Raw genomic sequence first — 72,089 nt, 5'->3', positions numbered from 1 at the left:
TCCTGCCCTATTAACGGAAATATTCCCACTCATGCCCTATTAAAGGAAATATTCCCACTCCTGCCCTATTAAAGGAAATATTCCCACTCCTGCCCTATTAAAGGAAATATCAGTCCTTAGATCAACGTTGGACTCTCTCCTAACATTGGACGCTGGAAAGAAAATTAGATTTGTCAGGCAAAAGCTTTATGAATATGGCGATAAACCAGGAAAATATTTGGCGTACTTAGCTAAAATGAGAGCTGACTCCCAGTTTGAAGAAATCAACTGTGGGAGCAATTATTAGGAAATGGAAGACATACAAGACCACTGATAATCTCCCTCGATCTGGGGCTCCACGCAAGATCTCACCCCGTGGGGTCAAAATGATCACAAGAACGGTGAGCAAAAATCCCAGAACCACACGGGGGGACCTAGTGAATGACCTGCAGAGAGCTGGGACCAAAGTAACAAAGCCTACCATCAGTAACACACTACGCCGCCAGGGACTCAAATCCTGCAGTGCCAGACGTGTCCCCCTGCTTAAGCCAGTACATGTCCAGGCCAATCTGAAGTTTGCTAGAGTGCATTTGGATGATCCAGAAGAGGATTGGGAGAATGTCATATGGTCAGATGAAACCAAAATAGAACTTTTTGGTAAAAACTCAACTCGTCGTGTTTGGAGGACAAAGAATGCTGAGTTGCATCCAAAGAACACCATACCTACTGTGAAGCATGGGGGTGGAAACATCATGCTTTGGGGCTGTTTTTCTGCAAAGGGACCAGGACGACTGATCCGTGTAAAGGAAAGAATGAATGGGGCCATGTATCGTGAGATTTTGAGTGAAAACCTCCTTCCATCAGCAAGGGCATTGAAGATGAAACGTGGCTGGGTCTTTCAGCATGACAATGATCCCAAACACACCGCCCGGGCAACGAAGGAGTGGCTTCGTAAGAAGCATTTCAAGGTCCTGGAGTGGCCTAGCCAGTCTCCAGATCTCAACCCCATAGAAAATCTTTGGAGGGAGTTGAAAGTCCGTGTTGCCCAGCGACAGCCCCAAAACATCACTGCTCTAGAGGAGATCTGCATGGAGGAATGGGCCAAAATACCAGCAACAGTGTGTGAAAAGCTTGTGAAGACTTACAGAAAACGTTTGACCTGTGTCATTGCCAACAAAGGGTATATAACAAAGTATTGAGAAACTTTTGTTATTGACCAAATTCTTATTTTCCACCATTTGCAAATAAATTCATTAAAAATCCTACAATGTGATTTTCAGGATTTTTTTTTCTCATTTTGTCTCTCATAGTTGACGTGTACCTATGATGAAAATTACAGGCCTCTCTCATCATTTTAAGTGGGAGAACTTGCACAATTGGTGGCTGACTAAATACTTTTTTTCCCCACTGTATGTATGCTGATGATGTCCTGATATTCATCTCTAGCCCCGAGACCTCAATAACATCTCTTGTTAATATTATTGAATTATTCAGTGAATTCTCAGGCTACAAGATGAATGTAACTAAGTCAGAGGCTATGGTAGTCTTCACTCCGTACCTACTACCTCTCCCCCCTTTCCTTTTAAATGGTCTCCCTCAGGTTTTATATACAGTGAGGGAAAAAAGTATTTGATCCCCTGCTGATTTTGTACGTTTGCCCACTGACAAAGACATGATCAGTCTATAATTTTAATGGTAGGTTTATTTGAACAGTGAGAGACAGAATAACAACAAAAAAATCCAGAAAAACGCATGTCAAAAATGTTATAAATTGATTTGCATTTTAAATGAGGGAAATAAGTATTTGACCTCTCTGCAAAACATGACTTAGTACTTGGTGGCAAAACCCTTGCTGGCAATCACAGAGGTCAGACGTTTCTTGTAGTTGGCCACCAGGTTTGCACACATCTCAGGAGGGATTTTGTTCCACTCCTCTTTGCAGATCTTCTCCAAGTCATTAAGGTTTCGAGGCTGACATTTGGCAACTCGAACCTTCAGCTCCCTCCACAGATTTTCTATGGAATTAAGGTCTGGAGACTGGCTAGGCCACTCCAGGACCTTAATGTGCTTCTTCTTGAGCCACTCCTTTGTTGCCTTGGCCGTGTGTTTTGGGTCATTGTCATGCTGGAATATCCATCCACGACCCATTTTCAATGCCCTGGCTGAGGGAAGGAGGTTCTCACCCAAGATTTGACGGTACATGGCCCCGTCCATCATCCCTTTGATGCGGTGAAGTTGTCCTGTCCCCTTAGCAGAAAAACACCCCCAAAGCATAATGTTTCCACCTCCATGTTTGACGGTGGGGATGGTGTTCTTGGGGTCATAGGCAGCATTCCTCCTCCTCCAAACACGGCGAGTTGAGTTGATGCCAAAGAGCTCGATTTTGGTCTCATCTGACCACAACACTTTCACCCAGTTCTCCTCTGAATCATTCAGATGTTCATTGGCAAACTTCAGACGGGCCTGTATTGTCACGATCGTTGAACGGAGTAGACCAAGGCGCAGCGTGATGAGCGAACATACTTTATTATCAAAAGTGATAACACGAACAAAACGATAACGTGACGTCCTGGGTTAAACACAACCAACACGGAACAAACCAAAAGGAACAAGATCCCACAACTACTGTGGGAAAACAGCCTGTTTAAATGTGGTTCCCAATCAGAGACAACCAGCAACAGCTGACACTCGTTGCCTCTGATTGAGAACCACTCTGGCCAACATAGAAATACAACAACTAGATAATGAACATAGAACACATAGAATCTACACACCCTGGCTCAACATATAGAGTCCCCAGAGCCAGGGTGTGACATGTACAGTGGGGAAAAAAAGTATTTAGTCAGCCACCAATTGTGCAAGTTCTCCCACTTAAAAAGATGAGAGAGGCCTGTAATTTTCATCATAGGTACACGTCAACTATGACAGACAAAAATAGAAAAAAAAATCCTGAAAATCACATTGTAGGATTTTTAATGAATTTATTGGCATATGATGGTGGAAAATAAGTATTTGGTCAATAACAAAAGTTTCTCAATACTTTGTTATATACCCTTTGTTGGCAATGACACAGGTCAAACGTTTTCTGTAAGTCTTCACAAGGTTTTCACACACTGTTGCTGGTATTTTGGCCCATTCCTCCATGCAGATCTCCTCTAGAGCAGTGATGTTTTGGGGCTGTCGCTGGGCAACACAGACTTTCAACTCCCTCCAAATATGTTCTATGGGGTTGAGATCTGGAGACTGGCTAGGCCACTCCAGGACCTTGAAATGCTTCTTACGAAGCCACTCCTTCGTTGCCCGGGCGGTGTGTTTGGGATCATTGTCATGCTGAAAGACCCAGCCACGTTTCATCTTCAATGCCCTTGCTGATGGAAGGAGGGTTTCACTCAAAATCTCACGATACATGGCCCCATTCATTCTTTCCTTTACACGGATCAGTCGTCCTGGTCCCTTTGCAGAAAAACAGCCCCAAAGCATGATGTTTCCAACCCCATGCTTCACAGTAGGTATGGTGTTCTTTGGATGCAACTCAGCATTCTTTGTCCTCCAAACATGACGAGTTGAGTTTTACCAAAAAGTTATATTTTGGTTTCATCTGACCATATGACATTCTCCCAATCCTCTTCTGGATCATCCAAATGCACTTCAGACGGGCCTGGACATGTACTGGCTTAAGCAGGGGGACACGTCTCGCACTGCAGGATTTGAGTCCCTGGCGGCGTAGTGTGTTACTGATGGTTGGCTTTGTTACTTTGGTCCCAGCTCTCAGCAGGTCATTCACTAGGTCCCCCCGTGTGGTTCTGGGATTTTTGCTCACCGTTCTTGTGATCATTTTGACCCCACGGGGTGAGATCTTGCATGGAGCCCCAGATCAAGGGAGATTATCAGTGGTCTTGTATGTCTTCCATTTCCTAATAATTGCTCCCACAGTTGATTTCTTCAAACCAAGCTGCTTACCTGTTGCAGATTCAGTCTTCCCAGCCTGGTGCAGGTCTACAATTTTGTTTTTGGTGTCCTTTGACAGCTCTTTGGTCTTGGCCATTGTGAAGTTTGGAGTCTGACTGTTTGAGGTTGTGGACAGGTGTCTTTTATACTGATAACAAGTTCAAACAGGTGCCATTAATACAGGTAACGAGTGGAGGACAGAGGAGCCTCTTAAAGAAGAAGTTACAGGTCTGTGAGAGCCAGAAATCTTGCTTGTTTGTAGGTGACCAAATACTTATTTTCCACCATAATTTGCAAATAAATTCATTAAAAATCCTACAATGGGATTTTCTGGATTTTTTTTTCTCAATTTGTCTGTCATAGTTGACGTGTACCTATGATGAAAATTACAGGCCTCTCTCATCTTTTTAAGTGGGAGAACATGCACAATTGGTGGCTGACTAAATACTTTTTTGCCCCACTGTATATGTGCTTTCTTGAGCAGGGGGACCTTGCGGGCGCTGCGGGATTTCAGTCCTTCACGGCGTAGTGTGTTAACAATTGTTTTCTTGGTGACTATGGTCCCAGTTGCCTTGAGATCATTGACAAGATCCTCCCGTGTAGTTCTGGCTTGATTCCTCACCGTTCTCATGATCATTGCAACTCCACGAGGTGAGATCTTGCATGGAGCCCCAGGCCGACGGAGATTGACAGTTATTTTGTGTTTCTTCCATTTGCGAATAATCGCACCAACTGTTGTCACCTTCTCACCAAGCTGCTTGGCGATGGTCTTGTAGCCCATTCCAGCCTTGTGTAGGTCAACAATCTTGTCCCTGACATCCTATGAGAGCTCTTTGGTCTTGGCCATGGTGGAGAGTTTGGAATCTGATTGATTGATTGCTTCTGTGGACAGGTGTCTTTTATACAGGTAACAAGCTGAGATTAGGAGCACTCCCTTTAAGAGTGTGCTCCTAATCTCAGCTCGTTACCTGTATAAAAGACACCTGGGAGCCAGAAATCTTTCTGATTGAGAGGGGGTCAAATACTTACTTCCCTCATTAAAATGCAAATCAATTTATAACATTTTTGACATGCGTTTTTCTGGATATTTTTGTTGTTATTCTGTCTCTCACGGTTCAAATAAACCTACCATTAAAATTATAGACTGATCATTTCTTTGTCAGTGGGCAGACGTACAAAATCAGCAGGGGATCAAATACTTTTTTCCCTCACTGTATCTGGGTATATTCCTAACTCCTAAATTCCAGCAAATGTACAAAGTCAATTTTGTTCCCTTATTTGATACAATAAGACAGGATCCGGAACTCTCTAAACGATTTCATGGTTGGGTAGAATATCCCTCTTGAAAAAGATTTGTTTTACCTAGACTACTTTACTCAATCCAAATGATCCCAGTCTTACTTTCCAATAAGGTAATACAAGATTTACATGGCTGGTTAAGTTCCTTCATATGGAGTAAACACAAGCCAATACTTAAGATGACAATATTGCAGCTGCCAGGTTCTATGGGCAGCTTGGATCTGCCCAATATTAGGTTTTATCAGTGCTTTTATCACTTATGTTATATGTCTGACTGGATCACAAATGATGACTCCTCTATTTGGTTAGACATTGAGACTTCTTTTTCAAAATACCCCTTGCAGGATCTTTACATTTTCAGAAGTTTCAAGTCTGTAAAAGATCACTGCAATAATCCCATTACACTTAATACACTCCAGGCATGGAGGTCAGTTCAACGTTTTTTGGGAAGGTCCAAACTAACCTCTGCTCTTACCCCGATTCTTAACAACCCAGATTTTGGACCAGGATTGCTGGGTGCTGGCTTTAACATTTGGCTTAATAAGGGCATATGCAGACTAAATGATTTATTTGCTGATAAGATTTGATTGTCATTTGAGCAGATGGTTGAGAAATAGACTCCCAAAGCAGGACTTTTTCCGCTTTCTACAAGTAAGACATATTTTGAAGAGCACCACCTTGATTGGCAACCCTGATGTGTCTGTCATTGAAATAATGCTTTTTCTATCACAAAGGAAAATGTCTCTAAGTTTGTTTTATGATGTTTAAGGTCCTTTTCTACTGTTGACACACAGAGGGTGAAGCGAGAGTGGGGGAAAGAATGGTCTGTTACTATTGACGAGGAGATGTGGGAGGACATTTGGAGACAATATCTATCTGTAATCGTACTACAGCAATCCAATTAAGAATAATACACAGATTGCATATATCCCCAAATCACAGACATGCTTTAAGTCCCTCCTCCTCAGTGTCTTCAATGTCCAGCTGATACAGGCACCATAACACACTGTTTATGGCCATGTTCCAAATTACAAAGATACTGGTCTAATATTCTTCAAGAAATTGAAAAAATCCTAGGGGGTCGACCTAGAATTGGACCCAGTTTCTTTGCTGTTAGCTCTCCCTAGTAGACGTGTTACTTCTGTGGGTAAGAAGAGGCTTTGCAACACCCTTACCTTCACAGAGAGGAAAAACATCCTCTCACAATGGATTAATGACCAGGTCCCTTCTGTTAAAGACTGGTATAAGATACTATTTGAATGGTGCCATTGGAATATCTGACATGTACATTACATTCTAAAACAGATCAATTCTACAAAGTATGGGAAACTTATTTAAATTACCTAGAACCTGTTTTATCAGCTGTTATGCTGCAAGGATTTTCTTAGAATGGTGGTTGTTTACTTGTCTCAGGATTACACTGTACACATGTGTTGGACCTAATTCCTTTATTTAAACAGAGCTTTTGTGTTCAATTTCTGTCTTTATGTTCGTTTAATATATATATATATATATATATATATATATATACACAGTGGGGGAAAAAAGTATTTAGTCAGCCACCAATTGTGCAAGTTCTCCCACTTAAAAAGATGAGAGGCCTGTAATTTTCATCATAGGTACATGTCAACTATGACAGACAAATTGAGGAAAAAAATCCAGAAACTCACATTGTAGGATTTTTATGAATTTATTTGCAAATTATGGTGGAAAATAAGTATTTGGTCACCTACAAACAAGCAAGATTTCTGGCTCTCACAGACCTGTAACTTCTTCTTTAAGAGGCTCCTCTGTCCTCCACTCGTTACCTGTATTAATGGCACCTGTTTGAACTTGTTATCAGTATAAAAGACACCTGTCCACAACCTCAAACAGTCACACTCCAAACTCCACTATGGCCAAGACCAAAGAGCTGTCAAAGGACACCAGAAACAAAATTGTAGACCTGCACCAGGCTGGGAAGACTGAATCTGCAATAGGTAAGCAGCTTGGTTTGAATAAATCAACTGTGGGAGCAATTATTAGGAAATGGAAGACATACAAGACCACTGATAATCTCCCTCGATCTGGGGCTCCACGCAAGATCTCACCCCGTGGGGTCAAAATGATCACAAGAACGGTGAGCAAAAATCCCAGAACCACACGGGGGGACCTAGTGAATGACCTGCAGAGAGCTGGGACCAAAGTAACAAAGCCTACCATCAGTAACACACTACGCCGCCAGGGACTCAAATCCTGCAGTGCAAGACGTGTCCCCCTGCTTACGCCAGGCCCGTCTGAAGTTTGCTAGAGTGCATTTGGATGATCCAGAAGAGGATTGGGAGAATGTCATATGGTCAGATGAAACCAAAATAGAACTTTTTGGTAAAAACTCAACTCGTCGTGTTTGGGGGACAAAGAATGCTGAGTTGCATCCAAAGAACACCATACCTACTGTGAAGCATGGGGGTGGAAACATCATGCTTTGGGGCTGTTTTTCTGCAAAGAGACCAGGACGACTGATCCGTGTAAAGGAAAGAATGAATGGGGCCATGTATCGTGAGATTTTGAGTGAAAACCTCCTTCCATCAGCAAGGGCATTGAAGATGAAACGTGGCTGGGTCTTTCAGCATGACAATGATCCCAAACACACCGCCCGGGCAACGAAGGAGTGGCTTCGTAAGAAGCATTTCAAGGTCCTGGAGTGGCCTAGCCAGTCTCCAGATCTCAACCCCATAGAAAATCTTTGGGGGGAGTTGAAAGTCCGTGTTGCCCAGCGACAGCCCCAAAACATCACTGCTCTAGAGGAGATCTGCATGGAGGAATGGGCCAAAATACCAGCAACAGTGTGTGAAAACCTTGTGAAGACTTACAGAAAACGCTTTGACCTGTGTCATTGCCAACAAAGGGTATATAACAAAGTATTGAGAAACTTTTGTTATTGACCAAATACTTATTTTCCACCATAGTTTGCAAATAAATTCATTAAAAATCCTACAATGTGATTTTTTGGAATTTCTTTTCTGATTTTGTCTGTCATAGTTGACGTGTACCTATGATGAAAATTACAGGCCTCTCTCATCTTTTTAAGTGGGAGAACATGCACAATGGGTGGCTGACTAAATACTTTTTTTCCCCACTGTATATATATATACACACACACACATACACACACAGTGGGGAGAACAAGTATTTGATACACTGCCGATTTTGCAGGTTTTCCTACTTACAAAGCATGTAGAGGTCTGTCATTTTTATCATAGGTACACTTCAACTGTGAGAGACGGAATCTAAAATGAAAATCCAGAAAATCACATTGTATGATTCTTAAGTAATTAATTTGCATTTTATTGCATGACATAAGTATTTGATGACCTACCAACCAGTACGAATTCCGGCTCTCACAGACCTGTTAGTTTTTCTTTAAGAAGCCCTCCTGTTCTCCACTCATTACCTTTATTAACTGCACCTGTTTGAACTTGTTACCTGTATAAAAGACACCTGTCCACACACTCAATCAAACAGACTCCAACCTCTCCACAATGGCCAAGACCAGAGAGCTGTGTAAGGACATCAGGGATAAAATTGTAGACCTGCACAAGGCTGGGATGGGCTACACGACAATAGGCAAGCAGCTTGGTGAGAAGGCAACAACTGTTGGCGCAATTATTAGAAAACGGAAGAAGTTCAAGATGACGGTCAATCACCCTCAGTCTGGGGCTCCATGCAAGATCTCACCTCGTGGGGCATCAATGATCATGAGGAAGGTGAGGGATCAGCCCAAAACTACATGGCAGGACCTGGTCAATGACCTGAAGAGAGCTGGGACCACAGTCTCAAAGAAACCCATTAGTAACACACTACGCCGTCATGGATTAAAATCCTGCAGCGCACGCAAGGTCCCCCTGCTCAAGCCAGCGCATGTCCAGGCCCGTCTGAAGTTTGCCAATGACCATCTGGATGATCCAGAGGAGGAATGGGAGAAGTTCATGAGGTCTGATGAGACAAAAATATAGCTTTTTGGTCTCAACTCCACTTGCCTTGTTTGCAGGAAGAAGAAGGATGAGTACAACCCCAAGAACACCATCCCAACCGTGAAGCATGGAGGTGGAAACATCATTCTTTGGGGATGCTTTTCTGCAAATGGGACAGGACGACTGCACCGTATTGAGGGGAGGATGGATGGGGTCATGTATCGCGAGATCTTGGCCAACAACCTCCTTCCCTCAGTAAGAGCATTGAAGATGGGTCGTGGCTGGGTCTTCCAGCATGACAACGACCCGAAACACACAGCCAGGGCAACTAAGGAGTGGCTCCGTAAGAAGCATTTCAAGGTCCTGGAGTGGCCTAGCCAGTCTCCAGACCTGAAACCAATAGAAAATATTTGGAGGGAGCTGAAAGTCCGTATTTCCCAGCGACAGCCCCGGAACCTGAAGGATCTGGAGAAGGTCTGTATGGAGGAGTGGGCCAAAATCCCTGCTGCAGTGTGTGCAAACCTGGTCAAGACCTACAGGAAACGTATGATCTCTGTAATTGCAAACAAAGGTTTCTGTACCAAATATTAAGTTCTGCTTTTCTGATGTATCAAATACTTATGAAGCATGGTGGTGGCAGCATCATGCTGTGGGGAGGTTTTTCAGCGGGACTGGGAGACTAGTCAGTATCGAGGGAAAGATGAACGGAGAGAAGTACAGAGAGATCCTTGATGAAAACCTGCTCCAGAAGGTTCACCTTCCAACAGGACAATGACCCAAAGCACACAGCCAAGACAATGCAGGAGTGGCTTCGGGACAAGTCTCTGAATGTCCTTGAGTGGATAGCTGTGCAGCGATGCTCCCCATCCAACCTGACAGAGCTTGAGAGGGTCTGCAGAGAAGAATGGGAGAAACTCCCCAAATACAGGTGTGTCAAGCTTGTAGCGTCATACCCAAGAAGACTTGAGGGTGTAATCGCTGCCAAAGTACTGATTAAAGGGTCTGAATACATATGTATGTGATATTTCAGTTTTATTTTTAATAAATTAACAAAAAAATTATAAAAACCTGTTTTCGCTTTGTCATAATGGGGTATTGTGTGTAGATTGATGAGGAAAAAATATAATTTCATCCATTTTAGAATAAGGATGTAACGTAACAAAATGTGGAAAAAGTCATGGGGTCTGAATACTTTCCGAATGCACTGTATGTTAGTTCACTGTTGAAATTGTCAAGGACAACCCAGTCACTTGTAAAGTATTTGACCAGAGTATTTTCAAGTGAGAATGAGCTCAGAGGTTGTTGCGTTGAGACTGACAGCATTAGTGTGGCGTTCCCCTGCTCAGACGTTGAGACTGACAGCATTAGTGTGGCGTTCCCCTGCTCAGACGTTGAGACTGACAGCATTAGTGTGGCGTTCCCCTGCTCAGACGTTGAGACTGACAGCATTAGTGTGGCGTTCCCCTGCTCAGACGTTGAGACTGACAGCATTAGTGTGGCGTTCCCCTGCTCAGACGTTGAGACTGACAGCATTAGTGTGGCGTTCCCCTGCTCAGACGTTGAGACCGACAGCATTAGTGTGGCGTTCCCCTGCTCAGGCACCAGATTGCTATAATATGTGGTTAGCTGATACGGTGAATAGCTGATACGTTGAATAGCTGATACGGTGAATAGCTGATACGTTGAATAGCTGATGCGTTGAATAGCTGATACGTTGAATAGCTGATGCGTTGAATAGCTGATGCGTTGAATAGCTGATACGTTGAATAGCTGATACGTTGAATAGCTGATACGCTGAATAGCTGATGCGTTGAATAGCTGATGCGTTGAATAGCTGATGCGTTGAATAGCTGATACGTTGAATAGCTGATGCGTTGAATAGCTGATGCGTTGAATAGCTGATGCGTTGAATAGCTGATACGCTGATACGTTGAATAGCTGATACGTTGAATAGCTGATGCGTTGAATAGCTGATACGCTGAATAGCTGATGCGTTGAATAGCTGATGCGTTGAATAGCTGATACGTTGAATAGCTGATGCGTTGAATAGCTGATGCGTTGAATAGCTGATGCGTTGAATAGCTGATGCGTTGAATAGCTGATGCGTTGAATAGCTGATGCGTTGAATAGCTGATGCGTTGAATAGCTGATACGTTGAATAGCTGATACGCTGATACGTTGAATAGCTGATACGTTGAATAGCTGATGCGTTGAATAGCTGATGCGTTGAATAGCTGATGCGTTGAATAGCTGATGCGTTGAATAGCTGATACGTTGAATAGCTGATGCGTTGAATAGCTGATGCGTTGAATAGCTGATGCGTTGAATATCTGATACGTTGAATAGCTGATGCGTTGAATAGCTGATGCGTTGAATATCTGATACGTTGGTTAGCTGATACGTTGAATAGCTGATACGTTGAATAGCTGATGCGTTGAATAGCTGATGCGTTGAATATCTGATACGTTGGTTAGCTGATACGTTGAATAGCTGATACGTTGAATAGCTGATGCGTTGAATAGCTGATGCGTTGAATATCTGATGCGTTGAATATCTATCCCGGCCTTGTAAGATCAGGCGTGTGTCAGCAACGTCTCAGCAGGGGAACATGACCAATGTGTTGTCTCAGTAATGTTTCCTTCTCTCAAAGCTTCAGTGCAGCCCCTATTATACTAATGGAACACAGACCACTAGAATAGTGGTGTAGTTTCCCTTTCCAGGGAAAATAGAAAATACCCAAATTACAGGGGAACATGGGTCTGTTTTGTCTCAAGCGCAAATTCATTTGTTGTAAAGAAAACTGTCAATCTCTGCTCTCTGGTGGACAGTTGTAATACAACATGTATGAGTTCCAAATGACCCTATTCCCCATTTAGTGGCTAGTGGTTCCCCAACCTCTCCTCTGGGCCCCCAGCCGTTACGTCACCCAGCACAGCTGATTCAACTAATCATCAAGCCCTTGACTAGGTCAATCAGGTGAGATAGTTCAGGGCTTCAATAAAATGGTGAAATGTCTGGTGTTCACCAAGGAGAGGTTTGAGAACCACTGGTCTAGGGCCCGCTAGGGGCCATAATGGGAACCACTGGTCTAGGGCCCGCTAGGGGCCATAATGGGAACCACTGGTCTAGGGCCCGCTAGGGGCCATAATGGGAACCACTGGTCTAGGGCCCGCTAGGGGCCATAATGGGAACCACTGGTCTAGGGCCCGCTAGGGGCCATAATGGGAACCACTGGTCTAGGGCCCGCTAGGGGCCATAATGGGAACCACTGGTCTAGGGCCCGCTAGGGGCCATAATGGGAGTCAGGTTTGGGAACCACTGGTCTAGGGCCCGCTAGGGGCCATAATGGGAGTCAGGTCCATGTCAGCTTATTTCCCAGTCATTGAAACAGACACAGGTTGGTTCCAGTAAGAGCAGGTTCCGTTTATTGAACCAGAGATGTTTTCCATGTTGATTTAATCAGTCCTGAAACTGGAATCGTGAAGCCTCTCTTCTCTTCCCACACAAGATTGACAACCTGAACACATTTATCTTTTTATACCAGGCTGAGAAGATCTCTTCCTCTCCCCCCCCTCTCTCTCTTTCTCTCCCCCTCTTCCTCCACTCAGAGCAGATTCCAGTACGCAGGTGAATATTTACCAGAACAGGGACAAATCATTACACTGTCACCCTGTTTATAATCGTTAGGTACAATAACTATATAACATTTATTTTGAAGTTTAATTTCAGTGGTTGCAGTTGTGTGTTAGGACACCGTGAGGACTGACTGAATTACAGTTGCAGTAAAATTGTCCCTATGGATGCAGAAATGTAAAAATGTCTGTGGGCGTTTCATAGCAGTGACTGACAGACATACGGAGTTCATTCCTCGGTCGTGTCCTTCTTGCTGGTCTCCTGTCCCTCAAAGATGGGGTACTTGCTCTCCACCTCGGACCAAGTCATGACACCGTTGGCCAGATCACGGATGATTCCTGGCAACTCACTGACCTGGAGAGGCAACAGAGAACCCAGTTAACCCAGTTCATTAACCTTTCAGTTAATCACTTCTAGTACAGAGCAGTACGTTGACATGTATGAATTAAAGATGTCGTACCTCGGCCCTGATCTGCCTCATGGAGTCGCGGTCCCTCAGCGTGGCGGTGTGGGGCGTCTTGTTCACCGTGTCAAAGTCAATGGTGATGCCGAACGCCACTCCGATCTCATCTGTCCTGGCGTAGCGCCTCCCGATGGATCCTGACGAGTCGTCCACCTTATGGGACACGCCCTGTTTGGTCATCGCTTCAGCTGCAAGGGTGAGGAGACAGGGTGAGGAGACGGGAGGAGACGGGAGGAGAGGGGAGGAGAGGGTGAGGGGAGAGGGTGAGGAGAGGGGAGGAGAGAGGGTGAGGAGACGGGAGGAGAGAGAGTGAGGAGACGGGAGGAGAGAGGGTGAGGAGACGGGAGGAGAGAGAGTGAGAGACGGGAGGAGAGAGGGTGAGGAGAGGGGTGAGGAGAGAGGGTGAGGAGACGGGAGGAGAGAGGGTGAGGAGACGGGGAGGAGAGAGAGTGAGGAGACGGGGAGGAGAGAGGGTGAGGAGAGGTGAGGAGAGAGGGTGAGGAGACGGGAGGAGAGAGGGTGAGGAGAGAGGGTGAGGAGAGAGGGTGAGGAGACGGGAGGAGAGAGGGTGAGGAGACGGGAGGAGAGAGGGTGAGGAGACGGGAGGAGAGAGGGTGAGGAGACGGGAGGAGAGAGGGTGAGGAGACGGGAGGAGAGGGTGAGGAGACGGGAGGAGAGAGGGTGAGGAGACGGGAGGAGAGAGGGTGAGAGACGGGAGGAGAGAGGGGAGGAGACGGAGAGAGAGGGTGAGGAGACGGGAGGAGAGAGGGTGAGGAGACGGGAGGAGAGAGGGTGAGGAGACGAGAGGGTGAGGAGACGGGAGGAGAGAGGGTGAGGAGAGGGGGAGGAGACGGGAGGAGAGAGGGTGAGGAGACGGGAGGAGAGAGGGTGAGGAGACGGGAGGAGAGAGGGTGAGGAGAGAGAGTGAGGAGACGGGAGGAGAGAGAGTGAGGAGAGAGGGGGAGGAGAGAGGGTGAGGAGAGGGTGAGGAGACGGGAGGAGAGAGGGTGAGGAGACGGGAGGAGAGAGGGTGAGGAGAGAGAGTGAGGAGACGGGAGGAGAGAGAGTGAGGAGAGAGGGGGAGGAAAGAGGGGGAGGAGAGAGGGTGAGGAGACGGGAGGAGAGAGGGTGAGGAGACGGGAGGAGAGAGGGTGAGGAGACGGGAGGAGAGAGGGTGAAGAGAGGGTGAGGAAACGGGAGGAGAGAGGGTGAGGAGAGGGTGAGGAGACGGGAGGAGAGAGGGTGAGGAGACGGGAGGAGAGAGGGTGAGGAGACGGGAGGAGAGAGGGTGAGGAGACGGGAGGAGAGAGGGTGAGGAGACGGGAGGAGAGAGGGTGAGGAGACGGGAGGAGAGAGGGTGAGGAGACGGGAGGAGAGAGGGTGAGGAGACGGGAGGAGAGAGGGTGAGAGACGGGAGGAGAGAGGGTGAGGAGACGGGAGGAGAGAGGGTGAGAGACGGGAGGAGAGAGGGTGAGGAGACGGGAGGAGAGAGGGTGAGAGACGGGAGGAGAGAGGGTGAGGAGACGGGAGGAGAGAGGGTGAGGAGACGGGAGGAGAGAGGGTGAGGAGACGGGAGGAGACGGGAGGAGAGAGGGTGAGGAGACGGGAGGAGAGAGGGTGAGGAGAGAGGGTGAGGAGAGAGGGTGAGGAGACGGGAGGAGAGAGGGTGAGGAGACGGGAGGAGAGAGGGTGAGGAGACGGGAGGAGAGAGGGTGAGGAGACGGGAGGAGAGAGGGTGAGAGACGGGAGGAGAGAGGGTGAGGAGACGGGAGGAGAGAGGGTGAGAGACGGGAGGAGAGAGGGTGAGAGACGAGAGGGTGAGGAGACGGGAGGAGAGAGGTGAGAGAGGGTGAGGAGACGGGAGGAGAGAGGGTGAGGAGACGGGAGGAGAGAGGGTGAGGAGACGGGAGGAGAGAGGGTGAGGAGAGAGAGTGAGGAGACGGGAGGAGAGAGAGTGAGGAGAGAGGGGGAGGAGAGAGGGTGAGGAGAGGGTGAGAGACGGGAGGAGAGAGGGTGAGGAGACGGGAGGAGAGAGGGTGAGGAGAGAGAGGAGGAGACGGGAGGAGAGAGAGTGAGGAGAGAGGGGGAGGAAGAGGGGGAGAGAGAGGGTGAGGAGACGGGAGGAGAGAGGGTGAGGAGACGGGAGGAGAGAGGGTGAAGAGAGGGTGAGGAAACGGGAGGAGAGAGGGTGAGGAGAGGGTGAGGAGACGGGAGGAGAGAGGGTGAGGAGACGGGAGGAGAGAGGGTGAGGAGAGAGAGTGAGGAGACGGGAGGAGAGAGAGTGAGGAGAGAGAGTGAGGAGACGGGAGGAGAGAGAGTGAGGAGAGAGAGTGAGGAGACGGGAGGAGAGAGAGTGAGGAGACGGGAGGAGAGAGAGTGAGGAGAGAGAGTGAGGAGACGGGAGGAGAGAGGGTGAAGAGAGGGTGAGGAGACGGGAGGAGAGAGGGTGAGGAGAGGGTGAGGAGACGGGAGGAGAGAGGGTGAGGAGAGAGAGTGAGGAGACGGGAGGAGAGAGAGTGAGGAGAGAGAGTGAGGAGACGGGAGGAGAGAGAGTGAGGAGAGAGAGTGAGGAGACGGGAGGAGAGAGAGTGAGGAGAGAGGGGGAGGAAAGAGGGGGAGGAGAGAGGGTGAGGACATGTTAGTTAAATACCTTATGTAACATCTGACACTGAACTGTTCAACCTTTGTTCTGAAATCATCATGGTCTTGTTCTAAACAGAAATAGAGCGTGGAAGGAGTACTTACAGAGTTCCTTAACAAAAGGCGTGAATTCCTGGTTTTGGCTCAAAGGAAGGACGGAGCATTTATATGGAGCTACCGTGGTAGGGAAGCTGAAGAACTGGAGACAAGAGAGACGGACATTTCAAAACCATTATTCCACTGTTAAAACCATTTCTGTAATAACTACGTTCTAACGGCCCAGTCAGTAGTAGTAACATTTTATGTCTCCCTACCGTTCTCTGTTCGTCTCCCTCTCTGACTTGGAATGTGTGCTCGAAGATTGAGTACATGATTCTACCGATGCCAAAGGAGGGTTCGATGACGTTAGGGACCACCTCCTCCACTGTGGGGAATAAGTTAAACATGTTATGGTTGGCTGCGATCTTAATGCATGGCTTCTACAATTAGAACTGTCCATCCAGTAGAAAGAGGATGTTATTCAACAACTAGAGAACGTAGAACAACCTCCTCTAGAACATGTCTAGGTTCTAGAAGGTTCTAGAGTGTTGTCTCACCATGCAGGGTCTTCTGGAACCTCTTCACACTGACCATGTCCTTGGTGAGTTTAAAAGTCTTTCCCTCCGTCTCTATGGTGAACTCCCTGGGGGAAGGTTAGGTTTAGCATTGTCAATGAGACTGGAATATTGCAGAACATTACGGAGGCTAAAGAATTATATCTATCGATTGTGTCACATATGACCTCTGTTCGCTACTCACCCGCTGCTGTTGAGTAGCATCTCCTGTTCAGTGATGAAACACTCGTCACATACAGCTAGATACTCCATGGCTAGCTTGGCGTCCTTCTTATAGGCTTTACCGATGGCGCCCTTATTGGCCTCAAACTGGACCATATCTACTACTTTGGGTTCTTTTAGAGGCTTCTCTGCCACTAGAGCGACCTTGGTAGCCCGGGCGTGGCACAGCAGGTCGAAACAGGAGCGGTCAGCACAGCCCACTATCTCAATCCAGCCCTGCAGGAAATACAGAGACGCAGGGTTATTATGGGGTTAGGGTTAACTCAGGGTTATTATGGGGTTAGGGTTAACTCAGGGTTATTATGGGGTTAGGGTTAACTCAGGGTTATTATGGGGTTAGGGTTAACTCAGGGTTATTATGGGGTTAGGGTTAACGCAGGGTTATTATGGGGTTAAGGTTAACTCAGGGTTATTATGGGGTTAGGGTTAACTCAGGGTTATTATGGGGTTAGGGTTAACGCAGGGTTATTATGGGGTTAGGGTTAACGCAGGGTTATTATGGGGTTAAGGTTAACTCAGGGTTATTATGGGGTTAAGGTTAACTCAGGGTTATTATGGGGTTAAGGTTAACTCAGGGTTATTATGGGGTTAGGGTTAACTCAGGGTTATTATGGGGTTAGGGTTAACTCAGGGTTATTATGGGGTTAGGGTTAACTCAGGGTTATTATGGGGTTAGGGTTAACTCAGGGTTATTATGGGGTTAAGGTTAACTCAGGGGTTATTATGGGGTTAAGGCTAACTCAGGGTTATGGGGTTAAGGTTAACCAGGTTATGGGGTTAGGTTAACTCAGGGTTATTATGGGGTTAGGGTTAACTCAGGGTTATTATGGGGTTAAGGTTAACTCAGGGTTATTATGGGGTTAAGGTTAACTCAGGGTTATTATGGGGTTAGGGTTAACTCAGGGTTATTATGGGGTTAGGGTTAACTCAGGGTTATTATGGGGTTAGGGTTAACTCAGGGTTATTATGGGGTTAGGGTTAACTCAGGGTTATTATGGGGTTAAGGTTAACTCAGGGTTATTATGGGGTTAAGGTTAACTCAGGGTTATTATGGGGTTAAGGTTAACTCAGGGTTATTATGGGGTTAGGGTTAACTCAGGGTTATTATGGGGTTAAGGTTAACTCAGGGTTATTATGGGGTTAGGGTTAACGCAGGGTTATTATGGGGTTAGGGTTAACGCAGGGTTATTATGGGGTTAGGGTTAACTCAGGGTTATTATGGGGTTAAGGTTAACTCAGGGTTATTATGGGGTTAAGGTTAACTCAGGGTTATTATGGGGTTAGGGTTAACTCAGGGTTATTATGGGGTTAGGGTTAACTCAGGGTTATTATGGGGTTAGGGTTAACTCAGGGTTATTATGGGGTTAGGGTTAACTCAGGGTTATTATGGGGTTAGGGTTAACTCAGGGTTATTATGGGGTTAAGGTTAACTCAGGGTTATTATGGGGTTAAGGTTAACTCAGGGTTATTATGGGGTTAAGGTTAACTCAGGGTTATTATGGGGTTAGGGTTAACTCAGGGTTATTATGGGGTTAGGGTTAACTCAGGTTATTATGGGGGTTAGGGTTAACTCAGGGTTATTATGGGGTTAAGGTTAACTCAGGGTTATTATGGGGTTAGGGTTAACTCAGGTTATTATGGGGTTAGGGTTAACTCAGGGTTATTATGGGGGTTAGGTTAACTCAGGTTATTATGGGGTTAGGGTTAACTCAGGGTTATTATGGGGGTTAGGGTTAACTCAGGGTTATTATGGGGTTAAGGTTAACTCAGGGTTATTATGGGGTTAGGGTTAACTCAGGGTTATTATGGGGTTAGGGTTAACTCAGGGTTATTATGGGGTTAGGGTTAACTCAGGGTTATTATGGGGTTAGGGTTAACTCAGGGTTATTATGGGGTTAAGGTTAACTCAGGGTTATTATGGGGTTAAGGTTAACTCAGGGTTATTATGGGGTTAGGGTTAACTCAGGGTTATTATGGGGTTAAGGTTAACTCAGGGTTATTATGGGGTTAAGGTTAACTCAGGGTTATTATGGGGTTAAGGTTAACTCAGGGTTATTATGGGGTTAAGGTTAACTCAGGGTTATTATGGGGTTAAGGTTAACGCAGGGTTATTATGGGGTTAAGGTTAACGCAGGGTTATTATGGGGTTAAGGTTAACGCAGGGTTATTATGGGGTTAGGGTTAACTCAGGGTTATTATGGGGTTAAGGTTAACGCAGGGTTATTATGGGGTTAGGGTTAACTCAGGGTTATTATGGGGTTAGGGTTAACTCAGGGTTATTATGGGGTTAAGGTTAACTCAGGGTTATTATGGGGTTAAGGTTAACTCAGGGTTATTATGGGGGTTAAGGTTAACTCAGGGTTATTATGGGGTTAAGGTTAACTCAGGGTTATTATGGGGTTAGGGTTAACTCAGGGTTATTATGGGGTTAGGGTTAACTCAGGGTTATTATGGGGTTAGGGTTAACTCAGGTTATTATGGGAGTTAAGGTTAACTCAGGGTTATTATGGGGTTAAGGTTAACTCAGGGTTATTATGGGGTTAGGGTTAACTCAGGGTTATTATGGGGTTAGGGTTAACTCAGGGTTATTATGGGGTTAGGGTTAACTCAGGGTTATTATGGGGTTAGGGTTAACTCAGGGTTATTATGGGGTTAAGGTTAACTCAGGGTTATTATGGGGTTAAGGTTAACTCAGGGTTATTATGGGGTTAAGGTTAACTCAACACAAGATAAGAACTTCAAGTTGTAGACACATCTAGCCGTCGAGGGTGGGACCTACATAGAATGTTTTGGTCTCTGCGTCCCAGCAGTCACGGGCATAGTGGGTTAAGGTTAGGGGTTAGGGTCAGGGGTCATGGAGGACCTACATAGGATGTTTTGGTCTCTGTGTCCCAGCAGTCACAGGCGTAGTGGGTTAAGGTTAGGGGTTAGGGTCAGGGGTCATGGAGGACCTACGTAGGATGTTTTGGTCTCTGCGTCCCAGCAGTCACAGGCGTAGTGGGTTAAGGTTAGGGGTTAGGGTCAGGGGTCATGGAGGACCTACGTAGGATGTTTTGGTCTCTGCGTCCCAGCAGTCACAGGCGTAGTGGGTTAAGGTTAGGGGTTAGGGTCAGGGGTCATGGAGGACCTACGTAGGATGTTTTGGTCTCTGCGTCCCAGCAGTCACAGGCGTAGTGGGCCATCTCGTTGTCCATGTGCTGACGGAAGCGAAGCTTGTCTTTGGCCACACCCACTTTAGTAAGGTAGAGGTAGATCCTCCCGATGAAATATCCCAGGACGGAATTATTGATCACTCCCTGAGAGAGACAGAGTTATCAATATGACTCTGGTATTGGTTACTTCCTCACTGAAGCCACTGCTACAGCATCCTACCTGCTCCACAGCGTCCCCCAGCCTCATGATGTGAGCAGACTGTCCGCTGGTCTGGGCCTTGGAGGAGTACAGGACGATTTCCAGGTCAGCCACGTTGGCGAACTTGGGGTGGACCTTCTCAGTCGGGTCCACAAAGTGCTCAATCTCAGCCATGGTGAACTCTCTGGAAGCACCAGGACAACCATCACTAGCTCAACAGACCCTCTAAACACTAACATCACAGACTGTCTGTCAGGTAGAAACTAACACATCACAACAGACTGTCTGTCAGGTAGAAACTAACACATCACAACAGACTGACTGACTGTCAGGTAGAAACTAGCACATCACAACAGACTGTCTGTCAGGTAGAAACTAACACATCACAACAGACTGACTGACTGTCAGGTAGAAACTAACACATCACAACAGACTGTCTGACTGTCAGGTAGAAACTAACACATCACAACAGACTGACTGACTGTCAGGTAGAAACTAGCACATCACAACAGACTGACTGTCTTTCAGGTAGAAACTAACACATCACAACAGACTGACTGTCTGTCAGGTAGAAACTAACACATCACAACAGACTGACTGACTGTCAGGTAGAAACTAACACATCACAACAGACTGTCTGTCAGGTAGAAACTAACACATCACAACAGACTGTCTGTCAGGTAGAAACTAACACATCACAACAGACTGTCTGTCTGTCAGGTAGAAACTAGCACATCACAACAGACTGACTGTCTGTCAGGTAGAAACTAACACATCACAACAGACTGACTGACTGTCAGGTAGAAACTAACACATCACAACAGACTGTCTGTCAGGTAGAAACTAACACATCACAACAGACTGTCTGTCAGGTAGAAACTAACACATCACAACAGACTGACTGTCTTTCAGGTAGAAACTAACACATCACAACAGACTGACTGACTGTCAGGTAGAAACTAACACATCACAACAGACTGACTGTCTTTCAGGTAGAAACTAACACATCACAACAGACTGACTGACTGTCAGGTAGAAACTAACACATCACAACAGACTGACTGACTGTCAGGTAGAAACTAACACATCACAACAGACTGTCTGTCAGGTAGAAACTAACACATCACAACAGACTGTCTGTCTTTCAGGTAGAAACTAACACATCACAACAGACTGTCTGTCAGGTAGAAACTAACACATCACAACAGACTGTCTGTCAGGTAGAAACTAACACATCACAACAGACTGTCTGTCAGGTAGAAACTAACACATCACAACAGACTGACTGTCTGTCAGGTAGAAACTAACACATCACAACAGACTGACTGACTGTCAGGTAGAAACTAACACATCACAACAGACTGACTGACTGTCAGGTAGAAACTAGCACATCACAACAGACTGTCTTTCAGGTAGAAACTAACACATCACAACAGACTGTCTTTCAGGTAGAAACTAACACATCACAACAGACTGTCTTACTGTCAGGTAGAAACTAACACATCACAACAGACTGTCTGTCAGGTAGAAACTAACACATCACAACAGACTGACTGTCTGTCAGGTAGAAACTAACACATCACAACAGACTGTCTGTCAGGTAGAAACTAACACATCACAACAGACTGTCTGTCAGGTAGAAACTAACACATCACAACAGACTGTCTGTCAGGTAGAAACTAACACATCACAACAGACTGACTGTCTGTCAGGTAGAAACTAGCACATCACAACAGACTGACTGTCTGTCAGGTAGAAACTAACACATCACAACAGACTGTCTGTCAGGTAGAAACTAGCACATCACAACAGACTGTCTTTCAGGTAGAAACTAACACATCACAACAGACTGTCTGTCAGGTAGAAACTAACACATCACAACAGACTGACTGACTGTCAGGTAGAAACTAACACATCACAACAGACTGACTGACTGTCAGGTAGAAACTAACACATCACAACAGACTGTCTGTCAGGTAGAAACTAGCACATCACAACAGACTGTCTTTCAGGTAGAAACTAACACATCACAACAGACTGTCTGTCAGGTAGAAACTAACACATCACAACAGACTGACTGTCTGTCAGGTAGAAACTAACACATCACAACAGACTGACTGACTGTCAGGTAGAAACTAACACATCACAACAGACTGTCTGACTGTCAGGTAGAAACTAACACATCACAACAGACTGACTGACTGTCAGGTAGAAACTAGCACATCACAACAGACTGTCTTTCAGGTAGAAACTAACACATCACAACAGACTGTCTTTCAGGTAGAAACTAACACATCACAACAGACTGTCTTACTGTCAGGTAGAAACTAACACATCACAACAGACTGTCTGTCAGGTAGAAACTAACACATCACAACAGACTGACTGTCTGTCAGGTAGAAACTAACACATCACAACAGACTGTCTGTCAGGTAGAAACTAACACATCACAACAGACTGTCTGTCAGGTAGAAACTAACACATCACAACAGACTGTCTGTCAGGTAGAAACTAACACATCACAACAGACTGACTGTCTGTCAGGTAGAAACTAACACATCACAACAGACTGACTGTCAGGTAGAAACTAACACATCACAACAGACTGACTGACTGTCAGGTAGAAACTAACACATCACAACAGACTGACTGACTGTCAGGTAGAAACTAACACATCACAACAGACTGACTGTCAGGTAGAAACTAACACATCACAACAGACTGACTGACTGTCAGGTAGAAACTAACACATCACAACAGACTGACTGACTGTCAGGTAGAAACTAACACATCACAACAGACTGTCTGTCAGGTAGAAACTAGCACATCACAACAGACTGTCTTTCAGGTAGAAACTAACACATCACAACAGACTGTCTGTCAGGTAGAAACTAACACATCACAACAGACTGACTGTCAGGTAGAAACTAGCACATCACAACAGACTGTCTTTCAGGTAGAAACTAACACATCACAACAGACTGTCTGTCAGGTAGAAACTAACACATCACAACAGACTGACTGACTGTCAGGTAGAAACTAACACATCACAACAGACTGACTGACTGTCAGGTAGAAACTAGCTAGCTCCAGACTAGAACTCACCTGACACGGATGAGTCCTGAGCGAGGTGAGATCTCGTTCCTGAAGGAGTTGCCGATCTGAGCAGCAGCGAAGGGAAGCTTTCCCTGGTTGAATTCCAACAGACGCTTGAAGTTGAGGAAGATTCCCTGAGCAGTTTCAGGCCTCAAGTAGCTGCAGAATAAAGTCAGACACTCAGTAAAACACTGGTACTGGGTCCATGGCAAATTAGTTAATTGGAACTCCGTTCAAAGGCAAAACGACCAACGTCAGCATTGGAAACCCTACAGTACACCCACACAGTCCAACCAACATCTGGGTCCAGAGTGAGTCATTGCTCCATTACCCTGTCATGTTTCCCCCTGGTCCGATGGACGTCTGGAACATCAGGTTGAAGAGATGTGGCGCTGAAACATCATTTCCTGTGGTGGGGGACTTCACGCTGTATTTCACAAAGAGGTCAGTCAACTCCTGTTGGGTGTAGTTGTCCATCTGGAGAGACCAATGAAAACACGGTCAACTTGTTGACATTAAACAATAACTTAGGACTTCCATTTATGCGTCAGGGATTGATGAAGGTATAGTTTGTGTATCTATTCTAGTATATCTGCTGTACGTCTCTAAACCCCCATCTGTCCGTCAGTACCAACCTGAGTCACCACTTCCTCCATCTCGGCCTTCTTCTCTGGAGAACATTTCTTATCAGACACCAGCTTCTGGAGGTGAGCTGAGTTGAACAGGGAAACACAGGGTCAAAGGTCAAAGGGTCAAAGGGTTAGGGTTGAACAGAGAAACACAGGGTCAAAGGGTTAGGGTTAGGGTTGAACAGAAAAACACAGGGTCAAAGTCATATATACTGGGCCAGTTTATTGGTTCAGACCAAGACAAGTTTTAATAGTTGTACGTACAGCATACACATGGTAGACACCGTCCAACTAAATGCTTCCTGGCAGGTTCCTTCTCCACATACACATGGTAGACACCGTCCAACTAAATGCTTCCTGGCAGGTTCCTTCTCCACATACACATGGTAGACACCGTCCAACTAAATGCTTCCTGGCAGGTTCCTTCTCCACATACACATGGTAGACACCGTCCAACTAAATGCTTCCTGGCAGGTTCCTTCTCCACATACACATGGTAGACACCGTCCAACTAAATGCTTCCTGGCAGGTTCCTTCTCCACATACACATGGTAGACACCGTCCAACTAAATGCTTCCTGGCAGGTTCCTTCTCCACATACACATGGTAGACACCGTCCAACTAAATGCTTCCTGGCAGGTTCCTTCTCCACATACACATGGTAGACACCGTCCCAACTAAATGCTTCCTGGCAGGTTCCTTCTCCACATACACATGGTAGACACCGTCCTGCTTCCTGGCAGGTTCCTTCTCCACATACACATGGTAGACACCGTCCAACTAAATGCTTCCTGGCAGGTTCCTTCTCCACATACACATGGTAGACACCGTCCAACTAAATGCTTCCTGGCAGGTTCCTTCTCCACATACACATGGTAGACACCGTCCTGCTTCCTGGCAGGTTCCTTCTCCACATACACATGGTAGACACCGTCCAACTAAATGCTTCCTGGCAGGTTCCTTCTCCACATACACATGGTAGACACCGTCCAACTAAATGCTTCCTGGCAGGTTCCTTCTCCACATACACATGGTAGACACCGTCCAACTAAATGCTTCCTGGCAGGTTCCTTCTCCACATACACATGGTAGACACCGTCCAACTAAATGCTTCCTGGCAGGTTCCTTCTCCACATACACATGGTAGACACCGTCCAACTAAATGCTTCCTGGCAGGTTCCTTCTCCACATACACATGGTAGACACCGTCCAACTAAATGCTTCCTGGCAGGTTCCTTCTCCACATACACATGGTAGACACCGTCCAACTAAATGCTTCCTGGCAGGTTCCTTCTCCACATACACATGGTAGACACCGTCCAACTAAATGCTTCCCTGGCAGGTTCCTTCTCCACATACACATGGTAGACACCGTCCAACTAAATGCTTCCTGGCAGGTTCCTTCTCCACATACACATGGTAGACACCGTCCAACTAAATGCTTCCTGGCAGGTTCCTTCTCCACATACACATGGTAGACACCGTCCAACTAAATGCTTCCTGGCAGGTTCCTTCTCCACATACATATGGTAGACACCGTCCAACTAAATGCTTCCTGGCAGGTTCCTTCTCCACAATTCAACAACAATAAGAAATAATACAATAACAATATAAAGTAAATGGATCAGTAGAACAGAATAAACATTAGCATCAGTATAATACAGGAAGGAAGAACTTATACTCCAATATTTACAGGTGTTTTGGGGAAGGGGGATGGGGACAGGGTATAATCTGAGGGGAAGGGGGGATGGGGACAGGGTATAAACTGAGGGGAAGGGGGGATGGGACAGGGTATAAACTGAGGGGAAGGGGGGATGGGGACAGGGTATAAACTGAGGGGAAGGGGGGATGGGGACAGGGTATAAACTGAGGGGAAGGGGGGGATGGGGACAGGGTAAAAACTGAGGGGAAGGGGGGATGGGGACAGGGTATAAACTGAGGGGAAGGGGGGATGGGGACAGGGTATAAACTGAGGGGAAGGGGGGGGGGCGGGGACAGGGTATAAACTGAGGGGAAGGAGGGGGGATGGGGACAGGGTATAAACTGAGGGGAAGGGGGATGGGGACAGGGTATAAACTGAGGGGAAGGGGGATGGGGACAGGGTATAAACTGAGGGGAAGGGGGGATGGGGACAGGGTATAAACTGAGGGGAAGGGGGGGGATGGGGACAGGGTATAAACTGAGGGGAAGGAGGGATGGGGACAGGGTATAAACTGAGGGGAAGGGGGATGGGGACAGGGTATAAACTGAGGGGAAGGGGGGATGGGGACAGGGTATAAAACTGAGGGGAAGGGGGATGGGGACAGGGTATAAACTGAGGGGAAGGGGGGATGGGGACAGGGTATAAACTGAGGGGAAGGGGGGATGGGGACAGGGGACAGGGTATAAACTGAGGGGAAGGGGGGATGGGGACAGGGTATAAACTGAGGGGAAGGGGGATGGGGACAGGGTATAAACTGAGGGGATGGGGACAGGGTATAAACGAGGGGAAGGGGGGATGGGGACAGTGTATAAACTGAGGGGAAGGGGGGATGGGGACAGGGTATAAACTGAGGGGAAGGGGGATGGGGACAGGGTATAAACTGAGGGGAAGGAGGGATGGGGACAGGGTATAAACTGAGGGGAAGGGGGATGGGGACAGGGTATAAACTGAGGGGAAGGGGGGTGGGGACAGGGTATAAACTGAGGGGAAGGGGGGATGGGGACAGGGTATAAACTGAGGGGAAGGAGGGGATGGGGACAGGGTATAAACTGAGGGGAAGGGGGGATGGGGACAGGGTATAATCTGAGGGGAAGGGGGGATGGGGACAGGGTATAAACTGAGGGGAAGGGGGGGATGGGGACAGGGTATAAACTGAGGGGAAGGGGGGATGGGGACAGGGTATAAACTGAGGGGAAGGGGGATGGGGACAGGGTATAAACTGAGGGGAAGGGGGGATGGGGACAGGGTATAAACTGAGGGGAAGGGGGGATGGGGACAGTGTATAAACTGAGGGGAAGGGGGGGATGGGGACAGGGTATAATCTGAGGGGAAGGGGGGATGGGGACAGGGTATAAACTGAGGGGAAGGGGGGATGGGGAAAGGGTATAAACTGAGGGGGAAGGGGGGATGGGGACAGGGTATAAACTGAGGGGAAGGGGGGATGGGGAAAGGATATAAACTGAGGGGAAGGGGGGATGGGGACAGGGTATAAACTGAGGGGAAGGAGGGGATGGGGACAGGGTATAAACTGAGGGGAAGGAGGGGATGGGGACAGGGTATAAACTGAGGGGAAGGGGGATGGGGACAGGGTATAAACTGAGGGGAAGGGGGGATGGGGACAGGGTATAAACTGAGGGGAAGGGGGGATGGGGACAGGGTATAAACTGAGGGGAAGGGGACAGGTATAAACTGAGGGAAGGAGGGGATGGGGACAGGGTATAAACTGAGGGGAAGGGGGGATGGGGACAGGGTATAAACTGAGGGGAAGGGGACAGGGTATAAACTGAGGGGAAGGGGAGATGGGGACAGGGTATAAACTGAGGGGAAGGGGGGGATGGGGACAGGGTATAAACTGAGGGGAAGGGGACAGGGTATAAACTGAGGGGAAGGGGAGATGGGGACAGGGTATAAACTGAGGGGAAGGGGAGATGGGGACAGGGTATAAACTGAGCAGTATAATAAGAGTCTGGTAGCAGCAGCTGGGATGTACTGGAGGTACGGTATGGAGCACGGTCCCAGTGATGTACTGGAGGTACGGTATGGAGCACGGTCCCAGTGATGTACTGGAGGTACGGTATGGAGCACGGTCCCAGTGATGTACTGGAGGTATGGTATGGAGCACGGTCCCAGTGATGTACTGGAGGTACGGTATGGAGCACGGTCCCAGTGATGTACTGGAGGTACGGTATGGAGCACGGTCCCAGTGATGTACTGGAGGTACGGTATGGAGCACGGTCCCAGTGATGTACTGAAGGTATGGAGCACGGTCCCAGTGATGTACTGAAGGTACGGTATGGAGCACGGTCCCAGTGATGTACTGGAGGTACGGTATGGAGCACGGTCCTCAGTGATGTACTGGAGGTACGGTATGGAGCACGGTCCCAGTGATGTACTGGAGGTATGGAGCACGGTCCCAGTGATGTACTGGAGGTACGGTATGGAGCACGGTCCCAGTGATGTACTGGAGGTACGGTATGGAGCACGGTCCTCAGTGATGTACTGGAGGTACGGTATGGAGCACGGTCCCAGTGATGTACTGGAGGTACGGTATGGAGCACGGTCCCAGTGATGTACTGGAGGTACGGTATGGAGCACGGTCCCAGTGATGTACTGGAGGTACGGTATGGAGCACGGTCCTCAGTGATGTACTGGAGGTACGGTATGGAGCACGGTCCCAGTGATGTACTGGAGGTACGGTATGGAGCACGGTCCTCAGTGATGTACTGGAGGTACGGTATGGAGCACGGTCCCAGTGATGTACTGGAGGTACGGTATGGAGCACGGTCCTCAGTGATGTCCTGGAGGTACGGTATGGAGCACGGTCCCAGTGATGTACTGGAGGTACGGTATGGAGCACGGTCCCAGTGATGTACTGGAGGTACGGTATGGAGCACGGTCCTCAGTGATGTCCTGGAGGTACGGTATGGAGCACGGTCCCAGTGATGTACTGGAGGTACGGTATGGAGCACGGTCCTCAGTGATGTACTGGAGGTACGGTATGGAGCACGGTCCCAGTGATGTACTGGAGGTACGGTATGGAGCACGGTCCCAGTGATGTACTGGAGGTACGGTATGGAGCACGGTCCCAGTGATGTACTGGAGGTACGGTATGGAGCACGGTCCCAGTGATGTACTGGAGGTACGGTATGGATGGAGCACGGTCCCAGTGATGTACTGGAGGTACGGTATGGAGCACGGTCCTCAGTGATGTACTGGAGGTATGGTATGGAGCACGGTCCCAGTGATGTACTGGAGGTACGGTATGGAGCACGGTCCTCAGTGATGTACTGGAGGTACGGTATGGAGCACGGTCCCAGTGATGTACTGGAGGTATGGTATGGAGCACGGTCCTCAGTGATGTACTGGAGGTACGGTATGGAGCACGGTCCTCAGTGATGTACTGGAGGTACGGTATGGAGCACGGTCCTCAGTGATGTACTGGAGGTACGGTATGGAGCACGGTCCCAGTGATGTACTGGAGGTATGGTATGGAGCACGGTCCTCAGTGATGTACTGGAGGTACGGTATGGAGCACGGTCCCAGTGATGTACTGGAGTTATGGAGCTGCGGTCGTGGATGGAGCAATACCCGTACCAGGCTGCGACGCTCTCGACGGTGCAGCTATTTGGAGAGGACCCGCGGTGGCACGCCGAGGGGCATGTTCCCTCCTCTGCTTCCTGAAGTCAACAATCAACTCCTTTGTTTTGTTGACGTTGAGGGAGAGGTTGTTGTCCTGGCACCACAATGCCAGTTCACTGACCTCCTCCCTATAGGCTGCCAGTTCACTCACCTCCTCCCTATAGGCTGACTGTTGGCCATCAGACCTACAGCCGTGGTGTCGTCAGCAACCTTGATGATGGAGTTGGTGTCGTGCAAAGCCATGCAGTCGTGGGTGAACAGCAAGTACAGCAGGACCCCTGGGGGCCCCTGAGTTAAGAGTCAGCGTGGAGGAGGTGTTGTTGCCAATCCTCACAGCCTGTGGTCTGCCAGTCAGGAAGTCCAGGATCCAGTTGCAGAGGGTGGTGTCCAGACCCAGGGCTGAGCTTGGTGTCGAGCTTGGAGGGAACAATAGTGTTCAGCATTCAACTGTAGTCAATGAACAGCATTGTCACATAGGTGTTCCTCTTGTCCAGATGTGTTATGGCCATGTGACAGTGATGGAAATGGCATTTTCATGGATCTGTTGGAGTGGAGGGCAGATTGGAGTGGGTCCAGTGGGCCTGGTATGCTGGCCTTCATGTGGGCCATGACCAGCCTCTCAAAGCACGTCATGATGACTGGGGTGAGTGTGACGGGGCGATAGTCATTTGGGCACTGGGACGATGGTGGTCTCCTTAAAGCAGGTGGGGACTACAGCCTGGGACAGGTTGAAGATGTCAGAGAAGACGCCGCCAGCTGGTCAGCACATGCTGAGGACGCGGCCAGGGATGTCCACACGCTGAGGACGCGGCCAGGGATGTCCACACGCTGAGGACGCGGCCAGGGACGTCCACACGCTGAGGACGCGGCCAGGGATGTCCACACGCTGAGGACGCGGCCAGGGATGTCCACATGCTGAGGACGCGGCCAGGGATGTCCACACGCTGAGGACGCAGCCAGGGATGTCCACACGCTGAGGACGCGGCCAGGGATGTCCACACGCTGAGGACGCGGCCAGGGATGTCCACACGCTGAGGACGCGGCCAGGGACGTCCACACGCTGAGGACGCGGCCGAGGACGTCCCACACGCTGAGTACGCGGCCAGGGATGTCCACACGCTGAGGACGCGGCCAGGGATGTCCACACGCTGAGGACGCGGCCAGGGATGTCCACACGCTGAGGACGCGGCCAGGGATGTCCACACGCTGAGGACGCGGCCAGGGATGTCCACACGCTGAGGACGCGGCCAGGGATGTCCACACGCTGAGGACGCGGCCAGGGATGCCATCAGGCCAGGGATGTCCACACGCTGAGGACGCGGCCAGGGACGCCATCAGGCCAGGGATGTCCACACGCTGAGGACGCGGCCAGGGACGCCATCAGGCCAGGGATGTCCACACGCTGAGGACGCGGCCAGGGATGTCCACACGCTGAGGACGCGGCCAGGGATGCCATCAGGGCCGGTGGCTTTGTGAGTATTCACTCGAGAGTTTTCCTCACGTCAACCTCTGGTCGTCTGGAGCAGCGAGAGCCTTCCTAGATGGCTCGGTATTGTCTGCCTCGAAGCGAGCATAGAATGAGTTAAGCTCGTCTGCGAGGGAGGCTTTGGTGGGCACAGCACAGGGACAACAGAGTACTGACAGGCCCCAGCTAACTGATACACAGGGACAACACAGTACTGACAGGCCCCAGCTAACTGATACACAGGGACAGAGTACTGACAGGCCCCAGCTAACTGATACACAGGGACAACACAGTACTGACAGGCCCCAGCTAACTGATACACAGGGACAACACAGTACTGACAGGCCCCAGCTAACTGATACACAGGGACAACACAGTACTGACAGGCCCCAGCTAACTGATACACAGGGACAACAGAGTACTGACAGGCCCCAGCTAACTGATACACAGGGACAACACAGTACTGACAGGCCTCAGCTAACTGATACACAGGGACAACAGAGTACTGACAGGCCCCAGCTAACTGATACACAGGGACAACACAGTACTGACAGGCCCCAGCTAACTGATACACAGGGACAACACAGTACTGACAGGCCCCAGCTAACTGATACACAGGGACAACACAGTACTGACAGGCCCCAGCTAACTGATACACAGGGACAACACAGTACTGACAGGCTCCAGCTAACTGATACACAGGGACAACACAGTACTGACAGGCTCCAGCTAACTGATACACAGGGACAACACAGTACTGACAGGCCCCAGCTAACTGATACACAGGGACAACAGAGTACTGACAGGCCCCAGCTAACTGATACACAGGGACAACACAGTACTGACAGGCCCCAGCTAACTGATACACAGGGACAACACAGTACTGACAGGCCCCAGCTAACTGATACACAGGGACAACACAGTACTGACAGGCCCCAGCTAACTGATACACAGGGACAACACAGTACTGACAGGCCCCAGCTAACTGATACACAGGGACAACACAGTACTGACAGGCCCCAGCTAACTGATACACAGGGACAACACAGTACTGACAGGCCCCAGCTAACTGATACACAGGGACAACACAGTACTGACAGGCTCCAGCTAACTGATACACAGGGACAACACAGTACTGACAGGCTCCAGCTAACTGATACACAGGGACAACACAGTACTGACAGGCCCCAGCTAACTGATACACAGGGACAACACAGTACTGACAGGCCCCAGCTAACTGATACACAGGGACAACACAGTACTGACAGGCCCTCAGCTAACTGATACACAGGGACAACACAGTACTGACAGGCCCCAGCTAACTGATACACAGGGACAACACAGTACTGACAGGCCCCAGCTAACTGATACACAGGGACAACACAGTACTGACAGGCCCCAGCTAACTGATACACAGGGACAACACAGTACTGACAGGCCCCAGCTAACTGATACACAGGGACAACACAGTACTGACAGGCCCCAGCTAACTGATACACAGGGACAACACAGTACTGACAGGCCCCAGCTAACTGATACACAGGGACAACACAGTACTGACAGGCCCCAGCCATTTGATACACAGGGACAACACAGTACTGACAGGCCCCAGCTAACTGATACACAGGGACAACACAGTACTGACAGGCCCTCAGCTAACTGATACACAGGGACAACACAGTACTGACAGGCCCCCAGCTAACTGATACACAGGGACAACACAGTACTGACAGGCCCCAGCTAACTGATACACAGGGACAACACAGTACTGACAGGCCCCAGCTAACTGATACACAGGGACAACACAGTACTGACAGGCCCCAGCTAACTGATACACAGGGACAACACAGTACTGACAGGCCCCAGCTAACTGATACACAGGGACAACACAGTACTGACAGGCCCCAGCTAACTGATACACAGGGACAACACAGTACTGACAGGCCCCAGCTAACTGATACACAGGGACAACACAGTACTGACAGGCCCCAGCTAACTGATACACAGGGACAACACAGTACTGACAGGCCTCAGCTAACTGATACACAGGGACAACACAGTACTGACAGGCCCCAGCTAACTGATACACAGGGACAACACAGTACTGACAGGCCCCAGCTAACTGATACACAGAGGACAACACAGTACTGACAGGCCCCAGCTAACTGATACACAGGGACAACACAGTACTGACAGGCCCCAGCTAACTGATACACAGGGACAACACAGTACTGACAGGCTCCAGCTAACTGATACACAGGGACAACACAGTACTGACAGGCCCCAGCTAACTGATACACAGGGACAACACAGTACTGACAGGCTCCAGCTAACTGATACACAGGGACAACACAGTACTGACAGGCTCCAGCTAACTGATACACAGGGACAACACACAGTACTGACAGGCCCCAGCTAACTGATACACAGGGACAACACAGTACTGACAGGCCCCAGCTAACTGATACACAGGGACAACACAGTACTGACAGGCCCCAGCTAACTGATACACAGGGACAACACAGTACTGACAGGCCCCAGCTAACTGATACACAGGGACAACACAGTACTGACAGGCCCCCAGCTAACTGATACACAGGGACAACACAGTACTGACAGGCCCCAGCTAACTGATACACAGGGACAACACAGTACTGACAGGCCCCAGCTAACTGATACACAGGGACAACACAGTACTGACAGGCTCCCAGCTAACTGATACACAGGGACAACACAGTACTGACAGGCCCCAGCTAACTGATACACAGGGACAACACAGTACTGACAGGCCCCAGCTAACTGATACACAGGGACAACACAGTACTGACAGGCCTCAGCTAACTGATACACAGGGACAACACAGTACTGACAGGCCCCAGCTAACTGATACACAGGGACAACACAGTACTGACAGGCCCCAGCTAACTGATACACAGGGACAACACAGTACTGACAGGCCCCAGCTAACTGATACACAGGGACAACACAGTACTGACAGGCCCCAGCTAACTGATACACAGGGACAACACAGTACTGACAGGCTCCAGCTAACTGATACACAGGGACAACACAGTACTGACAGGCCCCAGCTAACTGATACACAGGGACAACACAGTACTGACAGGCCCCAGCTAACTGATACACAGGGACAACACAGTACTGACAGGCTCCAGCTAACTGATACACAGGGACAACACAGTACTGACAGGGCCCCAGCTAACTGATACACAGGGACAACACAGTACTGACAGGCCTCAGCTAACTGATACAGGGACAACACAGTACTGACAGGCCCCAGCTAACTGATACACAGGGACAACACAGTACTGACAGGCCCCAGCTAACTGATACACAGGGACAACACAGTACTGACAGGCCCCAGCTAACTGATACACAGGGACAACACAGTACTGACAGGCCCCAGCTAACTGATACACAGGGACAACACAGTACTGACAGGCCCCAGCTAACTGATACACAGGGACAACACAGTACTGACAGGCTCCCAGCTAACTGATACACAGGGACAACACAGTACTGACAGGCCCCAGCTAACTGATACACAGGGACAACACAGTACTGACAGGCCCCAGCTAACTGATACACAGGGACAACACAGTACTGACAGGCCCCAGCTAACTGATACACAGGGGACAACACAGTACTGACAGGCCCCAGCTAACTGATACACAGGGACAACACAGTACTGACAGGCCCCAGCTAACTGATACACAGGGACAACACAGTACTGACAGGCCCCAGCTAACTGATACACAGGGACAACACAGTACTGACAGGCTCCAGCTAACTGATACACAGGGACAACACAGTACTGACAGGCCCCAGGCTAACTGATACACAGGGACAACACAGTACTGACAGGCCCCAGCTAACTGATACACAGGGACAACACAGTACTGACAGGCTCCAGCTAACTGATACACAGGGACAACACAGTACTGACAGGCCCCAGCTAACTGATACACAGGGACAACACAGTACTGACAGGCCTCAGCTAACTGATACACAGGGACAACACAGTACTGACAGGCCCCAGCTAACTGATACACAGGGACAACACAGTACTGACAGGCCCCCAGCTAACTGATACAAGGGACAACACAGTACTGACAGGCCCCAGCTAACTGATACACAGGGACAACACAGTACTGACAGGCTCCAGCTAACTGATACACAGGGACAACACAGTACTGACAGGCCCCAGCTAACTGATACACAGGGACAACACAGTACTGACAGGCTCCAGCTAACTGATACACAGGGACAACACAGTGCACTGAACAAAGGTTTGACTACTGTAATGTCAGGGCTCAATTCTATTATATTGATGTAGAGGTTGGGACATACCAGTTGTGTGAAAATACCAGTTGTGTGAACAGGGCATTTCTCTTTCTCACACCATGTCAAGAGTATAGACTAACCTTTGAGGAGGTGGTCTGCCCTGAAACACTCTCCGTTCTTCACGTCTTTCACCATGTAGTCCGCAAACTTGTCCACGTGCCCAGACGTCCTGTAGACATAATAGCACATTATACCCAAATATTAAGATTGGGAAAGAACAGAGCCGTCAGCTGTCCTTAGTCATAATAGTCATAGATCTCTATGGGCCCTGGTCAAAACAAGTGCACTATATAGGGAAAAGGGTGCCATTTGGGATACATCCTATAATGATTGGCCGTGTTCCAAATCTGGCTTGCCTACTACTTATTTAAACTGCATACCCAACGATAAAGCCTTGTGTTCCTATTATCTACTGTGGCTATAAAGCCTTGTGTTCCTATTATCTACTGTGGCTATAAAGCCTTGTGTTCCTATTATCTACTGTGGCTATAAAGCCTTGTGTTCCTATTATCTACTGTGGCTATAAAGCCTTGTGTTCCTATTATCTACTGTGGCTATAAAGCCTTGTGTTCCTATTATCTACTGTGGCGATAAAGCCTTGTGTTCCTATTATCTACTGTGGCTATAAAGCCTTGTGTTCCTATTATCTACTGTGGCTATAAAGCCTTGTGTTCCTATTTGTATTATCTGGGGCTGTTGGCGGTTGGTGCACCCGATTAAGCTGCCCTGTGCGCTGGTTAGGCCAATTGTTTACATTTTTAACCATTTAATGTGTCTGAAGGTACAAACTCTGCCTTCCTGGCGGGCCCAGAGAGCAAATCAAGTGCACTATGGGCCTACCGCTGGCTAATCGGATGGCTCAGATGACCGCGTCATTTGTTTCGGCACTGAGGTCTGCTGAGCGCAAACTTGAACGTTGTGAAAATTCTGTGCAACTTCCGGCGCGTGTTTACTGTGAACACTGAGGCTGTACCCCCTTTAATTTACAGTTTTAACAGCGGCCAAGCAGGCTACTGTGGATTATCATAATGTAGGCCTACCAGAGTGGCCTACCATCAAAAACTATGGAGAAAATGCATCCCATAACATTTTAACATGGAAATAGCTGTTCTGTCGTTCAGTCTACAGTAGCAGCCAATGGGTGGTGTTCAATGTAGGGCTACATTCCATGACACTTTAGACATTAATTAACATGTTTGGTGACTGAAAATGTTGTGTTGTTTGATGCAAGAAACCACTTCACAAAATAAAAATGCATTATTATTCCCATACCATTTATAGAGAATCAGACACATTATGCTACCCTCTGCCTATTGGCTACTTAGCTTATTCAAGCCTGTCTCAAAATACAACACTGCCCCTTTAAGACAAAAAAAAAGCTCTTTACCTGACTGGCTTTTCAATGATGTCTAGAAATGGACACGTTTTGTGCTCTTGTAGGAAGCAATCACTCCCCTATTGCTGACCACAAATGATCTATAACTGGGCTAATAACTCACTAACTAGCAAAGGATATGAACAAATGATCTATAACTGGGCTAATAACTCACTAACTAGCAAAGGATATGAACAAATGATCTATAACTGGGCTAATAACTCACTAACTAGCAAAGGATATGAACAAAATGTGCACACGTGGCTACATGCAGCTCTCACTTTGATCTCAAAACAAGCGCATCTACTCACGACCGCTCATACTGTAAACACAGTCCAGTTCAAAGTAAACGGCCTAGATCCATATTTGGCAATGGTCTATTTGCATATAGGCCTACTGCAGCTCTGATTGGTTATGCCACACCGGTCTGTGTAGAGTAGGGGCTGAGTCCTGTGTGTCAATGCAATAGAATCCTACTCCGATGCGTTCTGCCTACAATAAAATCTCTTGCATAGTTTGTTTTGTTTCGGTATGTTGCATTGAAGAGGCTAATATTGCGTTGATTAGATCACAGTTGCCACAGTAAAGGGACATGTTGATCGTTAACAGGGGAAACTACAACAGTAGTCACCAACCTCCGAGTCAAGATATACCGCTCAGATTTTCTTTTAACATTATTATTTTTAATTTTTTACGTAAGCCTATGCAACATTAACCAATTAAAAACAGTACTGCATATTGGCTTTGCTTGAATTGCCATTTAGAAAAAAGGATATTTCAACATTTGGGGCTATATGATCACAGCGGTAATATATCTGTTGTTGTATTACTGGTGAAGCACAGCTGAGTGACAATACATTTAAATCATTAGCTTGTTATTTCACTGGGCTGATGGTGCCTGGGCTGATGGTGCCTGGGCTGATGGTGCCTGGGCTGATGGTGCCTGGGCTGATGGTGCCTGGATCTGACGGTCGGTCTCAGCGGAGGGAGAGCAGCAGACGGAGGGTCCGCCTCTCAACATCCCTCCTCTCTCCCTTTCCTCCACTGCCTCTCACCATCCCTCCTCTCTCCCTTTCCTCCACTGCCTCTCACCATCCCTCCTCTCTCCCTTTCCTCCACTGCCTCTCAACACCCCTCCTCTCTCCCTTTCCTCCACTGCCTCTCAACATCCCTCCTCTCTCCCTTTCCTCCACTGCCTCTCACCATCCCTCCTCTCTCCCTTTCCTCCACTGCCTCTCACCATCCCTCCCTCTCTCCCTTTCCTCCACTGCCTCTCAACACCCCTCCGCTCTCCCTTTCCTCCACTGACACCGCCTCTCACCATCCCCTCCGCTCTCCCTTTCCTCCACTGCCTCTCACCATCCCTCCTCTCTCCTTTCCTCCGCTGCCTCTCAACACCCCTCCTCTCTCCCTTTCCTCCGCTGCCTCTCAACATCCCTCCTCTCTCCCTTTCCTCCACTGCCTCTCAACACCCCCCTCCGCTCTCCCTTTCCTCCACTGACACCGCCTCTCACCATCCCTTCCGCTCTCCCTTTCCTCCACTGCCTCTCAACATCCCTCCTCTCTCCCTTTCCTCCACTGCCTCTCACCATCCCTCCTCTCTCCCTTTTCCTCCACTGACACCGCCTCTCACCATCCCTCCGCTCTCCCTTTTCCTCCACTGCCTCTCAACATCCCTCCTCTCTCCCTTTCCTCCACTGCCTCAACAGCCCTCCTCTCTCCCTTTCCTCCGCTGCCTCTCAACATCCCTCCTCTCTCCCTTTTCCTCCACTGCCTCTCACCATCCCTCCTCTCTCCCTTTCCTCCACTGCCTCTCAACATCCCTCCTCTCTCCCTTTTCCTCTACTGCCTCTCAACATCCCTCCTCTCTCCCTTTCCTCCTGCCTCTCTAACATCCCTCCGCTCTCCCTTTTCCTCCACTGCCTCTCAACATCCCTCCTCTCTCCCTTTCCTCCACTGCCTCTCAACACCCCTCCTCTCTCCCTTTTTCCTCCGCTGCCTCTCAACATCCCTCCTCTCTCCCTTTCCTCACTGCCTCCTCAACATCCCTCCTCTCTCCCTTTCCTCCACTGCCTCTCACCATCCCTCCTCTCTCCCTTTCCTCCGCTGCCTCTCAACATCCCTCCTCTCTCCCTTTCCTCACTGCCTCCTCAACAGCCCTCCTCTCTCCCTTTCCTCCACTGCCTCTCAACATCCCTCCGCTCTCCCTTTCCTCCACTGCCTCTCACCATCCCTCCTCTCTCCCTTTCCTCCGCTGCCTCTCAACATCCCTCCTCTCTCCCTTTCCTCCACTGCCTCTCAACATCCCTCCTCTCTCCCTTTTCCTCCACTGCCTCTCAACACCCTCCTCTCTCCCTTTCCTCCGCTGCCTCTCAACATCCCTCCTCTCTCCCTTTCCTCCACTGCCTCTCAACATCCCTCCTCTCTCCCTTTCCTCCGCTGCCTCTCAACATCCCTCCTCTCTCCCTTTCCTCCGCTGCCTCTCAACACCCCTCCTCTCTCCCTTTCCTCCGCTGCCTCTCAACATCCCTCCTCTCTCCCTTTCCTCCACTGCCTCTCCAACACCCCTCCGCTCTCCCTTTCCTCCTGCCTCTCAACATCCCTCTGCTCTCCTTTCCTCCACTGCCTCTCAACATCCCTCCTCTCTCCCTTTCCTCCGCTGCCTCTCAACACCCCTCCTCTCTCCTTTCCTCCGCTGCCTCTCAACATCCCTCCTCTCTCCCTTTCCTCCACTGCCTCTCAACATCCCTCCTCTCTCCCTTTCCTCCACTGCCTCTCAACACCCCTCCTCTCTCCCTTTCCTCCACTGACACCGCCTCTCACCATCCCTCCTCTCTCCCTTTCCTCCACTGCCTCTCAACATCCCTCCTCTCTCCCTTTCCTCCACTGCCTCTCAACATCCCTCCTCTCTCCCTTTCCTCCGCTGCCTCTCAACATCCCTCCTCTCTCCCTTTCCTCCACTGCCTCAACACCCCTCCGCTCTCCCTTTCCTCCACTGCCTCTCACCATCCCTCCTCTCTCCCTTTCCTCCGCTGCCTCTCAACATCCCTCCTCTCTCCCTTTCCTCCACTGCCTCTCAACATCCCTCCTCTCTCCCTTTCCTCCACTGCCTCTCACCATCCCTCCTCTCTCCCTTTCCTCCACTGCCTCTCACCATCCCTCCTCTCTCCCTTTCCTCCACTGCCTCTCACCATCCCTCCTCTCTCCCTTTCCTCCACTGCCTCTCAACACCCCTCCGCTCTCCCTTTCCTCCACTGCCTCTCAACATCCCTCCTCTCTCCCTTTCCTCCGCTGCCTCTCAACATCCCTCCTCTCTCCCTTTCCTCCGCTGCCTCTCAATATCCCTCCTCTCTCCCTTTCCTCCACTGCCTCTCAACACCCCTCCGCTCTCCCTTTCCTCCACTGCCTCTCACCATCCCTCCTCTCTCCCTTTCCTCCGCTGCCTCTCAACATCCCTCCTCTCTCCCTTTCCTCCACTGCCTCTCAACACCCCTCCTCTCTCCCTTTCCTCCACTGCCTCTCACCATCCCTCCTCTCTCCCTTTCCTCCACTGCCTCTCACCATCCCTCCTCTCTCCCTTTCCTCCACTGCCTCTCAACACCCCTCCTCTCTCCCTTTCCTCCGCTGCCTCTCAACATCCCTCCGCTCTCCCTTTCCTCCGCTGCCTCTCAACATCCCTCCTCTCTCCCTTTCCTCCGCTGCCTCTCAACATCCCTCCTCTCTCCCTTTCCTCCACTGCCTCTCAACATCCCTCTTCTCTCCCCTTTCCTCTACTGCCTCTCAACATCCCTCCTCTCTCCCTTTCCTCCGCTGCCTCTCAACATCCCTCCCTCTCTCTTTCCTCCGCTGCCTCAACATCCCTCCCTCTCCCTTTCCTCCGCTGCCTCTCAACATCCCTCCGCTCTCCTTTTCCTCCACTGTCTCTCAACATCCCCGCTCTCCTTTTCCTCCACTGCCTCTCAACATCCCTCCTCCTCTCCCTTTCCTCCACTGCCTCTCAACATCCCTCCTCTCTCCCCTTTCCTCCGCTGCCTCTCAACATCCCTCCTCTCTCCCTTTCCTCCGCTGCCTCTCAACACCCCTCCTCTCTCTCCCTTTCCTCCGCTGCCTCTCAACATCCCTCCTCTCTCCCTTTCCTCCACTGCCTCTCAACACGCCCTCCGCTCTCCCACTTTCCTCCACTGCCTCTCAACATCCCTCTGCTCTCCCTTTCCTCACTTGCCTCTCAACATCCCTCCTCTCTCCCCTTTCCTCCGCTGCCTCTCAACATCCCTCCTCTCTCCCTTTCCTCCGCTGCCTCTCAACATCCCTCCTCTCTCCCCCTTTCCTCCACTGCCTCTCAACATCCCTCCTCTCTCCTTTCCTCCACTGCCTCTCAACACCCCTCCTCTCTCCCCTTTCCTCCACTGCCTCTCACCATCCCTCCTCTCTCCTTTCCTCCTGCCTCTCAACATCCCTCCTCTCTCCCTTTCCTCCACTGCCTCTCAACATCCCCTCCGCTCTCCCTTTCCTCCACTGCCTCTCAACATCCCTCCTCTCTCCTTTCCTCCACTGCCTCTCAACATCCCTCCTCTCTCCCTTTCCTCCGCTCGCCTCTCAACATCCCTCCTCTCTCCCTTTCCTCCACTGCCTCTCAACACCCCTCCTCTCTCCCTTTCCTCCACTGCCTCTCACCATCCCTCCTCTCTCCCTTTCCTCCGCTGCCTCTCAACATCCCTCCTCTCTCCCTTTCCTCCACTGCCTCTCAACATCCCTCCTCTCTCCCTTTCCTCCACTGCCTCTCACCATCCCTCCTCTCTCCCTTTCCTCCCTGCCTCTCACCATCCCTCCTCTCTCCCTTTCCTCCACTGCCTCTCACCATCCCTCCTCTCTCCCTTTCCTCCACTGCCTCTCAACACCCCTCCGCTCTCCCTTTCCTCCACTGCCTCTCAACATCCCTCCTCTCTCCCTTTCCTCCACTGCCTCTCAACATCCCTCCTCTCTCCCTTTTCTCCGCTGCCTCTCAACATCCCTCCTCTCTCCCTTTCCTCCACTGCCTCTCAACACCCCTCCGCTCTCCCTTTCCTCCACTGCCTCTCACCATCCCTCCTCTCTCCCTTTCCTCCGCTGCCTCTCAACATCCCTCCTCTCTCCCTTTCCTCCCTGCCTCTCAACACCCCTCCTCTCTCCCTTTCCTCCACTGCCTCTCACCATCCCTCCTCTCTCCCTTTCCTCCACTGCCTCTCACCATCCCTCCTCTCTCCCTTTCCTCCACTGCCTCTCAACACCCCTCCGCTCTCCCTTTCCTCCACTGACACCGCCTCTCACCATCCCTCCGCTCTCCCTTTCCTCCACTGCCTCTCAACATCCCTCCTCTCTCCCTTTCCTCCACTGCCTCTCACCATCCCTCCTCTCTCCCTTTCCTCCACTGACACCGCCTCTCACCATCCCTCCGCTCTCCCTTTCCTCCACTGCCTCTCAACATCCCTCCTCTCTCCCTTTCCTCCACTGCCTCAACAGCCCTCCTCTCTCCCTTTCCTCCGCTGCCTCTCAACATCCCTCCTCTCTCCCTTTCCTCCACTGCCTCTCACCATCCCTCCTCTCTCCCTTTCCTCCACTGCCTCTCAACATCCCTCCTCTCTCCCTTTCCTCCACTGCCTCTCAACATCCCTCCTCTCTCCCTTTCCTCCACTGCCTCTCAACATCCCTCCGCTCTCCCTTTCCTCCACTGCCTCTCAACATCCCTCCTCTCTCCCTTTCCTCCACTGCCTCTCAACACCCCTCCTCTCTCCCTTTCCTCCGCTGCCTCTCAACATCCCTCCTCTCTCCCTTTCCTCCACTGCCTCTCAACATCCCTCCTCTCTCCCTTTCCTCCACTGCCTCTCACCATCCCTCCTCTCTCCCTTTCCTCCGCTGCCTCTCAACATCCCTCCTCTCTCCCTTTCCTCCACTGCCTCTCAACAGCCCTCCTCTCTCCCTTTCCTCCACTGCCTCTCAACATCCCTCCGCTCTCCCTTTCCTCCCTGCCTCTCACCATCCCTCCTCTCTCCCTTTCCTCCGCTGCCTCTCAACATCCCTCCTCTCTCCCTTTTCCTCCACTGCCTCTCAACATCCCTCCTCTCTCCCTTTCCTCCACTGCCTCTCAACACCCCCTCCTCTCTCCTTTTCCTCCGCTGCCTCTCAACATCCCTCCTCTCTCCCTTTCCTCCACTGCCTCTCAACATCCCTCCTCTCTCCCTTTCCTCCACTGCCTCAACAGCCCTCCTCTCTCTCCTTTCCTCCGCTGCCTCTCAACATCCCTCCTCTCTCCTTTCCTCCACTGCCTCTCACCATCCCTCCTCTCTCCCTTTTTCCTCCACTGCCTCTCAACATCCCTCCTCTCTCCCTTTCCTCCACTGCCTCTCAACATCCCTCCTCTCTCCCTTTCCTCCACTGCCTCTCAACATCCCTCCGCTCTCCCTTTCCTCCACTGCCTCTCAACATCCCTCCTCTCTCCCTTTCCTCCACTGCCTCTCAACACCCCTCCTCTCTCCCTTTCCCCTCCGCTGCCTCTCAACATCCCTCCTCTCTCCCTTTCCTCCACTGCCTCTCAACATCCCTCCTCTCTCCCTTTCCTCCACTGCCTCTCACCATCCCTCCTCTCTCCTTTCCTCCGCTGCCTCTCAACATCCCTCCTCTCTCCCTTTCCTCCACTGCCTCTCAACAGCCCTCCTCTCTCCCTTTCCTCCACTGCCTCTCAACATCCCTCCGCTCTCCCTTTCCTCCACTGCCTCTCACCATCCCTCCTCTCTCCCTTTCCTCCGCTGCCTCTCAACATCCCTCCTCTCTCCCTTTCCTCCACTGCCTCTCAACATCCCTCCTCTCTCCCTTTCCTCCACTGCCTCTCAACACCCCTCCTCTCTCCCTTTCCTCCGCTGCCTCTCAACATCCCTCCTCTCTCCCTTTCCTCCACTGCCTCTCAACATCCCTCCTCTCTCCCTTTCCTCCGCTGCCTCTCAACATCCCTCCTCTCTCCCTTTCCTCCACTGCCTCTCAACACCCCTCCGCTCTCCCTTTCCTCCACTGCCTCTCACCATCCCTCCTCTCTCCCTTTCCTCCGCTGCCTCTCAACATCCCTCCTCTCTCCCTTTCCTCCGCTGCCTCTCAACACCCCTCCTCTCTCCCTTTCCTCCGCTGCCTCTCAACATCCCTCCTCTCTCCCTTTCCTCCACTGCCTCTCAACATCCCTCCTCTCTCCCTTTCCTCCACTGCCTCTCAACACCCCTCCTCTCTCCCTTTCCTCCACTGACACCGCCTCTCACCATCCCTCCTCTCTCCCTTTCCTCCACTGCCTCTCAACATCCCTCCTCTCTCCCTTTCCTCCACTGCCTCTCAACACCCCTCCGCTCTCCCTTTCCTCCACTGCCTCTCAACATCCCTCCTCTCTCCCTTTCCTCCACTGCCTCTCAACATCCCTCCTCTCTCCCTTTCCTCCGCTGCCTCTCAACATCCCTCCTCTCTCCCCTTTCCTCCACTGCCTCTCAACACCCCCTCCGCTCTCCCTTTTCCTCCACTGCCTCTCACCATCCCTCCTCTCTCTCCTTTCCTCCGCTGCCTCTCAACATCCCTCCTCTCTCCCTTTCCTCCACTGCCTCTCAACATCCCTCCTCTCTCCCTCTCCTCCACTGCCTCTCACCATCCCTCCTCTCTCCCTTTCCTCCACTGCCTCTCACCATCCCTCCTCTCTCCCTTTCCTCCACTGCCTCTCACCATCCCTCCTCTCTCCCTTTCCTCCACTGCCTCTCAACACCCCTCCGCTCTCCCTTTTCCTCCACTGCCTCTCAACATCCCTCCTCTCTCCCTTTCCTCCACTGCCTCTCAACATCCCTCCTCTCTCCCCTTTCCTCCGCTGCCTCTCAACATCCCTCCTCTCTCCCTTTCCTCCACTGCCTCTCAACACCCCTCCGCTCTCCCTTTCCTCCACTGCCTCTCACCATCCCTCCTCTCTCCCTTTCCTCCGCTGCCTCTCAACATCCCTCCTCTCTCCCTTTCCTCCACTGCCTCTCAACACCCCCTCCTCTCTCCCTTTCCTCCACTGCCTCTCACCATCCCTCCTCTCTCCCTTTCCTCCACTGCCTCTCACCATCCCTCCTCTCTCCCTTTCCTCCACTGCCTCTCAACACCCCTCCGCTCTCCCTTTCCTCCACTGCCTCTCAACACCCCTCCGCTCTCCCTTTCCTCCACTGACACCGCCTCTCACCATCCCTCCGCTCTCCCTTTCCTCCACTGCCTCTCAACATCCCTCCTCTCTCCCTTTCCTCCACTGCCTCTCACCATCCCTCCTCTCTCCCTTTCCTCCACTGACACCGCCTCTCACCATCCCTCCGCTCTCCCTTTCCTCACTGCCTCTCAACATCCCTCCTCTCTCCCTTTCCTCCACTGCCTCAACAGCCCTCCTCTCTCCCTTTCCTCCGCTGCCTCTCAACATCCCTCCTCTCTCCCTTTCCTCCACTGCCTCTCACCATCCCTCCTCTCTCCCTTTCCTCCACTGCCTCTCAACATCCCTCCTCTCTCCCTTTCCTCCACTGCCTCTCAACATCCCTCCTCTCTCCCTTTCCTCCACTGCCTCTCAACATCCTCCCTCTCTCCCTTTCCTCCACTGCCTCTCAACATCCCTCCTCTCTCCCCTTTCCTCCACTGCCTCTCAACACCCCTCCTCTCTCCCTTTCCTCCGCTGCCTCTCAACATCCCTCCTCTCTCCCTTTCCTCCACTGCCTCTCAACATCCCTCCTCTCTCCCTTTCCTCCACTGCCTCTCACCATCCCTCCTCTCTCCCTTTCCTCCGCTGCCTCTCAACATCCCTCCTCTCTCCCTTTCCTCCACTGCCTCTCAACATCCCTCTGCTCTCCCTTTCCTCCACTGCCTCTCAACATCCCTCCTCTCTCCCTTTCCTCCGCTGCCTCTCAACATCCCTCCTCTCTCCCTTTCCTCCGCTGCCTCAACATCCCTCCGCTCTCCCTTTCCTCCGCTGCCTCTCAACATCCCTCCGCTCTCCCTTTCCTCCGCTGCCTCTCAACATCCCACCGCTCTCCCTTTCCTCCACTGCCTCTCAACATCCCTCCTCTCTCCCTTTCCTCCACTGCCTCTCAACATCCCTCCTCTCTCCCTTTCCTCCGCTGCCTCTCAACATCCCTCCTCTCTCCCTTTCCTCCGCTGCCTCTCAACACCCCTCCGCTCTCCCTTTCCTCCACTGCCTCTCAACATCCCTCTGCTCTCCCTTTCCTCCACTGCCTCTCAACATCCCTCCTCTCTCCCTTTCCTCCGCTGCCTCTCAACACCCCTCCTCTCTCCCTTTCCTCCGCTGCCTCTCAACATCCCTCCTCTCTCCCTTTCCTCCACTGCCTCTCAACATCCCTCCTCTCTCCCTTTCCTCCACTGCCTCTCAACACCCCTCCTCTCTCCCTTTCCTCCACTGACACCGCCTCTCACCATCCCTCCTCTCTCCCTTTCCTCCACTGCCTCTCAACACCCCTCCGCTCTCCCTTTCCTCCACTGCCTCTCAACATCCCTCTGCTCTCCCTTTCCTCCACTGCCTCTCAACATCCCTCCTCTCTCCCTTTCCTCCGCTGCCTCTCAACATCCCTCCTCTCTCCCTTTCCTCCACTGCCTCTCAACACCCCTCCTCTCTCCCTTTCCTCCACTGCCTCTCACCATCCCTCCTCTCTCCCTTTCCTCCACTGCCTCTCACCATCCCTCCTCTCTCCCTTTCCTCCACTGCCTCTCAACACCCCTCCTCTCTCCCTTTCCTCCGCTGCCTCTCAACATCCCTCCTCTCTCCCTTTCCTCCACTGCCTCTCAACATCCCTCTGCTCTCCCTTTCCTCCACTGCCTCTCAACATCCCTCCTCTCTCCCTTTCCTCCGCTGCCTCTCAACATCCCTCCTCTCTCCCTTTCCTCCGCTGCCTCAACATCCCTCCGCTCTCCCTTTCCTCCGCTGCCTCTCAACATCCCTCCGCTCTCCCTTTCCTCCACTGCCTCTCAACATCCCACCGCTCTCCCTTTCCTCCACTGCCTCTCAACATCCCTCCTCTCTCCCTTTCCTCCACTGCCTCTCAACATCCCTCCTCTCTCCCTTTCCTCCACTGCCTCTCAACATCCCTCCTCTCTCCCTTTCCTCCACTGCCTCTCAACATCCCTCCTCTCTCCCTTTCCTCCACTGCCTCTCAACATCCCTCCTCTCTCCCTTTCCTCCACTGACACCGACCAAAAAGGGACACCGTCTTCCAGCTGACGGCGAAACTCGAGTCGCTCCACATTATTTCTGCCTCATGCACAAATTCCTGTTGTTACTCCTATGAAAGTGAAATATTCCTCGATATTAAGTAAGACCCAAGCCGCTAATAACAACAACGGAAGCCTATAGATCCACTTTCCTGCTCATTTACTACTGCTGCAGTGCTTGTTGTAGCGCTGAGTGGAAATAGGAAAAACTTGCATTTTATTGCTTATAAAAGTGTTGAATACAAAGTGTTGACAGTGCAAGAACTGTCATAAAAACAGCAGCTCTTTGCTTTTAAACATTTTGAAATCTCACAGTATCAACTGTAGCTTTCTTTTACGCCTGCTACGTTACTGCAGACACGGCCATCTGATTGGCCAGCGGTAGGCCCATAGTGCACTTGATTTGCTCTCTGGCCCCGCCAGGAAGGCAGAGTTTGTACCTTCAGACACATTAAAATGGTTAAAAATGGCAACAGCTGGCCTAACCAGCGCGCAGGGCAGCTGAATCGGGTGCAACTACCGCCAACAGCCCGAGACAAAAATAATAATAAAAAAAAGGAACACAAGGCTTTATCATTGAGTTTTTAACAGAAATGTTTTGCGATAGACTAGGAATGCGTTGGAGATGGACCAGTCGACCGCCCGGTTGGCGACCACTAGGGCTGTGGCGGTTATCAAATTGTCAGCTGGTGACTGTCATGCAAATAACTGCCGGTCTCACGGTAATTGACCGTTAATTAACAAACACATTTAGCATCTCCTGGCTTCCACGCAAAGCCTACAAGCCACTGATGCAGACCATTGGAACATCTACATTTTATAAAGTTATAAAGTTATTATTATTATTATTATTATTATTATTATTATAAAGTCTAATAAATCCTACACCATCACAATAAATCCATGAAACATATGAAGAACATGTAGCATACCGAGTTGTCTTTATGTTAGGCCCTGATCTGATCTGCCATATGGCCAATGGCGACCCATCATTCAGGGCAGGTGGGGCCACCTGTTTTGAGCCCCACCTGTTAAACCCAAAATTATTATTCTAAAAAAAAAAATGTGTGCCTGTTATTTTGGCATTAATACCTGTCACATAGTTTGCAAACAATATTTAAAAAATATATATAATTGAGTTAATAAAGCCGCATACAAACATGGTCTCTTTTTGGCTTTCTTGAGTAAAGCAGCTCCAAAATGCAGGTGTTTCAGCCTAGCTCAGTGCTTTCTGTGGTGGTGAGGCAGCCAGCTCAGTGCTTTCTGTGGTGGTGGGGCAGCCAGCTCAGTGCTTTCTGTGGTGGTGGGGCAGCCAGCTCAGTGCTTTCTGTGGTGGTGGGGCAGCCAGCGGAAAATACAGAGCGTAGGTGTTGGTAATGTTCTCTAGTTGCGCCATGATTGGCTCAGTGTTGTGTCACTCATGGGGACACTATGCCACCGCAAAACCTACGGGTAGAGCTCGAAAATTCAAGCCCCTTGGGTGCTGCCATAGAGTTACATTAGAAGTGCCCATCCAAGAAGGTTCAAGGTCATTGGCCACAGATAAAATGACATCAAATCACATATCTACAGTAGCTTTGATTGGACTGATCATGTCAACATCATACTTTAAAAATCTTAGCTAGCAAGCCAGCAGTCATCATCATGAATCAAGTCGACAATCTACTGGCAAATCCTTTTCAATCATTTTCATATGAAGAGAAATTACAGATAAAATGTATCGGTGCTCATCGGCCATAAACATTACAAAATCTGGAAATCACAAATTCAACAAAGAGTGGTTTGGAAGGAATCAATGGCTAACTGCAAGCAATCACTAGCCTGGGTGTGTGGTCCAAGTCTGGGTTTAAGGGTCTCGTTTCCAAGCTTAAAAAGAAAAACATTCAACATTGGCGAAGCTGCCAATCCAGCATGACTTCTGCCGCTCAAAACAACTGGGCACTGGGGGAAAAAAAACTAGCTCCGACTGGGAAAATACGTTTTGAGCGGTCATCCAACTCGGAATTGCAAGTCGGGAACTCTGGCCTCTTTCTAGAGCTCCGACCTGAAGATCACTGACGTCATCATGATTCGACTTTGTTTTTTTCTCCCAGTTGTCTGGAAAGCACCATAAATCCAGAGAATGCCAGACTTTGATGACAAAATGTGCCTACGAAGGACCGCCGCACCACCATCCTGTTATATCAGAACTCCAAGTCTACACGTCCATAACGCAATCAGTGCAATAACACAAGTCTGTACAGTCCCTCCCTTTGTATTGGCACTCTGATAACTACTACGTTAGTAAAGTTAGGCTAATTGCAGTGTGGAGTGTAGTGTCAGGACCCACTTGAGAACGGCCTCCGGGGTGAGCATGGTGCAATCGATCTCCAGGATCTGCTCCTCCTGGATGAAGTGCTGCCTCCAGGCCTGCAGGATGTTGTTCTTCAGGGCACAGCCCACAGGGCCGAAGTCATACAGACCACTAACACCTGTAGAGGGAATATTAAAGTCATATAGACTACTTTTTTTTTTTAGAGGGAATATTAAAGTCATACAGACCACTAACACCTGTAGAGGGAATATTAAAGTCATATAGACTACTAACACCTGTAGAGGGAATATTAAAGTCATACAGACTACTAACACCTGTAGAGGGAATATTAAAGTCATACAGACTACTAACACCTGTAGAGGGAATATTAAAGTCATATAGACTACTAACACCTGTAGAGGGAATATTAAAGTCATATAGACTACTAACACCTGTAGAGGGAATATTAAAGTCATATAGACTACTAACACCTGTAGAGGGAATATTAAAGTCATATAGACTACTAACACCTGTAGAGGGAATATTAAAGTCATATAGACTACTAACACCTGTAGAGGGAATATTAAAGTCATATAGACTACTAACACCTGTAGAGGGAATATTAAAGTCATATAGACAACTAACACCTGTAGAGGGAATATTAAAGTCATATAGACTAACACCTGTAGAGGGAATATTAAAGTCATATAGACTACTAACACCTGTAGAGGGAATATTAAAGTCATACAGACTACTAACACCTGTAGAGGGAATATTAAAGTCATACAGACTACTAACACCTGTAGAGGGAATATTAAAGTCATACAGACTAACACCTGTAGAGGGAATATTAAAGTCATATAGACTACTAACACCTGTAGAGGGAATATTAAAGTCATATAGACTAACACCTGTAGAGGGAATATTAAAGTCATACAGACTACTAACACCTGTAGAGGGAATATTAAAGTCATATAGACTACTAACACCTGTAGAGGGAATATTAAAGTCATAGACTACTAACACCTGTAGAGGGAATATTAAAGTCATATAGACTACTAACACCTGTAGAGGGAATATTAAAGTCATACAGACTACTAACACCTGTAGAGGGAATATTAAAGTCATACAGACTACTAACACCTGTAGAGGGAATATTAAAGTCATAGACTACTAACACCTGTAGAGGGAATATTAAAGTCATATAGACTACTAACACCTGTAGAGGGAATATTAAAGTCATATAGACTACTAACACCTGTAGAGGGAATATTAAAGTCATAGACTACTAACACCTGTAGAGGGAATATTAAAGTCATACAGACTACTAACACCTGTAGAGGGAATATTAAAGTCATACAGACTACTAACACCTGTAGAGGGAATATTAAAGTCATAGACTACTAACACCTGTAGAGGGAATATTAAAGTCATATAGACTACTAACACCTGTAGAGGGAATATTAAAGTCATATAGACTACTAACACCTGTAGAGGGAATATTAAAGTCATATAGACTACTAACACCTGTAGAGGGAATATTAAAGTCATATAGACTACTAACACCTGTAGAGGGAATATTAAAGTCATATAGACAACTAACACCTGTAGAGGGAATATTAAAGTCATATAGACTAACACCTGTAGAGGGAATATTAAAGTCATATAGACTACTAACACCTGTAGAGGGAATATTAAAGTCATATAGACTAACACCTGTAGAGGGAATATTAAAGTCATATAGACTAACACCTGTAGAGGGAATATTAAAGTCATATAGACTACTAACACCTGTAGAGGGAATATTAAAGTCATACAGACCACTAACACCTGTAGAGGGAATATTAAAGTCATATAGACTAACACCTGTAGAGGGAATATTAAAGTCATATAGACTACTAACACCTGTAGAGGGAATATTAAAGTCATACAGACCACTAACACCTGTAGAGGGAATATTAAAGTCATAGACTACTAACACCTGTAGAGGGAATATTAAAGTCATATAGACTACTAACACCTGTAGAGGGAATATTAAAGTCATATAGACTACTCACATCTACACAAATAAATGTGATTGATTTAAACCAATGATGTTGTTTTTGTATGCCTCCACCCATAACTAGGTGTTACATAGATCTCACCTCCATAGATGGCGAAGGCCTGGTCGTAGAAGAACCTCCTCTTCAACGTATCCTCCATCTTGGTTCTGTCAACGATGTCATCTTTGGGCTGCAGAGACAGTTCCTGAAATGCAAACAGTATTGTGGTGATTAAGAGTTTTAGAAGACAACACTACACCTGAAAGAGCCAAGGTAGTGCATACCTACCAAAGCTGATTTCAGCTTCAAGAAATTTGTCTGATTGATATAGTTATTGGAAAGATTTAACCATTGATTCAATCAGAAAAGTATTTGATGTGATTCTGATACTGTAGTGATGCTGTTCAGGCTATAGTACTATAGTAGATACTTGGAGATGCTGTTCAGGCTATAGTACTATAGTAGATACTTGGAGATGCTGTTCAGGTTATATTAGCTGTTCAGGCTATAGTACTATAGTAGATACTTGGAGATGCTGTTCAGGTTATATTAGCTGTTCAGGCTATAATACTATACTAGTTACTTGGAGATGCTGTTCAGGTTATATTAGCTGTTCAGGCTATAGTACTATAGCAGATACTTGGAGATGCTGTTCAGGCTATAGTACTATAGTAGATACTTGGAGATGCTGTTCAGGCTATATTAGCTGTTCAGGCTATAGTACTATAGCAGATACTTGTAGGAGGAGATGCTGTAGCAGCTAGCAACACCTTAGTTTCCAGAGTTCTCTTCCTGGCTTTCAGTTCAGCCACAGCTTTAAGGACATCAACATCAGGAGCGCCATCCTGCTTCATCTGGCGTACCAGCTCACCCTGTAACATGACAATTGCATCAATTCAACAGGTGTAGACCTTACAGTGAAATGCTGACAAGCCCTTAACCAACGATGCAGTTAAGAAAAATAAGTGAAGTAAAAAAAATAGATAAGTAAAAAATAAATTAAAGAGCAGCAATAAAATAAAATAACAGTAGGGAGGCTGTATACAGGGGGTACCGGTACAGAGTCAATGGGAAATAACAGTAGGGAGGCTATATACAGGGGGTACCGGTACAGAGTCAATGGGAAATAACAGTAGGGAGGCTATATACAGGGGGTACCGGTACAGAGTCAATGTGCGGGGGCAACTGTTAGTCGAGGTAATATGTACATGTGGGTAGAATTAAAGTGACTATGCATAAATAATAAACAGATAGTAGCAGCAGTGTAAAACAGGGGGTGGGGTGGGTGGAGTCTGACAATTTTTAGGGCCTTCCTCTGACACCGCCTGGTATAGAGGTCCTGGATGGCAGGAAGCTTGGCCACAGTGATGTACTGGGCCGTACGCACTACCCTCTGTAGTGCCTTGCGGTCGGAGGCCGAGCAGTTGCCATACCAGGCGGTGATGCAACCAGTCAGGATGCTCTCGATGGTGCAGCTGTAGAACTTTGAGGATCTGAGGACCCATGCCAAATATGTTCAGTCTCCTGAGGGAATAGGCTTTGTCGTGCCCTCATGACTGTCTTGGTGTGTTTGGACCATGATAGTTTGTTGGTGATGTGGACACCAAGGAACTTGAAGCTCTCAACCTGTTCCACTACAGCCCTGTCGATGAGAATTGGGGCATGCTCAGTCCTCTTTTTTTCCCTGTGTAGTCCACAATCATCTCCTAGAGCTGAGATAGAATACTACTCCTTCCCACACTTGCATTGAGAGTTTCTAGTGACGTTAGGAGACCTTCATGGTCTCTAGAGTTCCTGCAAATGCTAAAGATCCATACATAGACCGCAAAGAGAAGGACTTACTGACTCCAAACTGCCCACCCAGTGTTTCCACCACTAATGCAGGCCACCACTAATGCAGGCCACCACTAATGCAGGCCACCACTAGTGCAGGCCACCACTAAATCATTGGCGCCACTCCAATAAATAAAAAAAGCTGCACACACACAGTGTACAAAACATTAGGAACACGTTCCTAATATTGAATTGCCCCCCCCCCGCTGGACTCTACAAGGCGTTCCACAGTTGTGTCAAGTTGGCTGGACGTCCTTTGGGTGGTAGACCATTCTTGATACACACGGTAAATGGTTGAGCGTGAAAAACCCAGCAGCGTTGCAGTTCTTGACACAAACCGGTGCACCTGGCACCTACTACCATACCCCGTTCAAAGGCACTTAAATATTTTGTCTTGCCCATTCACCCTCAACGGCACACAATCCATGTCTCAATTGTGTCTCACAGCGTTTGAGCCAATCAGTTGTGTTGTGAAAAGGTAGGGGGGGGTATTCAGAAGATAGCCCTATTTGGTAAAAGACCAAGTCCATATTATGGCAAGAACAGCTCAAATAAACAAAGATAAATGACAGTCCATCATTACTTTAAGACATGAAGGTCAGTCAACACGGACAATTTCAAAAACGTTGAAAGTTTCTTCAAGTGCAGTCGCAAAAACCATCAAGCGCTATGATGAAACTGGCTCTCACGAGGACCGCCACAGGAATGGAAGACCCAGAGTTCTCCGCTGCAGAGGATAAATTCATTAGAGTTAACTGCACCTCAGATAGCAGCCCAAATAAATGCTTCACAGAGTTCAAGTAACAGACACATCAACTGTTCAGAGGAGTGTGAATCAGGCCTTCATTGTCGAATTGCTAAAAAGAAACCACTACTAAAGGACACCAATAAGAAGAAGAGACTTGCTTGGGCCAAGAAACACGAGCAATGGTCATTAGACCGGTGGAAATCTGTCCTTGGGTCTGATGAGTGCAAATTTGAGAATTTTGGTTCCAACCGCCGTGTCTTTGTGAGACGCAAAGTAGGTGAACGGATGATCTCTGCATGTGTGGTTCCCACCGTGAAGCATGGAGATAGTGGTGTGATGGTGTTTTGCTGGTGACACTGATTTATTTAGAATTCAAGGCACACTTAACCAGCATGGTTACCACAGCATTCTGCAGTGATAAGCCATCCCATCTGGTTTGCGCATAGTGGGACTATCATTTGTTTTTCAACAGGACAATGACCCAAAACACACCTCCAGGCTGTGTAAGGGCTACTTGACCAAGAAGGAGAGTGATGGAGTGCTGCATCAGATGACCTGGCCTCCACAATCACCCGACCTCAACCCAATTGAGATGGTTTGGGATGAGTTGGACCGCAGAGTGAAGGAAAAGCAGCCAACAAGTGCTCAGCATATGTGGGAACTCCTTCAAGACTGTTGGAAAAGCATACCAGGTGAAGCTGGTTGAGAGAATGCCAAGAATGTGCAAAGCTGTCAAAAGGTAAAAGGGTGGCTACTTCAAGAACATAAATAACACACATACAGTGCATTCGGAAAGTATTCAGACCCCTTGACTTTTTCCACATTTTGTTACGTTACAACCTTATTCTAAAATGGCTTGAATTAAAAAAGAATCCTCATCAATCTACACACAATACCCTATAATGACAAAGCGAAAACAATTTTAAAAAATACATTTTAGCAAATGTATAAAAAATGATAAACAGTATTCAAACTGTTTGCTATGAGATTCGACATTGAGCTCAGGTGCATCCTGTTTCTATTGATCATCCTTGAGATGTTTCTACAACTTGATTGGAGTCCACCTGTGGTAAATTCAATTGATTGGACATTATTTGGAAAGGCACACACCTGTATATATATATATATATATATATATATAAGGTCCCACAGTTGACAGTGCATGTCAGAGTAAAAACCAAGCCATGAGGTCAAAGGAATTGTCCGATTCCTTCCAAGGAATAACTCATGCAAGAAGTAAAATTTGATTAAAAAAACAGATAAAAATACACCTTATGGAACAGCGGGGACTGTGAAGCAACACAAACATAGACACATGCATACACACACACGATAACATCCACACTATACACACATGCACACACTGATTTTGTGTTATAGATATGTGGTAGTAGAGTAGAGGCCTGAGGGCAAACACCTAATATGTTGTGAAATCTGTTGTGAATGTATTGTAATGTTTTTAGAAATGTATAACTGCCTTAATTTTGCTGGACCCCAGGAAGAGCAGCTGCTGCCTTGGCAGGAACTAATGGGGATCCATAATAAACCCCAGGAAGAGTAGCTGCTGCCTTGGCAGGAACTAATGGGGACCCCATAATAAACCCCAGGAAGAGTAGCTGCTGCCTTGGCAGGAACTAATGGGGATCCATAATAAACCCCAGGAAGAGTAGCTGCTGCCTTGGCAAGAACTAATGGGGATCCATAATAAACCCCAGGAAGAGTAGCTGCTGCCTTGGCAGGAACTAATGGGGATCCATAATAAACCCCAGGAAGAGTAGCTGCTGCCTTGGCAGGAACTAATGGGGATCCATAATAAACCCCAGGAAGAGTAGCTGCTGCCTTGGCAGGAGCTAATGGGGATCCATAATAAACCCCAGGAAGAGTAGCTGCTGCCTTGGCAGGAACTAATGGGGATCCATAATAAACCCCAGGAAGAGTAGCTGCTGCCTTGGCAGGAACTAATGGGGACCCATAATAAACCCCAGGAAGAGTAGCTGCTGCCTTGGCAGGAACTAATGGGGACCCATAATAAACCCCAGGAAGAGTAGCTGCTGCCTTGGCAGGAACTAATGGGGACCCATAATAAACCCCAGGAAGAGTAGCTGCTGCCTTGGCAGGAACTAATGGGGACCCATAATAAACCCCAGGAAGAGTAGCTGCTGCCTTGGCAGGAACTAATGGGAATCCATAATAAACCCCAGGAAGAGTAGCTGCTGCCTTGGCAGGAACTAATGGGGATCCATAATAAACCCCAGGAAGAGTAGCTGCTGCCTTGGCAGGAACTAATGGGGATCCATAATAAACCCCAGGAAGAGTAGCTGCTGCCTTGGCAGGAACTAATGGGGATCCATAATAAACCCCAGGAAGAGTAGCTGCTGCCTTGGCAGGAACTAATGGGGATCCATAATAAACCCCCAGGAAGAGTAGCTGCTGCCTTGGCAGGAACTAATGGGGATCCATAATAAACCCCAGGAAGAGTAGCTGCTGCCTTGGCAGGAACTAATGGGGATCCATAATAAACCCCAGGAAGAGTAGCTGCTGCCTTGGCATAAATATAAATACAAACTCATAATCACCAATAAAAACAATACAGTCAGAGATAATTTTTTATTCCAAAAATGTCATGGGATCCCTATTGATTTTGTTATAATGTTTGAGTCACTCAGATAGGATAAGAACACAGCATCAGCCAAGGCAAAATGTCTAATTGCAGGAAATAGCACATTTTCGCTCAGCCACATGGCAAAATGTGCAGAATTGCAGGCAATTACCTTTAAAACAGCAAAATGGTTTGTTTGTGGCCAAGATGAGGGCCTTTAAAATCTTTGGTCGGAGACCTCCCAATTTGCTAACCACTACCACGACCCCCTCAACGCTAACTTTGACACAGCTGCTAAAAAAAAATACTAGGGGAAACACTGCCACCCAAATGTCACTGTGAATCAGCTCTGGGCTGAAACGTGGCATGGTGGTTATACATCGCAGAGCGCAGGCATGGATGTTAATGCAATTATTTATGAAATCATATTCAAGCTAGCTGGTATAACTGGTAACAGAATATAGCTGCAATAAATAAGTTATTTACAGCTTCCACAGATCTCCAACTAACAGGCAAAAAAAACAAGTTAGCATGCTAGCTAAGTTAGCTATGGGGCTACCGGTTAGCTAGCTACATGGCTATGCTACATTCAAAGATCTCTGTTAACGTTACATGTAATTGTTAGCTAGCTACAGCAGCTGTGTTTGAGCTGTCATTTCTGGGAGATAACTAATGAATGCATGGATGATGTGGGGATCTTTGGAATGGATACAATAAGGTTTTAGCTTTATTCCCGTGGCTTTAAATGGGATATGAAAAATGTATGCACTCACTAACTGTAAGTCGCTCTGGATAAGAGCGTCTGCTAAATGACTAAAATGATATGTACCTGTTCTTTCACTGCCAGCCTCAGTGGGGCGAGAATCTCTTCAATATTACCACTCATTTTGTGTCCTTCGGAAAGCTCCAGCCAAAGACTTTTCTTCTTCTTACACAAGCAGACCGACAGAGAGAACGGCCTGTTTTGGGGCGGACAGCGCAGCAGCGACGGTAGAAACCGGTAGACCCTCGACACCGAGCGAAGAGTGCGAATCTCAGTGCTGGTCCTCAGCAGTGCTGATGTTGCGCTACGAAGCATGGACAATGTGGATGGAACAGAATGATGAAATCTCAGAAAACAAGTAAATTAATGCTTCAGTTATCAAGTGGCACTTTCAACATTTTATTCCCTAGAAAATGTTATTCCCTAGAAAATTGATAAATACACTTTGGTGCAGATTCGACAAAATATTCCATCTTTCACCAGCAGGTGGCGCTGTTACTCTGAGGAAGACGCACCACGAAGTCTGTGAGCGTAATGGTTGATTGAATATTTCATAAGCTCAGAGCCCGGTTGCATAAAACATCTTAAGTGTTTCCCTTAAGGAATAATTGTCCCTTACTTAAGGGAAATGTTTAAGGAAGTTGCATAGAGCCCCTCAAATATTTCCTTAGGTAAGGGGCTTTACGGTAGTTTGAAAGCATGAGTGGCAGAAAGAGTATCTGGTTACCATGGAGACGGCCTGATTCACTGACTAAGGGTGCGTTCGTAAATTCATTCTGGCTATTTACTCACCCCATACAATTGCAATCAGTCGATATAATCGAGAACTATCATCAGAAAACAAGCGATGAAGCGATATGAATCAGACAGTGGGGCGCCGCCTGACCCACTAGTTGGTCAGAAGGTTAAAATCAACGTTTCATATCGTCGTGTAGATGTACTGTATTGACAATGACACAATAATCCGAGATCACATTTCCAGCATGACCGACAACCAGACCTCCTTGCACGCCATAGGAAGCAACATGGTAATTAATAATACTTGAGCATTGCATTTGCAGCTCCTAAATTAATAAAAACATGTAAAACGTCACCTCTGAACGAGATCCGGCAACTCGTGGCGCAGCTGGCTAGCTTTACTGACGTTGCTAGCCCGCGGGCGCGTTCCAGGTTGACACGGGTGCGTTCCAGGTGGACTTCATTGCTTCTTCATTTATGGGTGTATTACAACGGATAGTTAACATAACAGATTAGAATAATTGGTTCAGATTATTTGAAGATTTATTGGCCTCTACTTGTATTTTTTTGTTTGTTGTACAAATCCCAAATCACTATTGCAGGGCTGACCAACTCTGTTCCTGTTCCTGGAGAGCTACCATCCTGTAGGTTTTCGCTCCAAACCCAGTAGTAACTAACGTGATTCAGTTTATCAACCAGTTAGTTACAGTACCAGTCAAAAGTTTGGACACACCTACTCATTCAAGGGTTTTTCTTTATTTTTATAATTTTGTACATTGTAGAATAATAGTGAAGACATCAAAACTATGAAATAACACATATGGAATCATGTAGTAACCAAAAAACTGTTAAACAAATCTAAATAAATGTTATATTTGAGATTCTTCAAAATAGCCACCCTTTGTCTTGATGGCAGCTTTGCACACTCTTGGCATTCTCTCAACCAGCTTCATGAGGTAGTCACCTGGAATGCATTTCAATTTTATTTATTTATTTTTATATATTTATTTTATTTCACTTTTATTTAACCAGGTAAACCAGTTGAGAATAAGTTCTCATTTACAACTGCGACCTGGCCAAGAAAAGCAAAGCAGTGCGATAAAAACAACAACAACACAGAGTTACATATGGGGTAAAACAAAACATAAAGTCAAAAATACAACAGAAAATATATATACAGTGTGTACAAATGTAGCAAGTTATGGAGGTAAGGCAATAAATAGGCCATAGTGCAAAATAATTACAATTAGTATTAACACTGGAATGAATAGATGTGCAAGATATGATGTGCAAATTAACAGGAGTGCCTTCGTAAAAGTTAATTTGTGGAATTTCTTTCCTTCTTAATGCGTTTGAGCCAATCAGTTGTGTTGTGACAAGGAAGGGGGGGTATACAGAAGATAGCCCTATTTGGTAAAAGACCAAGTCCATATTATGGCAAGAACAGCTCAAAAAAGCAAAGAGAAACGACAGTCCATAATTACTTTAAGACATGAAGGTCAGTCAATACGGAAAATGTCAAGAACTTTGAAAGTTTCTTCAAGTGCAGTCGCAAAAACCATCAAGCGCTATGATGAAACTGGCTCTCATGAGGACCACCACAGAAATGTAAGACCCAGAGTTACCTCTGCTGCAGAGGATAAGTTCATTAGAAATACCAGCCTCAGAAATTGCAGCCCAAAGAAATGCTTCACAGAGTTCAAGTCACAGACACATCTCAACATCAACTGTTCAGAGGGGACTGTGTGAATCAGGCCTTCATGGTCGAATTGCTGCAAAGAAACCACTACTAAAGGACACCAATAAGAAGAAGAGACCGGCTTGGGCAAAGAAACACGAGCAATGGACATTAGACCGGTGGAGATTTTTGGTTCCAACCGCCATGTCTTTGTGAGCCCCGGTGTTTGTGAACGGATGATCTCCGCATGTGTGGTTCCCACCGTAAAGCATGGAGGAGGAGGTATTATGGTGTGGTGGTGCTTTGCTGGTGACACTGTCTGTGATTTATTTAGAATTCAAGGCATGCTTAACCAGCATGGCTACCACAGCATTCTGCAGCGATACGCCATCCCATCTGGTTTGGGCTTAGTGGGACTATCATTTGATTTTCAACAGGATAATGACCCAACACACCTCCAGGCTGTGTAAGGGCTATTTTACCATAAGGGACAGTGATGGAGTGCTGCATCAGATGACCTGGCCTCCACAATCCCCCGACCTCAACCAAATTGAGATGGCTTGGGATGAGTCAGACGGCAGAGTGAAGGAAAAGCAGCCAACAAGTGCTCAGCATATGTGGGAACTCCTTCAAGATAGTTGGAATAGCATTCATGGTGAAGCTGGTTGAGAGAATGCCAAGAGTGTGCAAACTTTCATCAAGGCAAAGGGTGGCTATTTGAAGAATCTCAAATAAAAAATATATTTTGATTTGTGTAACACTTTTTTGGTTACTACATGATTCCATATGTGTTATTTCGTAGTTTTGATGTCTTCACTATTATTCTACAATGTAAAAAATAGTAAAAATAAAGAAAATCCTTGAATGAGTAGGTGTTCTAAAACCTTTGACTGGTGCTGTAGGTGCGCTAGATACATCCTTTCAAACCCAGAATCCTGGATTTCTCCAGACATCCAAGACAAGATTTGGAAGTATGGCCACGCGAGGCGTGTTGAACATATCAGCTAACCACATACTGGTGGTGTTCCTGCCTGATTACGTTGAAGACGTTTTATTGCATCAACCAATGGTTGTGCGCCATGTCATCAACTGTCGGGCATTACATTGCTATATCATATGATGTGGTTAGCTGACATGTTAAACACCTGTCCAAGCGTTGTGAGATCTGGCAGCCGTCTGCAATGTAGTCAGGCAGGAATGCCACCCATATGATATAGCGGTATAGCAATCTAATACCCAACTGCTCAGTCGATGACGTGGCATGCAAATGACGTGCAACTATTGGTTGATGCAATCTGGTCAGGTCCTGGAACATGATCCTCTGAATCAGGTATGTTAGGTTGGGGTTGCCCTGGATACCCACAGGAGGGTAGATCTCCAGGAAGAGGGTTCGGTAGCTCTGTTGTAACCTGGTCGTATTTATTGGTGCAGACCGTAGCAGAATTCCCTTTTTCAATGAAAAACTAAAAACAAGCGTTTCTTATAGGACAAGTTCAGGTAGTCCCTTGCAGTTTCAGTCCGTTTTCATTCTGTTTGGTGCCTAGTGAATACGACCCTGTACTGCCTCCAACCAAGTCCCAGGCTTTTGTGGGCACACTGCCCCACAACGGCTCATTTGCAGTTCTATAGTTTCCGTTTTGTTTTTGTGTAGAGAGCAGTCTCCCGCATTGGTTGTTGACCGATGGCCGACACAGATTCTACGTTATGAATTCAGAAAGACTGCCACTGCTCACGGGAAATATGAAATGGAATGATGTGACGGACTGGTCGTGGTCTCCCATTTCATCTGTGTGTCTTTAGATTGTTCTGTTACACTGGTCGCAGCAAGACTCTTTTATTGCCACCCAGTCAGAGTTGGTGGTCATTGCTTTTGGTACAGCATAATAGGTAAAAACTCTCACACGGTTTTAGTTTGAATTAATTAGTAGACAAGTAGAACATTTTAAGGCACAGTGTGAATAGCATTGACTCTTGAACTGCAAGAGATACAGACAGGCCTCCATGGCAACTGTAGCGGCCTGGGTGGCCTTTGTCTGGCAATCCCGTACTTGACCTGTTTCCGCCTCCCATGACTTGGACGAGGGGTTGGGTTTTTCAGAGGCTTGCAATGGTATTGCCACATAACATTACTACTGTTTGGCAAAGCAATGATAGAATATATATAAGAAAGACAACTGAGGTTGGAAATATTTTCCCTTATAAATAATGAAAAAACACTGAATGCAAATAAGAATCCTAGCTTACTGAGACTCTATGGTTGGTCCTTAATGGTTGTCATTGACTTCCCTGTGGACAGAGAGGACACTTTGTTCCGTCCGAGGTCAGTGGCGCCAACTTCCTGACAGTCTCTCGTTCAAACTGTCAGTGTTTGAACTCTTCAAATGACTCATTTGTGAGCTTCCGGTTGAGCTCAACTGTCTGGAGATAGAACCAAATATGACTACTCCTCATAGTAAAAAACACTTACATGTATGGTTTGATTTCTAATTTAAAATACAAGAACTACCTTCTGGAAAGCCAAGGTATTCCCCCTCAAAGACACCCCACACTCCAGCTGCAGGGCTGCAAACTGGCGCGGTATGTCCACTGAAATTGCTGTTTGCGGCAGATGGGGGGTGGGGGGGGAGGTGGCAGGCCAGAGTCTGTAGCGGATCAGGGTGACAGGTTCCAGCTCACAGCTGAAAAACTGCAGCCAGACGTCATGAGCTCTTCTTGAAATGAGGACATTCCGTTTCTCAGATTGCATTGCTAAACATTACATCTGATGTTGGTGAGATGCATGTCTCTTATGAACTTTCAAAATGACAACATATTTTCATCATAACAACAGAGTGAACAGGGTTACGGTTAACTAGATCAAATGAAATCAAAGTCAAAGTTGTGATTTGCGCAGGAATCCAGCGTAGTGCGCACAATACAATGAAATAAGTAGATAACTACAGTATATTAAGTACAGTACAGTAGTTGCCATAGCAGCAAAGAGTCAGTTCAGTTTTCATCAACAGTCTTATGGCTTGGAGGGAGAAACTGTCTCTGAGCATGGTGCTGCTACACTTGACGCTCTGATACAGTTTGCAAGATGGTAAAAGAGCCAGATGTCTTAGTTTCAACAACTGTCAGAAGACTGTTGTACTGGCTGTGACAGTCATGCTCATCTTGTCTCCTCCACTCCCATCGTAGGGATGAACTGCCCTGACTAAGACAGACAGACACAAAGTTGTTGTAGTCCCGTGTAGCTCAGTTGGTAGAGCATGGCGCTTGCAATGCCAGGGTTGTGGGTTCGATTCCCACGGGGGACCAGTATGAAAATGTATGAACTCACTAACTGTAAGTCACTCTGGATAAGAGCGTTGTCTAAAATGTAAATGTTGTAGAACAGGCTGCAGATTTGAAACTACACTATCAGGGGGATATTTCATTGCACAACTCCAAATCAACTGTGCTTGGCATGACAGATTTAGCCACATTTACCTTACCGCTGCAGGGAACTGTAGCTTTTATAGAACCTGAACTGAATGTACATGATCAACATTTTCGACTGGGAAGCAATTTTTTAAAGCCAGAAGTTGACAGATTTGTTGACATAACATAAAATACATGACCTTCCATAACTCCAACTGGTGGACAATGTTGGGAGTGCTGTGTATCCTCACAGCACAGGGGGCACAGAAATATTGATCTGAGCCACAATCCCCCAAAGCGCCATAGCTCAGCCTCCTCCAAAACTCTACACACACTGCAGATGGCGTTGGGTGGAGGACATTCCAGCTCCACTGCAGATGGCGTTGGGTGGAGGACATTCCAGCTCCACTGCAGATGGCGTTGGGTGGAGAACATTCCAGCTCCACTGCAGATGGCGTTGGGTGGAGAACATTCCAGCTCCACTGCAGATGGCGTTGGGTGGAGAACATTCCAGCTCCACTGCAGATGGCGTTGGGTGGAGGACATTCCAGCTCCACTGCAGATGGCGTTGGGTGGAGAACATTCCAGCTCCACTGCAGGCATGTGGAGTAGCTCCCTCAACCCCTTCCAAGCCTCAACATCAGCAGCCTTCCGTTGAAGCTGGTGGAGGAGGTGCATCACTGCAGCTGGGCACAACTTCTGCTGCAGAGGGAACCGGCTCAGTTCTCCCAGTACTCCCTACAGAGTAGTGACAATTGTTACTGAGTGGACTATCCTGGTTAAATTAAGTACAATAGAACTGAACAGAGCAACTTTCTCATCGATCCAAGTCGATGGCAGGGGTGTATGTGCTACCATGCCTCTAGTCAGGTCTCTGTAAACCAGCCTGCCTCTAGTCAGGTCTCTGTAAACCAGCCTGCCTCTAGTCAGGTCTCTGTAAACCAGCCTGCCTCTAGTCAGGTCTCTGTAAACCAGCCTGCCTCTAGTCAGGTCTCTGTAAACCAGCCTGCCTCTAGTCAGGTCTCTGTAAACCAGTGTGCCTCTAGTCAGGTCTCTGTAAACCAGCCTGCCTCTAGTCAGGTCTCTGTAAACCAGCGTGCCTCTAGTCAGGTCTCTGTAAACCAGCCTGCCTCTAGTCAGGTCTCTGTAAACCAGCCTGCCTCTAGTCAGGTCTCTGTAAACCAGCCTGCCTCTAGTCAGGTCTCTGTAAACCAGCCTGGCTCTAGTCAGGTCTCTGTAAACCAGCCTGCCTCTAGTCAGGTCTCTGTAAACCAGCCTGCCTCTAGTCTAATGTGCGGAGGAGTGGGGTGACATGAGAGAACTTGGGAAGGTTGAACACCAGACGGGCTGCAGCGTTCTGGATAAGTTGTAGGGGTTTAATGGCACAGGCAGGGAGCCCAGCCAACAGCGAGTTGCAGTAATCCAGACGGGAGATGACAAGTGCCTGGATTAGGACCTGTGCCGCTTTCTGTGTAAGGTAGGGTCATACTCTGCGAATATTGTACAGCATGAACCTGTAGGATCGGGTCACCGCTTTGATTGTAGCGGACAACTACAGGGTGTTGTCCAGGGTCATGCCATGGTTCTTTGCACTCTGGGAGGAGGACACAATGGAGTTGTCAACCGTGATGGCGAGATCATGGAGCGGGCAGTCCTTCCCCGGGCGGAAGAGCAGCTCCGTCTTGCCGAGATTCAGCTTGAGGTGGTGATCCGACATCCACACTGATATGTCTGTCAGACATGCAGAGATGCGATTCGCCACCTGGTTATCAGAAGGGGGAAAGGAGAAAATTAATTGTGTGTCGTCTGCGTAGCAATGATAGGAGAGACCATGTGAGGATATGACAGAGCCAAGTGACTTGGTGTATAGAGAGAATAGGAGAGGGCCTAGAACTGAGCCCTGGGGGACACCAGTGGTGAGAGCACGTGGTGCGGAGACAGATTCTCGCCACGCCACCTGGTAGGAGCGACCTGTCAGGTAGGACGCAATCCAAGAGTGAGCAGCGCCGGAGATGCCCAACTTGGAGAGGGTGGAGAGGAGGATCTGATAGTTCACAGTATCAAAGGCAGCAGATAGGTCTAGAAGGATAAGAGCAGAGGAGAGAGAGTTAGCTTTAGCAGTGCGGAGAGCCTCCGTGACACAGAGAAGAGCAGTCTCAGTTGAATGACCAGTCTTGAAACCTGACTGGTTTGGATCAAGAAGATAATTATGAGAGAGATAGTGTAACAGGTCAAAGAATTACAGATTTTTGCAACCGTTCATTTTCTATTTTTTATTTTATTTTGTGAGTTGATTTCACCAAAATATTGTATTGTTCAGCATTTCGTGTAGTTTACAGATATTGGGAGAGTTAGTTGTGTAAGTGCGCCCTCTAGAGTGTTGGTTTGGTTATATGCGGAGGGATGTCATGCTTTTCTCAGTCTGCATTGTACTCGACTGAGAGAGGTATGTGTTCACTTCGGCGTGATATAAACTTGATATACCTGTTAAAACTAAAACGTTTCAGTGCACATAGTAACTTGTATGTATATTATATGATGAGTGTACGTACATTTAATCAAGCTGTGTCGTGAATTTAGCTGTTTTTGAGAGTTTGAGAAATTGCTAACTTAGCTAACCTCGTGTTTTGTTTAGCTGTAAGTTAGCAATCGTCATTCTATCCTCTTGTGTTGAAGCCCACGTTGTTCTTTTTATGTTAGGCGGATTCTGGTCGAGGGTAGAGTTTTGAACATTTTCTCTCCTTGATGTTGAACAGGTATGTATTCCCTATATCAGGTTAAAAATATGTGTTCATTTAAAATGTTTTCATGTATTGATTAGTGTTTAATGGCACTGAAAAGCTCAAATGTGAAGGATTACATGTTGCTTCGTGCATATTACTGTATGTATTACCTATTTGAAAGATGGTTTATGTCATGTTGCACAGTATTAATGTAAAGGCTAAAAGCTCAGAGTTTTTGGCAGAGATAACATGCAATATGACACATACATAAGATATACACCAGATGCGATGTTTATTTTCCAATTATGTTGTATTTTATTCCTTGGATTTTTGAATGTGATTATATTCAGTCTGCATTGTACTCGACTGAGAGAGGCGGATTCTGGTCGAGGGTAGAGTTTTGAACATTTTCTCTCCTTGATGTTGAACAGATTGAGAGAGTTGTACACAATAAAGTGCCTTCAAGTACGCCAGTGTCTTGTCTTCAGTGCACCGGAACACAACGCAGTAGTCGGCAACGAACAGACCGCGCCGGCTACAATAGCAGGAGAGTTGGCTAGAGACGGCACGCTCAAGAGTTTTGGAGAGAAAAGGAAGAAGGTATACTGGTCTGTAGTTGTTGACATCGGAGGGATCGAGTGTAGGTTTTTTGAGGAGGGGTGCAACTCTCGCTCTCTTGAAGACGGAAGGGACATGGCCAGCGGTCAAGGATGAGTTGATGAGCGAGGTGAGGTAAGGGAGAAGGTCTCAAGGAAATGGTCTGGAGAAGAGAGGAGGGGATAGGGTCAAGCGGGCAGGTTGTTGGGCGGCCGGCCGGCCGTCACAAGTCGCAATATTTCATCTGGAGAGAGAGGGGAGAAAGAAGTCAAAGCATAGGGTAGGGCAGTGTGAGCAGGACCAGCAGTGTCATTTGACTTAATAAATGAGGATCGGATGTCGTCAACCTTCTTTTCAAAATGGTTGACGAAGTCATCCACAGAGAGGGAATACTGATGACCAACCGAGTGAACGAGCTAAAAAGTTAGCTAGTACTAGTAGATTAGCTGGTCAGCTGGGAAGTTAGCTAGTACTAGTAGATTAGCTGGTCAGCTGGGAAGTTAGCTAGTACTAGTAGATTAGCTGGTCAACTGGGAAGTTAGCTAGTACTAGTAGATTAGCTGGTCAGCTGGGAAGTTAGCTAGTACTAGTAGATTAGCTGGTCAGCTGGGAAGTTAGCTAGTACTAGTAAATTAGCTGGTCAGCTGGGAAGTTAGCTAGTACTAGTAGATTAGCTGGTCAACTGGGAAGTTAGCTAGTACTAGTAGATTAGCTGGGAAGTTAGCTAGTACTAGTAGATTAGCTGGTCAGCTGGGAAGTTAGCTAGTACTAGTAGATTAGCTGGTCAGCTGGGAAGTTAGCTAGTACTAGTAGATTAGCTGGTCAGCTGGGAAGTTAGCTAGTACTAGTAGATTAGCTGATCAGATGGGAAGTTAGCTAGTACTAGTAGATTAGCTGGTCAGCTGGGAAGTTAGCTAGTACTAGTAGATCAGCTGGTCAGCTGGGAAGTTAGCTAGTACTAGTAGATTAGCTGGTCAGCTGGGAAGTTAGCTAGTACTAGTAGATTAGCTGGTCAGCTGGGAAGTTAGCTAGTACTAGTAGATTAGCTGGTCAGCTGGGAAGCTAGCTAGTACTAGTAGATTAGCTGGTCAGCTGGGAAGTTAGCTAGTACTAGTAGATTAGCTGGTCAGCTGGGAAGTTAGCTAGTACTAGTAGATTAGCTGGTCATCTGGGAAGTTAGCTAGTACTAGTAGATTAGCTGGTCAGCTGGGAAGTTAGCTAGTACTAGTAGATTAGCTGGGAAGTTAGCTAGTACTAGTAGATTAGCTGGTCAGCTGGGAAGTTAGCTAGTACTAGTAGATTAGCTGGTCAGCTGGGAAGTTAGCTAGTACTAGTAGATTAGCTGGTCAGCTGGGAAGTTAGCTAGTACTAGTAGATTAGCTGGTCAGCTGGGAAGTTAGCTAGTACTAGTAGATTAGCTGGTCAACTGGGAAGTTAGCTAGTGATAGTAGATTAGCTGGGAAGTTAGCTAGTACTAGTAGATTAGCTGGTCAGCTGGGAAGTTAGCTAGTACTAGTAGATTAGCTGGTCAGCTGGGAAGTTAGCTAGTACTAGTAGATTAGCTGGTCAGCTGGGAAGTTAGCTAGTGATAGTAGATTAGCTGGTCAGCTGGGAAGTTAGCTAGTACTAGTAGATTAGCTGGGAAGTTAGCTAGTACTAGTAGATTAGCTGGTCAGCTGGGAAGTTAGCTAGTGATAGTAGATCAGCTGGTCAGCTGGGAAGCTAGCTAGTACTAGTAGATTAGCTGGTCAGCTGGGAAGTTAGCTAGTACTAGTAGATTAGCTGGTCAGCTGGGAAGTTAGCTAGTACTAGTAGATTAGCTGGTCAGCTGGGAAGTTAGCTAGTGATAGTAGATTAGCTGGTCAGCTGGGAAGTTAGCTAGTGATAGTAGATCAGCTGGTCAGCTGGGAAGTTAGCTAGTACTAGTAGATCAGCTGGTCAGCTGGGAAGTTAGCTAGTACTAGTAGATTAGCTGGTCAGCTGGGAAGCTAGCTAGTACTAGTAGATTAGCTGGTCAGCTGGGAAGTTAGCTAGTACTAGTAGATTAGCTGGTCAGCTGGGAAGTTAGCTAGTACTAGTAGATTAGCTGGTCATCTGGGAAGTTAGCTAGTACTAGTAGATTAGCTGGTCAGCTGGGAAGTTAGCTAGTACTAGTAGATTAGCTGGGAAGTTAGCTAGTACTAGTAGATTAGCTGGTCAGCTGGGAAGTTAGCTAGTACTAGTAGATTAGCTGGTCAGCTGGGAAGTTAGCTAGTACTAGTAGATTAGCTGGTCAGCTGGGAAGTTAGCTAGTACTAGTAGATTAGCTGGTCAGCTGGGAAGTTAGCTAGTACTAGTAGATTAGCTGGTCATCTGGGAAGTTAGCTAGTACTAGTAGATTAGCTGGTCATCTGGGAAGTTAGCTAGTACTAGTAGATTAGCTGGTCATCTGGGAAGTTAGCTAGTACTAGTAGATTAGCTGGTCAGCTGGGAAGTTAGCTAGTACTAGTAGATTAGCTGGGAAGTTAGCTAGTACTAGTAGATTAGCTGGTCAGCTGGGAAGTTAGCTAGTACTAGTAGATTAGCTGGTCAGCTGGGAAGTTAGCTAGTACTAGTAGATTAGCTGGTCAGCTGGGAAGTTAGCTAGTACTAGTAGATTAGCTGGTCAGCTGGGAAGTTAGCTAGTACTAGTAGATTAGCTGGTCAGCTGGGAAGTTAGCTAGTACTAGTAGATTAGCTGGTCAGCTGGGAAGTTAGCTAGTACTAGTAGATTAGCTGGTCAGCTGGGAAGTTAGCTAGTACTAGTAGATTAGCTGGTCATCTGGGAAGTTAGCTAGTACTAGTAGATTAGCTGGTCAGCTGGGAAGTTAGCTAGTACTAGTAGATTAGCTGGGAAGTTAGCTAGTACTAGTAGATTAGCTGGTCAGCTGGGAAGTTAGCTAGTACTAGTAGATTAGCTGGTCAGCTGGGAAGTTAGCTAGTACTAGTAGATTAGCTGGTCAGCTGGGAAGTTAGCTAGTACTAGTAGATTAGCTGGTCAGCTGGGAAGTTAGCTAGTACTAGTAGATTAGCTGGTCAGCTGGGAAGTTAGCTAGTACTAGTAGATTAGCTGGTCAGCTGGGAAGTTAGCTAGTACTAGTAGATTAGCTGGTCAGCTGGGAAGTTAGCTAGTACTAGTAGATTAGCTGGTCAGCTGGGAAGTTAGCTAGTACTAGTAGATTAGCTGGTCAGCTGGGAAGTTAGCTAGTACTAGTAGATTAGCTGGTCAGCTGGGAAGTTAGCTAGTACTAGTAAATTAGCTGGTCAGCTGGGAAGTTAGCTAGTACTAGTAAATTAGCTGGTCAGCTGGGAAGTTAGCTAGTACTAGTAGATTAGCTGGTCAGCTGGGAAGTTAGCTAGTACTAGTAAATTAGCTGGTCAGCTGGGAAGTTAGCTAGTGATAGTAGATTAGCTGGTCAGCTGGGAAGTTAGCTAGTACTAGTAGATTAGCTGGTCAGCTGGGAAGTTAGCTAGTACTAGTAAATTAGCTGGTCAGCTGGGAAGTTAGCTAGTACTAGTAGATTAGCTGGTCAGCTGGGAAGTTAGCTAGTACTAGTAGATTAGCTGGTCAGCTGGGAAGTTAGCTAGTACTAGTAGATTAGCTGGTCATCTGGGAAGTTAGCTAGTACTAGTAAATTAGCTGGTCAGCTGGGAAGTTAGCTAGTACTAGTAGATTAGCTGGTCAGCTGGGAAGTTAGCTAGTACTAGTAGATTAGCTGGTCAGCTGGGAAGTTAGCTAGTACTAGTAGATTAGCTGGTCAGCTGGGAAGTTAGCTAGTGATAGTAGATTAGCTGGTCAGCTGGGAAGTTAGCTAGTACTAGTAGATTAGCTGGTCAGCTGGGAAGAAAAGGCGTATGGGCTAAGGAGAGCCATGGCACTTTCAGTGGTGAGACCGGTTTGTGTTTCCAGGAGGCTAACGAGAGCGCCAGCACATATGAGGAGCGATTATTGCAGTTTTTGGAGGCCAACGAGATAGCTGACGACCGAAGAAGAGCGATGTTTCTATCAGTCGTAGGTTCAAAGACATTTACGCTGCTGAAAGATTTGGTAGTGCCGAAGAAGCCGTGAGAGGCTAGCTTTCAGGAGCTAATTTTAGCTCTGAGAGACTTTTATGCACCAAAACAGAACGTGTTGAGCGAGAGGTATGTTTTTCGGAATAGGAAACAGTCGGCGGGAGAGACGTTAGCTGAGTATAAAGCATCCCTAAAGGGACTGGCGGCTACGTGTGAGTTTGGGACTGCACTAGAGGACCAGCTGAGGGACCAGCTAGTTTATGGTGTTGCCAATAAGGAGCTGCGGGGCAAGATGTTAAGCGTGGCATACGGGGAGAATTTAACATGGGCAAAAGTATTGGACATTGTCAACAACTTTGAGTGCACAGCCCAGAGTATGCAGAAATTCCAGCAGACACCATCTCAGTTGAGAACCGATCAGTTGACCACAAAATGGGAGGGGCATCGGCCCGGATCCTCCAGGGAGAAACAGTGGATGTCACATCAGAGGGCGGAGACGTCAAAGCCCTGTTTTCGCTGTTTGGGGACAGGACATTCACAGCAGACCTGCCGCTACAAGGAGTTCCAATGCAGAGCGTGCCAGAAGACTGGACATCTTGAAAGGGCTTGCAGGGAAGAATATCTGCGGGGAACAGCGCGTTTTCTAAGCAACGCTCTCAAACAACGCACTCTAATCCAGTGAAGGGGACATGCTACTTGACGACAGATCAAGTTGAGGAGGCAGAACTGCTATTGCCTGCAGGGTCCAGCACAGTCGGAAATCACCAGTCAGAAAAGGACTTGGGACTTTTTACTGTGTGTAGTGATCGTGAGTATGTGAAACCGTATATGGTCATGGTGAGATGTAACGGGGAAAAGATAAAGATGGAGGTAGATACTGGGGCTGCCATGTCTATTATCTCAGAGAAGCTGTACAACAGCAGATTTAAGATGCATAAACTGCAAACGTGATGTTGTTTTGAGAACTTACTAAGCTCAGCCTATTCAGTTATTGGGAAAGCTGGAGGTTAAAGTGAAATGTGGTGTTCAGGTGTTACCACTACCCCTATTAGTGTCAAAAGGGAAGGGTCCTACGCCAATGGGGAGAAACTGGATTCAGCATCTAAAATTAGATTGGTCAAGAGTGAAACATGGGTCAGACCCAGTTGCACAGCTGTGCGATAAATATGCTGAGGTGTTTAGTGGTGAAATGGGTGTGGTAAAGGGAGGCAAAGGGTCAGAGAAAGATGTTCCAAAGTTTAGTAAGGCTAGACCTGTGCCTTATGCACTCAGAGAGGCAGTAGACAAACATCTTACAGAGCTAGAAAAACAAGGAGGGATCACACCATTAGAATATAGTGAATGAGCAGCACCTAAAGTTTCCAAAGACAAACGGGGGTGTCAGAATATGTCATGATTACAAGGTAAATGCATGGGTGGATGTGGACCAGTGCCCCTTACCAAAGACCCAGGACTTGTTTGCTACTCTAGCCGTGGGTAAACAGTTCACAAAGTTAGACCTTACACAGCAAGATTTTTATTTATTTTATTTCACCTTTATTTAACCAGGTAAGCCAGTTGAGAACAGGTTCTCATTTACAACTGCGACCTGGCCAAGATAAAGCAAAGCAGTGCGATAAAAACAACAACACAGAGTTACATATGGGGTAAACAAAACATAAAGTCAAAAATACAACAGAAAATATATATACAGTGTGTGCAAATGTAGTAAGTTATGGAGGTAAGGCAATAAATAGGCCATAGTGCAAAATAATTTCAATTTAGCATTAACACTGGAGTGATAGATGTGCAGAAGATGATGTGCAAATAGAGATACTGGGGTGCAAATGAGCAAAATAAATAACAATGTAAATAACAATATGGGGATGAGGTAGTTGGGTGGGCTAATTACAGATGGGCTGTGTACAGGTGCAGTGATCGGTAAGCTGCTCTGACAACTGATGCTTAAAGTTAATGAGGGAGATAAGTGTCTCCAGCTTCAGAGATTTTTGCAGTTCGTTCCAGTGATTTGCAGCAGAGAACTGGAAGGAAT

The 72,089-nt window shown here is 47.9% G+C and overlaps 1 protein-coding gene and 1 long non-coding RNA gene across 3 annotated transcripts; one reads left to right on the top strand and one right to left on the bottom strand.

Moving 5' to 3' along the window:
- Positions 1-12,581: 12,581 nt before the first annotated feature.
- On the bottom strand, positions 12,582-57,699 carry gars1 (glycyl-tRNA synthetase 1). 2 transcript variants are annotated; one of them, XM_041861408.2, is made up of 17 exons: positions 57,680-57,699; positions 56,954-57,191; positions 51,715-51,816; positions 51,047-51,149; positions 48,939-49,080; positions 35,076-35,164; positions 23,834-23,910; positions 23,530-23,675; positions 23,208-23,357; positions 20,124-20,286; positions 19,883-20,047; positions 16,714-16,967; positions 16,512-16,597; positions 16,230-16,339; positions 16,021-16,114; positions 13,273-13,463; positions 12,582-13,166 (listed from the first exon to the last, which is right to left on the bottom strand). In XM_041861408.2, exons 1-17 carry the CDS (start codon positions 57,682-57,684, stop codon positions 13,041-13,043), a joined length of 2,241 nt encoding a protein of 746 aa, XP_041717342.1. In that variant the 5' UTR covers positions 57,685-57,699; the 3' UTR covers positions 12,582-13,040. The 2 variants fall into 2 exon arrangements, with proteins under 2 accessions (XP_041717342.1, XP_041717341.1); XM_041861407.2 differs by lacking the exon at positions 57,680-57,699 and having other exon boundaries at positions 56,954-57,240.
- On the top strand, positions 24,160-24,829 carry LOC123482490. Its single transcript, XR_006657755.1, has 3 exons — positions 24,160-24,191; positions 24,571-24,680; positions 24,729-24,829. It is a non-coding gene; the product is annotated as an uncharacterized LOC123482490 (long non-coding RNA).
- Positions 57,700-72,089: the final 14,390 nt, after the last annotated feature.

The sequence above is a fragment of the Coregonus clupeaformis genome, chromosome 34, assembly GCF_020615455.1.
Source record: "Coregonus clupeaformis isolate EN_2021a chromosome 34, ASM2061545v1, whole genome shotgun sequence".
Lineage (NCBI taxonomy): Eukaryota > Metazoa > Chordata > Actinopteri > Salmoniformes > Salmonidae > Coregonus > Coregonus clupeaformis.
Note: the sequence above shows the minus strand (reverse complement) of the source record. Positions and strands in the feature narration are given on the sequence as shown.

Bases quoted from the DNA above. Each gene is read 5' to 3' on its own strand.
- gars1 (XM_041861407.2), bottom strand. From the start codon at position 57,202: ATGCTTCGTAGCGCAACATCAGCACTGCTGAGGACCAGCACTGAGATT. The intron at 16,968-19,882 runs GTAGGTCCTCCA...TATTTCCTGCAG, and splicing joins CAGAGACCAAAACATCCTAC to GGCTGGATTGAGATAGTGGG. The intron at 16,115-16,229 runs GTAGGGAGACAT...TCTTGTCTCCAG, and splicing joins AGGGAGACGAACAGAGAACG to TTCTTCAGCTTCCCTACCAC.